The following is a 72,089-nucleotide window of genomic DNA, read 5'->3' on the forward strand; positions in this document are numbered from 1 at the left end:
CTATTTAGGAGAAATGTGAAACGTTTAAGTGAAACATCTTATGCCTCAAGTACCTCCCACTAAATGTTCTACCTAGGGGTTCATTAACCTAGACAATCCGGCTACTGATTTTAGTCTAAGTCATGTTTTTAATTTCCGTTCATAAACAACGTTTGTCTATGAAATATGAACAAGTTCAAGTAGTCACATTTAAACACGTTAATGGACTTTAACTTGCATGCATGCATCAAATCTATCTAATTCACCTTTCCATGTAAGTTCCCAGGTAGGGGTGTTACGTTTCCATCAACTTAAATACCCCAGCCTAGATAGAACTCACCTTAGACAAAAGGTCCCTTATAGATAGATTTGTTACACTTTAACCTTTTATTAGCCAATTTAATCCTATTAAACTGATTAAAAGATTAAAGCCTTAGGGTTGCTAATCATATTAGAACTGTGATCTTAGATCTATGTGATCCAAGTTTTAAACATTTTAAAACCATGAATTAAACCTAAGTAAGCATGCATGTCTTTCTTATTTCTTTTAGTTCTAATTTCTCTTTAACTTTTAAAAAGAAACAACTAAAGAGCCATTGCGCACAAGGTATTAATAACATTTATAAAGTAACCTATGTGTCATGCTTCATACAATGTCCGATCATTACTATACATAACTTTTATATAACGCGTAATAACCAAGCAAACATGCTATAATTTACCCTTATACCATAACACTTATAATATAAAGATGATGCATGTCAATGCTTTTTATGCATGCATAAATAAAACTTTTATGTTATATGATGCATGAGCATGCTCTTACATAATTAAATCATGCTTCTCTAAATTATAACAATTACAATAAAGAGATGATACATGACTAATGCATAATCTAAGGTGGGATTTGCTATATGTGCATACCATATGACATATAATAAACATAAACCGCATGTAATAAATTGAGGATTAATGGACCGGGATGAGCCTTTACAAAAAATCGGAATGAAATAATCCAATCTATTACATTTTTCATCGAGCGAACCGGGTCTTAAACCACCAGGAGAAACCATCGTGTAGTAAATGCCAAAGGTAGACGATCACCTAGCGTGCACTAAACGATATGCGCAACGACAACGAGGTTGTGAAGCCTGATCGTCTAGGCAATCGCTTAACGCAGCGACAGGTTAACGATTTACCTTACGTTACTAATCGATCGTTTAATCAGTTACTAAGCGATGAAGCTTGTTGAGCTAAACGGTCGTCTAGTGCACGCACGCGTTAAACGATACGTAAGCTTCCCATTGTCTACACGACCCGATACTCAGCGATTGCTCACCCCAACGTCTACACGACGCGATCAACCCTTGATCGTCTCCTTCCTCGAAGAACTGCAACCCTTGCTCCGATCTTCTTCACGAACGACTCAAGACTTAAACAGACTTTAAATTACAGACTTGATAGCAATTATTAAAGCCCAAAAACACAGGGGCCTTTACTAACAACCAAAAATGTAAAAGAATTAAATCAAGCCGAGGCTAACATCCACGAAAACATCCATTAATCTGCACATTCAAAGCAATTTAATGATTAAACATAGTAGATATGCACCCACCAAGAATGTATATGTAATTCGTTGCAACAATGAAATTGGAATATCAGAACCTGGCTCTAATACCAATTAAAAGGAATTCTTAACGAAGAGCATCCATGAGCACTTTCGGATCTTTCCGATTTCATCGAGACCGAAATACAGACCATTTACATTCTAAAAAATAGTTATGCAAATTAACACTAATTAAAGGCATGTTTCGAACAATAAAATACAAAGGAAAAAGTTCTCATACCAGTTGAAGATCCTCTTCAAACTTTGAACTCAGAAGCAGCGGAAGAACTTCCACTCGCACTCTCTCGCCCAGCAAACCAGTCGGCTGCAGCAGCACGATCGTCTACACGAATGGCAACAACATGAACAGTCACGAACAAGTGAACAGCAGCGAGGACAAGACCACCAAATGGAGCCCTTGGTATTCTCGGAGTGAAAATCAAAAGTGTGGTCTTTGGTGAATTTGGTAGAGATTGGAGAAAAACAAATTGTATAGACGATAAGCAAGTGGGAGAGGAAGAGCTATCGTATAAACATGTGCTTATCGTTTAGAAGAAGCTACACGATTGTGTAGGTTTTACTAAGGGATCGTTTAATAAATGGTAGATGATCGTTTAGAAAACTGGGCACGCGATGTGGTCGTTTAGGAAAGTTAAGCGATCATTTAGGCGCGGGGTGTGCGATCGTTTAGACGATAAAACTCTATCGTATAGGCTCTCGACTATGCAATCGTTTATGTTTCCACACCAATTGCAATTTTCTTGAACCATTGCAAAAATGAAACAAATTTTCATTTTATTCTTCGGTTACAATAACTGACTTCGGATTCTCCCACTAACGCACGACCGAGAGAAGTTTTAGGTCAATTATCATATAATTAACCAATTTAATAATTAATGAATATAATCATATTATATTCTTACCCTATAGTTTGATATCACATATCTACTGTAGTAATTTCTCCTCTACTTGATATAAATCATATTTATATTTAATTTCCTCCAAAATAATGTATCTCATACATTTAGTCAATTATATCATATATAATTAACCAGTCCGATTATATCATATATAATCGAACCCCCTCTTGTCAATTTGAACATTTTAAACTGACCTAAATACTGATTCTCGACTTTATCCAAGCTACCCAAGGGACCTAATGGACCTATGGCTCGAAGCTCCAACGATACGTGAATAGCTGACTAAACTCTTTAGCCATGAGATCCACTATCCGTTAACTGTCAGGCATTCTACTAAAGACCAACAGTTGAACTCTTCTTACCACAGATATATTTCTGTGTCCATCGAATATAACCAGTCATGAGTACGATGACTCTTCACAGATGCTCGTAAGTACAACTGAGTTAATCTACCGTTTTGCCCCTGTATTTATATCTCACTCTTTAAGTACCACTGATTCCTCTGATGAATAATACAACATAGTCCAACTATGTGTGAACACCTCTTGGGCCAAGAGAAGGTTTGTGGCACTACATCGTTTAAGCCCTGGAATCAGTCCTTAAGGGAGCTATCTATCTACTTACCCCTTTTTCAGGAAAGGAGTGAATTCCATCTTGTGTAACTGAGTTCCCAACTCTAAAATCAGACGAATCCCCAAAATGGTAGGTTTGAATCGGCAACCTGGCCACTCGCACCCACACAAATCAAATGATCGCCCTCAATGGCATGAGTTCCCAACTCACCCAGGATTGAGGTTATGTTACCTATGGTCATCCTAGTGAAGTGAAGTCTCTGTCATGAACGGTGTTATATAACAAGAAGTTAACACTTCGTGGTCAGGTCTTATACAAACTCTTTGTATAGGACGCCCTTGCTCGCATGTCCCTTCCACGAATGATTAGGATCAGACCATCTGTGATAAGTCACAACACTTGTGACTATTCCACAAAGTGGGTCGCATCCATAGTGTTACCAGGATAAGGTTTCCCTCCTATATCCATATACTACAAACTATTTTGGTTATCACTCAAGACATAATCTACTTGTATGTCACTACATACATGCTTAAGTTACATACAGATAACTAGGGATTTTATGTTTATTGGTTTGTGGTAAAACAAATAAAACATGCAACTGAGCAAAATCAAAATGTGAAGTAAATATCATATATTATACAAAATAAGGGTTCGTACAAATAGTTTACAAACTACAGGACAGAAGATTTTAGGGCATCAACCCTAACAGTATTAATATAAATGAGATTTATATTAAATATTATGAAATAGAAAAAGAGCTACGGTTTATATGTTTCATGAGATGAAATATTAAAACTATAGGTTATAAATATACTATGGTAAGTCGGTTATCTATATATTTATAATAATATTAATTATTGGATAATTATCTATTTTCTCTAATAACCAATTGAATGAGTGGTTATTGGTGGTTTCGTGGTTACCGTGAGATAAAAGGAAAAATGTTTTCCTAAATTTAAGAGTTGTTGAATTGAGATTTTCCATTCTCATAATTACTCACGGGTGGTTGTCAAGTGGATGAGATTCACTAGACGATAGCTGAAGAGAGACTAAACGATCGTGAGTGACACTACACGATATTCACTCAGCTGGCCTTTAGCTAAATGATCGCAGAGCTTTTGCTAAACGATCGCATAACATTTGTTAAACGATTGGGCATCGTCTATACAATAGACCTTGTCATCTCCCACTTGCTCAATCATTTACATAATTGTTCTTCCTCCGATCTCGTCCTCTAACTAAGTCCATACAGAGCCCCCATTTATGGATTATCACACCAAGAATACCAAGGTAACCATTGTGGTGGTGTCGTACTTAACTCGACATAGCTCGAGGTTGTTGGAGGCCGTTCGTTGTGTTCATGGTCATTGTGATCGTGTTGTATTGCAGTCGTAGTGCGCGAGCGTTCGTGATTGTTTTCTAGCCGATTATATGAGCGTTTGGGACCGAGGGTGTTTAAAGATGAGTTTTCAAAGGTATGTATAATTCTATCCATTGATCTTATGTAAAGCATGTTGTAATTTCGTTTTGTGCATAACTGATTAGTTTCATTTCTTGACTGTAATTGTGTATTTTAAAATACGAATGGAATTTGGAATGATCATTTTGCTGCTCATGGAAATCCTCATGTCAGATTTCCTTCACCCTCACCTATGCAAATCTAAGGATAGTCTCGAATAAACAAGAGTTCATAGTTAGCTCAAGATTAAGATCGAGTTACCCAGGTCATCTAAGCGAAATTGTCAATCTTAAACAGTAAACAACGTTGTAAAGTAAGAGTGGCTTATTTCTTAGTCTAATCTTACGCAAACTTATTGCATAGGACGCACTCACTTCTCAAGCTATGACAACTACAGAGTGGGTCGCATCCGATAGTGTTAGCAGAATAAAACACCCAACCTTATTCGTATACTATAGACCGTTTTGGCTATTTACTCGAACTTGATCCATCTTTATGTCTCTACATAAAATTCAAGTACTCATGTAATAGTCATGGATCTTATTTTTTTGGATTAGTGTTTATAGGTGCAATTTATAGATTCAATAACAACTTTTTAGAAGAAATGTTAAATAGCATCTTTATTGATAATAGAGTATGTTTAACTTTACAAAGTGCAAGGAATTCTAATGGAATCACTTTAAAACTATACCTATCAACAACTACTCCAGAACCTGTAAACAACTCTTATATTATTATACCTCTTTACAACATAATAATAGCTACTTAGGGACATGTTCTCTACAATCTTTCCTACAAACAGTGCAACATATCAGATAACACCATAGGCAACTAGTTCATAAATGTACTGGTACATAAAGTTACTTTACCATTAACAACATTAGGTGACTCCTCTGCCTCCCGATAGGACACTTCGTAAAACCTACCTTAACGTTGAGGTCGTCCTGCTTCCTTTCTCATTTTCCTTCTTTTGAATTCCTTCCTCGGCTCCTAAGCCACTAGGCTTATCTATCATCTATAGAGTCATGTCGTGTTTTACCTGAACTCCTCAACCCAGTTGGGCATTCCTTCTTGAAATGTCCTGCCTGTCCATACTGGAAAAAAACATTTTTCCCTTAATAACATATTCCCCTATGATGCTTACCACAATTTATGCATAATCCCTCGACGTCGTATTACCTATGTGCACGTGGTTATAACTGAGTACCGTCATACCTTAGGTACTTGAATAGGATACCTTCTCATTGTCCTTCAGTATCCGTCATATAACTAGTCATAAACATTTAGTTGGCAGGATACCTTCTCATTGTCCTTCAGTATCCGTCATATAACTAGTCATAAATATTTAGTTGACCGGATGCCTTCTCATTATCCTTCAGTATCCGTCATATAACTAGTCATAAACATTTATTTGACAGGATACCTTCTCATTGTCCTTCATTAGCAAGATCCTCTTTCTCCATATGAGGTTTTTACTTGTTCTTCCCAAGAAGTTGTTCTTCATTAGCAAGATCCTCTTTCTCCATATGAGGTTTTTACTTGTTCTTCCCAAGCAGTTGTTTGCTTATGCATAGCTTCTCTGTTACAACTTAAAAAATTCATAACTCAAAATCCAGCCCTCTTTTGAAGAAACTTCCTTCTACAAACATGTTTAGAATTGAGTAGTAATATTACCATTTTAGCTCAAAATTCCTCCTCATTTAATCTGGAGATTCAAAACTTCATCATTGGCCTTAATTCAAGCAGCTGCATGCTTGTTCAACAATTTCTAGTTCAAACTTCAAAATTATATAACTCGATTTTCAGGCCTCATCTTAAAAAGTTTCATTCTACAAGGTTGTTTATAACTGAGTTAACAATATTTACTCAAATTTTTAGCTCAAAACGCTTCGTACTTCGTCCTGGAGCTTCAATTCTTCTCTGATGACCTAGATTCACCCGAGAAACAAACCCTTCATCTTTATTTTGCCCCTCCAGCCTTATTCCGACGAGTTTTCCTTTCAGTAGCCCAGCCACAGAACATAGACACATAGAGCTTTCAAATGCCACTGAAATTACATAAATAGCCTGAGTAATTTGTCCAAACCGACCCAATGAACTCGACTTTCTTGTTTATATTACTGCCCAAAATCTAGCATGAACCCTCCTTGTGCCACCTGGCCCACTATTGGTGATGAAGGCTAGGATTTAGAAAATTTCCTTTTTCTAACTTCACTCACAATATTATTTTAGCACCATACCTCATTAGATGGCATGGTCTCTTCATATGCTTATTATGCATTCCATCGTCAAGCATGACCTTCTTCAGCCTAGCCGAGTTTTGTCCTACTTTTACACTTAGCTACCAAGAGCCTATTTCTTCTTGCTTCCATCTTCTACCCTTCCTAAGACATGGCTTCATTTAGCTCATTAGAAAACATCATATTACTTACTCTTACTTGAAGTAATTAGGGTTCGGGTTTTACAAATTTTTCCCCCATAAAAGAAATTTCGTCCTCGAAATTTGCTCAGACTTACTTATAACCAGAGTTTCATAACATCCTTTGATTGTAAATACACAACCTTCTTATTTTCTTTCTTCTTTTATTCTTTTTACTACGCTTCCGTTGCGCTACTTTGATATTAACTCTGTTCATATTAAGTAATACTAATATGTATGAACAACTTGGTCCTCATAGTTCACTTATCACACCCTCTGGTGACTCTTCCATTCTCCACTGAGTCATAATATTCATTTATTACTAGGGTGGTCCTTTTCCATTTCCCAACAATACCACTAGATTCTAGTTATCATACCTTTGAATTACTTCTAGCTGTGAAATCAATATTTGTGTCAACTAGACTTCTTGACCTAACCGAGAGCACTCTTCTTAGGATGTCTTTTCTACCCATACTTGGGAAAAGACATTCTTTGTACTAACATTTCCCAAACTATGGCTTACCATACAGTATGCGTAAGATTTTCTTAACTGTACCAGTCGTCTCTAACTCAGTTACAACTCAAACTTCGAGCTATTACCTGGGAATAAGCAAATCGGACCTTTTCCTTTTTGTCTTCTGCTGACCATTTTGTTCCTTACTTTTATACTCAATATACCCTTGGTGCATTTTGAGCTCACTGTTGCTCATCTTTTCCCTCCTCTTAGGATTAATTTGACTAGGACTTTCTCTAGATTACACCCTTTTCCTCTGAATTCACTAGAATAGACTTCACGTTTGCCACTAACCTCTGAGCAAACCTACTATACTTCTATTTTTAGTGAAAAGTCTATGTTTACCTGCGTGACTCCCGACTTCCACTCAGGTACTAGTAGTGGATTGAGTAATCCTATTGTCCTCTGCCCTTCAGGTTTCACTTGTTGACAAAACAAACATCACATAACAGTTTTTTTTTTTTTTTTTTTTTACTAAACTGTGCCTTAGTCTATTAGTCTAGAGTGGCCGTTTTGCTCACTCCTTATCATTCTTTACTGCGTTACTACTTCCGATTTTGAGCTATTCAATTTCTAAGACTGAGCTTCTCCATGTACTTCAGTATCGAGCTATTCAATTTCTAAGACTGAGCTTCAGTACCTTCTCCGTGTACTTCAGTACTGAGCCACTCATAATTAACTTGCATATTCTTATTTCTCAATGACTTAGTTGCCCATAACATTTTTACTAACGCATCCTCATGATCATTGTAAAACATAGCATAAATACAACATTAATGTGAGGTGCGTTGCTTGGTAACTATTTGAGAACAGTTGTTATAAATAGCTTTCAGTAAATATACATTGCTAAACATTCATAAGCTTTAGCAATTTACTTAAAACATTTAAAACATCTATAGTCATTCACTCCTACTGCTGGAACTATATGACCAAGAAATACAACCTGGTCTACCAGAAATCACATTTGCTGAACGTGGCATACAACTGCTTCTTTCGCAGTGTTTGCAAAACTATCCTCAAATGATTCCTGTGATCTTTCTACTGCTTGAATAACCAATATGTCATCAAGATGACACACTGGATCTGTTGTAACCCTTATTTATTAATTCTTGTAACTGAACTTTCAACTCCTTGAGTTCTTCTGGCACAATCCTTTATGGTACCTGAAAAATAGATGTTGTATCTGAAATTAAATCGATAGTAAACTCAACTTCCTTGTCAGGTTGTAAATCTGATAACTTTTCAAGGGAAACGTCCAGGAACTCTTGTACAACTGGTACATCCTCAGGTTTCATCTTTTCATCCTATGAAACTGTCACATGGGCTAAATAAGCTTCCCATCTTTTACTTAACAGCTTCCTAGGCTTCATTGCTGATATTAGGCTTCCTGAAAGTATTCCTTTGCTTCCTACAAATACTGTCTCTTGCCTACCAAATCTCTCGAACATTATCCATCCTTAAAACAATTCATACAGTTGTAACATTTATTCAGAAAATCCATGCTCTAGAGTGACATCATTTCCAGGAATTCTAATGGAATCACTTTATAACTATACTTATCAACAACTACTCCAGAACCTGTAAAACTCTTATACTATTACACCTCTTTACAGTATAATAATAGCTACTTAGGGACATGCTCTCTACAATCTTTCCTACAAACAATGCAATATATCAGATAACACCATAGGCAACTAGTTCATAAATGTACTGGTACATAAAGTTACTTTACCATTCACAATATTAGATGACTACTCTGAAACTAAAGTATACCAAGCAAACGTGTACATAAAACCTTTAAACCACCATTAAACCTCGTTATTCCTTAGTTGAGAAGGAGCATACATCGTCTAGCTCCCAACGTCTGTTACCAGCCAAGAGACCCATACTTCGGCCTCCTTTTGCTAGTATATAGCCTAGGAGAAGATATGATTACCCTTATCCTTAGTTGAGAGTGAACTATTAGATCTAACCCTCAATGTCAACCTTGGTCGGGGAGAACCCTTTTGCTCAATCCCTCGACTTCGTATTACCTACGTGCACGTGGTTATAACTGAGTATTGTCATACCTTAGGTACTTGACTAGGATACCTTCTCATTGTTCTTCAGTATCTGTCATATAACTAGTCATAACTGAGTTAACAATATTTCCTCAAATTTTTAGCTCAGAACACTTCGTAATTTGTCCTGGAGCTTCAATTCTTCTCTTATGACCTAGATTCACCCGAGAAACGAACCATTCGTCTTTATTTTGCCCCTCTGGCCTTATTCTGGTGAGTTTTCCTTTCAGCAGCCAAGCCACAGAAAATAGACACACAAAGCTTTCGAATGCCACTAGAATTACACAAATAGCCCGAGTAATTTATCCAAACCGACCCAATGAACTCGACCTTCTTGCTTATATTACCGCCCAAAATCCAGCATGAACCCTCCTTGTGCCACTTAGCCCACTATTGGTGATGAAGGCTAGGATTTAGCAAATTTCCTTTTGCTAACTTCACTCACAATATTACTTCCGCACCATACCTCATTAGATGGCATGGTCTCATTCATATGCTTATTATGCATTCCATCATTAAGCATGAACTTTTTTAGCTTAGCCGAGTTTGTCCTACTTTTACACTTAGCTACCTAAGAGCCTATTTCTTCTTGCTTCCATCTTCTACCCTTCCTAAGACATGGCTTCATTTAGCTTATTAGAAAACATCACATTACTTACTCTTACTTTAAGTAATTAGGGTTCAGGTTTACCAATATTGACCCCAAAGTTGATTTTCTTGAATCTATATCGGTCTGAAAGTCAGAATCAGTGTATATAGTAAGGATTAGATTCTTAGCACCATACACGAGCATATGATTCCTCGTTCTCCTAAGATACTCGAGAATGTTCTTAACAGCAAGCCAATGATCATATCCAGGATTGGACTGAAATCTATTGACTATTCCAACTGCATAGCATATGTCGAACGAGTACACAACATGGCATGCATTAAACTCCCTAATGCTGATGCATGTGGAATTCGTTTCATGTCCTCAACCTCTTGAAGACAATGTTACTTTCTTGGAATTTTACATTTTATATCTAGACAACATCTTGACTATATAAGATGCTTGAGATAATGCAAAGTTCTGTTCTTGCGGTTCCGAACTATTTGGATCCCAAGAACATAGTACTGCTCCCAAATCTTTCATTTGGAATTGTATAGCAAGTCATCTCTTAATGTCAGCTAGAAATTATACTTCATAGCCTATGAGTAGAATGTCATCAACATACAATATAGAAAAACGACAGTTTTGTTAACGATTTTCTTGTAAACACAAGGTTCGTCAACATTTTGTTCAAAGTCATAAGATTTTATCGCAGTGTCAAATCTCATATTCCAGGATCTAGATGCTTGTTTCAACCCATAAATGGATCGATTAAGCTTGCAAACTTTTTGCTCGTCCCTGTTCTATAAACCCTTCTTGTTGAGACATATAGATACTTACTTCAAGATAGTCATTTAGAAAAACTGTCTTGACACCACTTGCCATATTTCATAGTCATAAAATGCAGCTATGGATAAGAGTATTCTAATTGATTTTATCATGGCAACCAGAGAGAAGGTTTATTTATAGTTTACCCCCTCTTTGGGTAAACCCTTTTGCCACAAGTTTGTTTGTATTTTTCTAGCTTGGTCTCATTTTATTTTGTAGATCCATTTGTAGCCGATGGGTTTTACCCCTTCAGGTCGACCTACAAGATCCCAAACTGAATTGAAGTACATAGATTCCATTTCAAGGTCTATGGCTTTAATCCATTGGTCTTTATTCACATCATCAATTGCTTATTTGAAAGTTAATGGATCATCTAAGCCATCATCTGGTATGATGACTTGAGTTTCAGTTAAATCCATGTACCAGCCAGGCTGTTGTACAACTCTACCACTATGTCGAGGCATTCTCAACTCTTGATAATGATGTGAAGTACTAGTTTCATCAACTACTCTTGTTGATAGACCTACTCTATCAACAACTTTTGTTGATGGATTTGTCGTTTCTCTAGATAATTCTTCTACTACTAGCCTACTACGAGGTTGATGATTCTTTATATGGTCTTCCTCTACGAAAGTTTTATTTGTCGATACAAATACCTTGTCTTCCTGAGGATTATAAAAATAACCACATTTCGTTTCTTTAAGGTAACCTACTAATAGGCATACTTGTGAACGGTGTTCCCGTTTCTTAGGATTTTGCACCAATACGTGTGTTGAGCATCCCCAGATCATGAAGTGATGTAAACTACCTTTACGTCCTCTCTAGAGCTCGTAACCCGTTTCAAAAATACTTTTCGGGAGAACCATGTTCAATATATACACTACAGTCTCAACCGCATGTCCCCAAAAATAACTTGGTAACTGGGTATAACTTATCATGGAACGAACCATGTCCAACAAGGTTTTGTTTCTCTTTTCTGCAACACCATTTTGTTGAGGTGTGCCAAGGGCTATGAGTTGAGACTGGATTCCATGTTCTATCAAATAGTACTGAATTATAAGTCTATATACTCACCACCTCGATCTGATCGAAGTGTTTTATGCTTTTTACTTAATTGGTTTTCAACCTCAGCCTTATATTCTTTGAACTTTTCAAATGTTTCGGACTTATGATGCATTAGGTAAATATGCCCATACCTTGAATGATCATCAACGAAGCTGATGAAATATTCATATCCTCCTCTAGCTTTAACATTCATAAGACCACAATGATGGAACTCGAGACATACGCAGCGGAAAAAGGACCTAATTACACTCTGATTGCTTTTAATTTAAAGGAAAAAAACATGCAATTTGAAGGGGAAAAAAACAGTAATTAACTTATCTTTGAAGCTCTCGAAAACCGATTTTCCTTGCTGAATCTCGACCCGAACTCTTTCAGATCATCATTAGAGTTGACCTACTATCCTCTGGACTCAGAACCGGATTGTAGGATCTGGTGGATGAAGAAAATGAGAGAGAAAAAAGAGATGGAAAATAATATGGATCTTTGGTTTTGGGTTTTCCCATTTTTTCTTTAGCCTAATTTTGAAAAACTAAATTTGAATTGCAAGAGTTTTAAATCCAAATTCAAAAGCCTAATTTATAGAGAAAAAAAAAACCATGCAACAATTGTATGAACCAAATCCATAAAAACCCAACACCTATAATCCACTATCTTAGTGGGCTTAATGCCAACACATTGCCCACTATTTTGTTAGTGGAATTATCCAACAAAAGTTTGGATTTTCTCACTAACTTTAGTCAAAGGAAAAAATAGTCATTTGGTCAAAGTCAAACTTTGACCAAAAAGTCAATATTTTGACTTTTTATGATTTTTTCCGTGTTGACTAATTTTAACCTCCCGAGCATGAATCTGCATTCATTTTCTCGAAATTCAAATCACATTTGAATATAAGGCCGGTCAAAGTTTGACTTTTCAAAGTCAAAAGTCAACTCTTTGACTTTTTACATCTTTGACCATTTTCATTATTTCCGAGCTTCCGAATATGAACATATTCATATTCTTGATATTTAAATCACATTTAAATATTAAAGTTTTACATCTAAACTGAAAAATCTGACCACTATATCACATATACTTGTCGGTTTCTCTTTCTTCACTTAATTCGAACAATTCAAATCATTCTATCATATTGTTTTAAGTTTATTCCATATGAGCTAGTAGGGGAACCTAATGGACCTATAGATCATGGATTCCAATGATCCGAGATTAGCTGGCTAAACTCTTTAGATGGAGCTAATCAACATTTGTTAACTAACGGATCATTCCACTATAGTCTCGTAGTTGAACTCCCCTCACTATAGATATATTTGTGTCCATTTGATATAACCATGATTAGTAAGCTAATCCTTCACAGGTTGTTTGTAATCTCGGCTGGGTCATAAAAACCGTTTTACCCCCAAGAGTACATCTTGTTCCTTAAGTTTCATTGATCCTCTAATGAACAATTGGTTTAAGGTCCAACCTATAAACCGAATCCCTCTCGGGCCAAGGAGAGGGTGGGGCCCCTTGTTCAAGACTTGGATTCAATACTAAGGGAACAACCTATCTACTATCCCTATAACGGGTAGGAGTGAATTACGTCTTGCACCCTATGTTCCCAGCTATCCACCCGATCTTACCCCTGAATTGAGAGGCTTATTGGGCCAGCGATGATGAGCTGCCCTCACCTATGCAGATCTAAGGATAATTACGAGATTAAGATTAAGTTACATAGGTCATCAAGTAACGAAATAGTCAGTTTTTTACATAAAACAACATTTAGAACGTAAAAAGTGACTATTTTATGGTTCAGTCTTATGTAAACTCTTTACAAAAGATGCCCCCACTCACATATCTCTATATGAACGGTTCAAGATCACCTCATTTGTACTAACTACAAAGTGGGCCGCATCCATAGTGTCCCCAGAATAAGGCGCCCAATCTTATTCATATACTATAGACCATTTTGGCTATATATTTGAACTTGATCCACTTTATGTCACTACATAAAATTCAAACTACATTAAATAGCCCCAAGACCTTAGTTTATTGGATTCAAGATTACAATTTCAATAACAACTTTATCGAAAAACAAAATAGAATATGTTTATTAATTTGCAAAACTACGAGTTTTAGGACATAAAATCCAACACACAAAGGTCTAAATGTATCAACTTTAAGGGTTCTTTAGCTCTAAAACCTTTTTCAGAAAAAGATCTTTTAGTCATTTTACCCTTAATACAAAATTCACAAGGCGGTAATGAACTGTCTTCTAACTGATTTAGATGACGTTCTTAATCAATCTCTCAATCCTATTGAGGTTTATGTGACCAAGTCTCGAGTGCCAAAGATAGGCATTTGGAGAAACTTTCCTTTTCTTATTTTGAGTCTCAGTTGTTTTAAACATCTCTATGTTCAAAATGACCTTTACTTCAGTTGGATTTAACAAGTAAAGTTATTTTCTAATTTTGCAGAACAAGAGTTGATATTTTTTGAAATAATGAACACTTCATCATTTTTGAAAGAAACTTTATAATTTTGTTCCTACAAGCAAGAGACAGATATTAGATTCCTTTTCATAGAAGGAATGTAATAAACATTTTAAAGTAAAATGTATTTATCTCTTATAAATAACTTCATATCTCCCACTGTTGTAGCTGAAACAACCTCCTCGATCCCTACCTTAAAGATTGTTTCGCCTTCTATAAACCATCTCCATGAACTTGTTTCATGAGAGAAAATACAAATATGATTAGCGACACTTGAATTTATTATCCAGGTTTTATCGTTTTCCACTAAGCATATTTCGAAGACAAGTAAATCATATTTATTTTGTCGTTCGATTTTAGCATTATTATATATATATATAGTTCAAAACTTTAGATGAGTTGGGAGATAGAAGATAATCTTCTGTTATAACTTGTTTTGAATCATCATTCGCCAGTAATTTGCATGTTGAATAGATTTTACTGTTAACTAATTCAAAAGCCAATATTCTAGAAGAATTTGACATGTTGAAATTTTTAAACAAATTCTAATTAGTAAATTGAAACTAAACTCAAAATCAAGTTTTAGGAAAAAGTAATAATGTACTCATAACCATTATTTATTTGCAACGATACTATAGTGAGTTAGAATAAGTACTATCGATGGGGCAATCAAACACTCCTTCACTAAAGCAAAACATTCTTAATTAACTCTTATTCCTATAGTTGTTTAGTTAACGTTTTCGGTCAGAAATTACTAACACTTTAGTAATTCTGTAAGTGTAACCCTCCATTTTCAGACCTCATAGATCGGCCTCAATGATGCTATCAAAATTTGGAGAGTCAAGGTTGGGAATGGACCTAAGAAATCCTATCCATTTCTGGAGTTTGAGTTGTTCTGAATCTTATGTTACAACCCTTCGAGGGGATAGCCGTCGTTAAATGACTAGCAAGGGCCGCCTAAAGCTAACCAGCAGGCGCAACATAGGAATCACATAGTCCAAACTAACGGAAGAGACCGCAAGATACGCTGGCACATATCCTTCACCCACTTACTATGAACTACTTCCCCTATTCACCTTGATCTTAACTCATACAAACACTTTCCAAATGGAAGTCACTCCTAGGGTGACACGAAGCGTCATATGAATCTCACGGTGTGAACATTTTAGGGATGTGAAAGTTGAAATCAATATTTCATATATTTGATTTTTATTTGAACAACTTCCCCTTATTCACCTGAATCTTGATTTATGCAAATACTTCCCGAATGGAGGTCACTCCTAGGGTGACACGAAGTATCACATGAATCTCGATTATGAACTCCGAGGGACGTGAGAACTAAAAATAATATATCGTATATGTTATTAATCTCCCACTGGAGTGTTCTAATAACTTTATCATATATGTTATTAAACTCCCACTGAAGTGTTCTACTAATTTGTTTGGGTATATCAATACTCAGGTTTATTTCGGCTAATTAAACAACCCTAAGTCTATGTGGTTTATCCAAGTATAACACTTATAAATGGATTTTAACCTACGATGTCTAGGTGATAAACCATTTTATTACCTAACACCACTCATGTATGCTTATAAATCCGGTTAACAATGCTCGATTATTTGGCCATAATCCCCAAGTAGGAGGTGTTCCGTAGACCGTCAACTTAAAAACCTCTAGCCTTAGACAGAATTATATATCGGTTGAGTTTGTAACCGTGATCTATAAAATAGCCACCTATTTTAACTATTAAAACAAGTGTTTAACCTACGTGAGCATGCAACTTATCTTTGTGGATTTTAATGTCTAATTCAATTTCATAACAACTTATAAAGTAGACATGCTTTGCATCCATAACACATATCAAAGGCATTCAATATTTAATATAACACTTATATTAAATAAAAAAAAATCCTAAACATGCATACTATACAATATAACAATTTGTCATATATATAATGCATGTAACATGCTTTCTATGGTGGGATTTTAAATCTAAATAGCACACTATATGCACAAACATGTTTAAATTTAAATACAACATACACCACATGCATAATTATTTAAACAATACTGATATGGTTCAACTTTGGCATCCTAAGCAAGCAAAATAACTAATTTATTACAAAATAGGTACAAAAAAAACTTTAATTTGATGTAAAACCGCTCGACTCGACCTCGAACCGCTCGAATCGGACCTTCAAAACTTCTAAAAGTGTTGAATTGGTCCAAGGACGGCTGAACCAAACTGGATTGGAAGAAAACCAGTCAAACCGAACCTCACTCGTGCAAACCGGCTTGAACCGCGCGTTGCGGGCTGCAACAAGAACAACGTTGCAATACGCAAAGAGCAGCATTGCAACGTTGCATGGGCAGAAAGCTGCTCTCCAATTTTTGCTTCTCAACCTTGCTTGCTTCAATCTCCAAATTACAACTTAATTTCGACTATAATGACTCCAAATAAACTACAGACTCTAGAGCACACATATAAATTCATCAAACAATAGTCAATTACAAATTTAATTTAGGAATCAAAGAGAAATATAATGTCAAATCTGAAAAAACACCATATCAGTCCACAAAACATGCAACCTTAGAAATTCAACCACCAAACTTAAATTAACGCTAATTGAGTGCTTAAATCACACTCTGATATCAATTGACAGGATATATTAACATGCAACGAAAGTAAATAGAATCAATAAGCATTCTAATTACATTTAATTTGAGTTCTAAAAGCATGCATTGACAGAAATTTCAAAAGAAGGTTTCTTTGTAACATACCTTTGATGAACTCTCCCAATTCCCAACTGTTGTTCCCGAATCCTCAACTCCAATTTTTCAGTGAACCACCAAGAGATCTTCTCAATTTGAATTTAAAAGTTGGAAATTAAGAGTTTAGTGGAAATTTCCCACAAACTCATTTAGTAGGAGGTGTTTTCCTCTTAATCACACCACCTAGCCACTTAAATCATGCAATTGGAGTTGGCATAAACTCAGTTCTATTGTGCTTGCATGAAGAGAGTTAATAAAACTCTTCAATTTGAGTTTTTTAGTAGTGATGACAGAAAAAAAAAAAAAAAAAAGTTTTTTCTGCATCTTCTTCCTTCAAACCCATTTTTCCCTTCACAAATTCATTCTAATTTGGAGTTCCACCAATCAAATTCAAGGCTAAAAATAGTAAAGAAGATCTCTTAATGGTTCACTGAAGAATTGGGGCTGAGAATTCGTGGAGAGCAAGTTGAAATTAAGAGAATCCATCAAAGGTATGTTGCAAAGAAACCTTCTTCTGAAGTTTCTGTTAATGCATGCTTTTATAACTAAAATTAAATGTAATTATAGTACTTATTGATTTTGTTTGCTTCCGTTGTATGTTAATATATCCTATTAAAATGTCTAGCCAAAAGTCTTCTATGTTTATCCATCATCAATCCACATGCATCACTCATTGTAAAAACAGGATGCATCAAATATAGGATATTGTGACATCCTTAAACAGTCTACTAATGGTCAAGAACAACTAGTTAGATATCATTCAGATATCTGACTAGGATTTTAAAAAAAAAATTATTCAACCATAAAAAGAGAGAGAAAGAGAGAAAGAGAGGGATTTTATCAATTGTTTTATGCATAAACATATTCCAAATTGATTTAATCAACAAAAGTTTTCAGTACTTGTTGATTGCAAGCAACGACATATGTTTTACAAAATAATATTAAAAATCTAGCTTCTCAACAAATTTTTGCCAAATGGCAAGCAATACTTTGTTGTTCTGATTTCAAAGTTGAAGCTATATAAGGAAGTACAAACTCCCTTCCTGATTACCTCACTAGAGAATTTCTTCAAGACAAGAGAGAAAAGGAAAGTGAAGGAGGGAAGGAAAACAAAAGATGAATCCTACAATCAAGAAAGGAGAAAAAAGGGAAAATGATCAAGAGCAATGTCCTACACCTCCTCACACTAAGTCTCATACTCTCGAGCAAGGAGAGTCGTCAAAATCAATGGATGATCTGAAAGGAAACAATCCTCAACCCATACAATTATCAAATAAATTTCAAATTTTGGGATCTTCGATCCCTTCGAGACCTTATTCCTTGACAATCAACTATACTCAAATAAAAATTGAGGAGTCATCTACTCCTTCTACTACATATGTCCAGACTATTACAAAATTTTAGATGGGAGAAGAGGTTTTTGTGTTAATAGTTTGATATGAAGAGGATGTAATGTTTTCATACTATGTCCTATATTTCATCCAATGGAAGAAATATATATTTATTATAAGTTTTTCCATTGTTTTGTAGAGTTCGTCACGAATCTCACTTTATTCAACTTTGTTAAAGGATTCAAAAAATATATTTCTTAAGAGTTTCCTTTTGCCGGACCAATTCTTTATCTAGTTTTATTTTGTTAATTGTAAAGAGTTTGGAAATAACATTTAGTTGATTAATATTTTACATATCAAAATGAGTTGGAGATAAAATTAGATCCTTATCTTTTATATAAAAAGGTTATGGTATTGTATTATCAAACCACACTCCTTGGAGGTTTATAAAAGTACTTGGTTGAGCAGGTTCATAAGTAGTAAAATCCGGGAAGTTCTGGTCTTGAAGACTTGAATTGTATTTCTATAGTTCCATCTTCATTTTCAATACTTTGGGTTAATTTTGGATTTTCAATCAATGGTTTAAAGGCGTTTTCTAAATTCAATATGGGATTATGAGTAATTTGATTCTAAGATAACATTATTGGAGTAAAAGTATTTGAGTATTCAGTATTAGCTTCCATTAGAAGGGTTTGATCTTTAGGAGAAGTCCTAAAAGCTTTAGAGGATAAATTTGTATGCATTAATTTATAATGTATTAGAAATATTCCCACCATGGACCCAGTTTGTGGTTCCCAATCCATATTTAAAATTTTAATATCAAGTATTAAAGATTGAAGTATATTTTGAATCGCTTAATGAAACTGAAAAGTTTGGATAATAATTAAAGTAAACTAGTCATTTTTCAATATTTGATTCAACTATAAAGAGTACTGAATTTGAAAAGTTTCCATATCTTTTATCACGTAATAGTAATAGTATTGGGGTATCAATTCTATACTATAAAGAGTTTTATGGCAATTTGAACTAATTCTATATGAAGAAATTTATATTTCCCTTGATGTTGAATAATTGATTGTCTAGAAAATAAGGGAAGAGTTTGTGAAATATTATTTATTGGAACTAATTGTTTTGTTGTTTTAGTCCCATAATTTTGAATAAAATAATATTTTCCTATTTGATAGATAGTTTTAACCGTTGGATTTAGTGTCCTAAATCTCGTTCATTTTGTAGTCTGTAATTTTGTAAATACAAATTATTTATTTAATAAAATAAGCACCATTTTATTTGACATTTAGATAGCATTAACTCAATCCAATAAACTAAGATTCATGGTCATTTAATAAAAGTTGAACAGTATGTGGTAGACATACAAGTGGATCGTGTTCAAGTAATGACCTAAAAGGTTTGCAGTATATGGTAAAGGTAGGGTGCCTTGTCCTGGTGACATTGCAGATACGACCCACTTTATAATTGTTACATGAGTTGTAAGTGTTACAAACAATATGATCCATATTGTTCATGTGGAGACATGTGAGTGAGGTATTCTATATAAAGAGTTTATATAAGACTAGACCACGAAATGATTAGTTTTTTAGTATAACACTGTTGATTAAAGAAATTAACTTTTCACTATGATGACCATAGGTAACTTGACTTTAATCTTGAGTGAGTTGTGAACTTTTGTCAATGAGGGCAAACCTTTGATTTGTATGGGTGAATTGACCTTTTCGCTAGCTCAATATGTCTACCATTTTAGGATTTGTTCAAATAAGGAGTTGGGAATATAATTATACAAGATGGAATTCACTCCTTCATGTAGAAAAGGAAAGTAGATAAATTGCTCATTTAATAGTTGATTCTAGGTCTTGAATCATGAGACCCCACCCTCTCATGGGCCCGATAGGGGTTAGTTTATAATTGGACTATGAATTTTTTGTTCAGGAGTTAAATGTAACTACATGAGTAAAACGGTAATTTTGTCCTAGCTTTAGCTATGAGAAATTTATGAAGAGTCAACTTACTATTAATTGGTTATATCCAATGAACACATAAATATATCTACAGTGTGAATAGTACAACTATTAGTGAAGTGATTGACAGTTAATAGATGTTGATTAACCTGATTCAAAGGGTTAGTTGGTTAATCTCGTATCATTGGAGCTTCTAATCTGTAGGTCCAATAAGTCCCATTGTTAGCTCACTAAGAATAGAAAGAAGGAATAATTGATTTTAGAATAATTTGAATTGTTCGAATTATCTATGGAAATTTAAGTAAGTAATTATATTAATCTGATTAATATAATGTATAATGTATGTTGATACATCATCATATTTATAATTAAAACTATATATTATGTGAGAGAAAAATATTTGAACAAGATTAAAATATTTTAGATAGATTTTATTCTATTGATTAAAATTTACTATGAATTTGATTCAAATTAAAACTATAGATTAAAATAGGAGGTTGCATTATAATGTGATTATAAATGCATATAATATGGTCACTAATAGTTATATTAACTATATTGTTAACATTATAATAATATTAATTATATTAAATATAATATTAATGTTTAATAAAATAACTCCTCGCTAAGGGAGTTTTTTTGCACAATGTGGGGAGGGAGTTAATGTAACTCTCCCCTTCCCCTCTTTCTTTATCTCCCCGTGAAACATAGAGATATTGGACTCTCTCTGATCGCTCTAGAGATTTTGCTCTCACTCTTTCTCACAAATTTTCCTCTGTCAAAACTCACAGAAGCCCACACTTTAATCCTTGTGTCCTAAGAATAACAAGGACTCCATATTGGTAGTATTCTTATTGGGTAGAACAATTTATGGGTTTTCACATAACTTTGTTCGTGACATTAGAAGGGGAATTTCGTGAAGATTTGGTTTTTCTAGAACACATTATAATTTACAACGACACATGTCATATTGGTGGTGTTCTCTATGATTATTCGCTTCCGCATTAGGATTCAATCCCTTCATTAACATCTATTTTTGGTATGGTTCAAGTAGAGGCTTCTTTCTATTCTTGCTATTTGAAACTCTCGACTATTAACTATAGAAAGTTGAGAATTATTTGAATAATCTTCTATTGTGTTTGAAATTTTTTGTTGTATAGGTTTTAGTGAGTATTTTTCCAATTAACTTAGACATTAAAAAACTTAAAGCTTATTATCTCATTAAGATTCTAATTATCTGTTGTGATGAGTAAACAAGATGCTAAAATTCTATAACAATGGAATACCAAGCTTACTAATGCTCTTATTATTCTACTGTGGGAACACAAGGTTTACCAAAGTGTCATTCAATAGAATTAATTAGCAAAACTTGATTATTATCACAAATGATATTTAGAATAATATTAAGACAAAGGTTAATAAATCCTCAATGCTACGCTAATGGGAATAGTACACCCTACTAATGATGTTGTCTCTAATACCAATATGATGTCGTGTCACGTGGGACAAGAGGTGGATATATGGAAGCATGAGGTGGCATCGAAGAACATGTGAATACTTGCATACTTGATACGTGGCATTGTGGGAAATGATGAATATGTGCAATAGAAAATTAACTATGTAAATGATGAATATGTGGGAAATGATGAAATGGTGGATTTTGAAAAATCTAAATATAATAAAGAAACAAGATTTATTTAAAGTAGATGTTGGAAATTCAAAACATGCTAAGCAATTACTGGAATGTTGTAACGTGGAGAAAAGAAGAACTTTTATTGAAAATTTTTACAGAGTACAAGTTTTTTTTTCCTCTCAAAGCAAAATCCTGAAAAGATTGAAAAAAAACTTCTGCATCTTGATACCAACTAAGCTTTCTTTATATACAAATGAGAAGCTTTTATAATTTACGACGACACGTTACATTTTACACAACAGGTCAAAAGACACATATAAAATTGATGGATAGTATTGCAAGTATTAAAGATATAGGAATATTTCAAAATCAAATTTTAAAATTTAATGTTGTTATTATTATTATTATGAGAGGATAAGTTTATCGATTTATTATTATTAGAAAAATTATTTTAAATAATAAAATTGTCGAAAATATTTATAATATTTTGATATTGATAGTGAAATTTTAATTCACCGTATTTTTTCCATTCATTCATTTTTCACGCGGCTTATATATAAAGTTGACCCGTTCCAATTGCAAGACAATTACCGGCAATATTCTCAACTTGACGCCTGAGTGGATTGGCCGCGTGAAGCTCAGACGCCAAGAAAACAGTCGCAACTTTCCTGTCGCGGCCATAAACTCCGATCATGTATCATCCTACTAGAGGCGGCGTTCGTGGCGGTCGAGATCGTAAGCTACTCCATATCTTCTATTATTTCCACTTTGTCTATCGCCTTCCTCTCTTTTCGTCGTCAATGGAATAGGTTTTAGAGGGACTCAATTGTCAAATTCGAGAACCTTTTTGGATTTGAGTCCCCTGTCTAGGGTTATTCCTTTTGCTACTCTGATATTCCGATTCGTGTTTCTTTATTGGGTGATTGTTTTCGTTTCGGAAAAGCTTACTAGGGTTTCTGGGTTGGTGGTTCTAAACAGCCGTCGATTCGCATTCATTTATAGATTTGAAGGCGCCTTGTGAATTGGACAGGAAGTTTAGATGCAGTATTAAGATTTCGATGAATTGTTAGTTTGGCGGTAGTTTATGTAGTTATGTACGTCTATTGTGGTGAATGTAGTCAAGTGTTGGGTCGTAAGGATTTTAGGGCTTGCTAGTTTTTGAGTGGTTGCGTTGGGTTTCTGGTATTTTTTTTTTTGTTCAATATTTGATGTTCGTGTCGGCAATAGCTTTAAACAGCTATATCTTCGCGTTCCTTGAGTGATAATCGTTCTGTTTTTCTTCCTTTTCTCCTCCTAAAACATCGTTAGGTTTCTGTCTTGACTCTGTATCTTCCCGTCTCTTATAGGACTTCTGTAACGAGTGAATTCAAAAGGGTTATCGGAGTTAGACGTTATAACAAATGTCTGTAGTTTGTGAGCAGACAACCATATGACTGGATTGAGGCTAGAGTGTGTAATGATGCATTCCTATGCTTCAACGTGCACAATCATATACGAGAATGGTGTTTTTCTTTTATGTTTTTTCCCCTTCTCCTTTCTCCGTTTCTTTTTTATTCTCAGATGATTTATATTTACTCGTTGATGAGTATAGTCCCAACCTCTCTATGTTAACTCTATATATCTGGAAAATACTGCTTGATATGACATTTGGTAGTTAAGAAAGGCATGATTACTCATAAGGGTGGAAGGATTTCCTTGACACTAAATGTTGTAGGGTCAGACGAGTTGTCCCGTGAGATTAGTCGAGATACATGTAACCTGACCTAAACCCTCATGGATATAGAAAAAGGGTGCAAGGATTTATTTCAAGCCCTATGACCTCTTGTTTATCCATTACATATCTCTTTCTTTAACCAATGTATCCATTGTCCAACCTTTCAGATTGTTGAATTGGCAAACAATTAGTGCACCTGTTGAAGTATCTTTCCTGAATTTAGCAAGCGACTCTCTACCATATGGGATTTTGCTCATTCAGTGCCTTTTTTTTTTTTTTTGTACTATCTTGATGTGCAGAATTTAGTTGGGAAGATGTGAAAGTTGATAAACACAGGGAAAACTTCCTTGGCCACAGCATCAAAGCTCCTGTTGGAAGATGGCAAAAAGGTAAGGTATCATTGCGAAAGCCCACTGTGGTTATGTGATGTATGTAAGTTGAGCATTTAATCAAATGATTTTCTTTGTATAAGGCATTAGATTGCTCAATTGAAAAACTATTTGCTTTGTTTGATTGTACAGGGTGTCCTTAAATGCAGTTGTAATCTGTTTTCATTACTTGGGTTCTTTTTTCTTTATACATAGATATATACATATATATGTATACACATACATATATACTACATATATATACATACATATATTCACATATGTACATATATACATACATATATATACATATGCACACACGCGTGTGCACATACATACATATATTTGGTAATTTGGGAGGCACATTATTTCTCTTGTTTTCTTCAATTTGCAAACTATTTTGGCCAATTTTGCATTTCTACTTGTATATACATCAAATGGCTTGAATTAGAAGGCACTTATTCATGCTGATTTTTATTGTTAGTTGTGGGTCATCCCTCTCATATTCTTGTACCTGGAATTGTTTGCTTGAAAAAAAATGTTATAATAAGACATTTTATTTTTCAATAACTTAACAGGGAAAGATCTACACTGGTATGCACGGGATAAAAAGTCAAGTTTGGATGTGGATCATGCAAAGGAGGAGATAAAGTTGATCAAGGAGCAGGAGGAACAGGCGATGAGGGAGGCTCTTGGTTTAGCTCCTAAAACTTCTGGCAGATCTCATGGTAATCGCCTTGATAAGCACGAATTCTCAGAACTTGTGAAGCGAGGCAGCACGGCAGAAGACTTGGGCGCGGGCCATGCTGAAGCTGCACGGGTTCAGGGTCTTGGTTTTTTGAGGTTAGAAATTATATAAGGAATTGATACTTATTTGTTGTTTTTATCCTCTTGATACAGTTTCAATCATATGGAATTTTCCCTTTTACCTGGATGTGCGGTATCAAAGTTAGGGATGAATGGAAACTTTGCCCATCAATCAACTATCAGAATTGAATCGCCTCTTTGTAGATACGACCATGGGGATTTTAACCAAGTTTAACTAAACAGTCTGGCTAGGCAGTGTTCAAAGATTAAAAGGAAATTATTTTTGTTAGTGGTTTAAAATTTGTAAATGGTCCCAAACCTAAATTCACTATTTCGTTAGCATCAACATGTCTTGCATTTTGTACTGCCTACTCTGGTCTAACTATTCCTGTTATATTTTTATCTTTGGCCTTGTTGCAGAGCACCTCGTGCATGGGAAGAATCTAGTTCTCTTCCGCATACTCAAATGGGCACCTCTGCTGGTCTGGAGAAAACGGATGTCCCTGACCTGCCTGCTAGGAATACAAAAGAAGAGGAAGTGGAGGATGAAAAGAACAGCAAGAAAAGGAGGCGTGAAGAGAGACGGGAGAGGCATGAAGAGAGACGTGAGAGGCGTGAAGAGAGACGTGAAAGGCGTGAGAAACATGAGAAGTATGAGAAGAGACACTCTCGTGATTCCAATGATAGGAAGAAACGGAGTAGAGACAAAGAAAGGGGAAGACACGACTCTGATTGAACACAAGGATCATGGTTCACACTATGCCATATACTCTGTAACTTGACATGGGATGAACATCATCCATTACTAGAAATTCATTGAGTGTGTGCCGACTGATTATTTACTCTGCATTTACATTCCATGTATTAATGGTAGTTCTATAAGGGTCAAAATCCCCAATGTTCAGTTACATAATTGTCATTTCTCTGACTTCAAGTTGTAGGTACTGTTCTTCAATCTCCAGGTTCATTGGGCTCTTCCATCTCCAAATGGTCTTTGCTTTAGTGGCTCTCATATGGCTGGTGATGAAGAAGCTGACTCCTTTTAGTAAGAGTGTAAATCTTCTTTTCTGTAATCTCTGATTTCTTTAGATTATAATCTTTAATCAAATTCAAACCGTTCAGTTCCACTGAGCTTAGTTTTGAATTTTTTGTTAGATGACTGTGATCCGGAAAATGGTTATACTTTGATCTTATGACTTCAAAAAGCCCTTATTTAGAGTTGATATTTGAGGATTTGATGAGATAGAGATGCAAAAATGGACGTTTCTTGAGATTCATTGGAAGTCTCCCATGGACCAACTATATGAATGGTGAAAAGCTATTGTATACAAATTACAAGGAATGACCTTACTTGAACAGGATCTGTTCTATATATTGTATATTTAACCTGTTCTATAGGTTGTATAATTGTGTCCGAGTTCTTAGGTATACAGATTACTGGAGAAATTTCTTCCTACCCTTCCATCAACTTTAGATTTAATTTCACCTTTTATTGTGTTGGAAATTTTTTCAATGTAGCATGTTTGATGACTATCTATCTGTAACTCTTGTTATTCTTATGTAATAGTTATCCACCTTTAAAAACTGATGATTCAATTGGCAGAGAGGATTTTTGGGGAAGATAGACAGGAATTTTCTTTGTTCGTGTTTACAATTTGACAATTTTATAAACAAGTAAAGAAATTGTTTCTAAACTAATTCAATATTTTTCAAATAGAAAATGGAAAAACAAAGTAGTATTGCTCGTCTTTTTAAGTACAATTGGCGTAAGAGGATTTGAACCATAGATTTTGTGGTTATTAGCACGCTCAAATGTCATAGCTCAGTTTGACATATTGCAAGTTCATTTTCATAGGTTTGTATTTGTTAATGTGGAATATATGTCATGTTAGAGATTATGGAATTAATAATTTGACTAATGGTTTCTTCCTTTTTAATTAGGTCCATAACTTTTTTTAATTACAAGTTTAATCTTTCCATTTTTGAACATACGATCCACGTATAAATTTATACTCATATACTCTTCGATGACAAGCTTTCATTTTTTTATCTCTTCGAATGATGAGCTTTCATTTTTTTTTTGTTCCGATTTATGAATATGTCCCATAAGCTCTCTCCAGGTTTAGTCTTCATTTCATGTGTTTTTGAGAACTATTTGGCATTTTTCAAAAACGATAGAACTTCGGAAGGTTCACCGATTTGCGAGTAATGTAATTTATATCAAGCTTTAAATTCATTTAGCCAACGTGATTGAACATAACCCACCTAAAATGTCCACAAAAGTATCATAAAATATATTTACAATCGAAATGGGAATTACTCATTGTTCATTGCAAATCTAGCATAGTTCACATGAAATTTTCATACGAAAATATCATTTAAAAAGTAATGTGCCTTGGACGAGTTCTATCTGGTTTGGAGACAATATCTCCAGACACTCCTCCATTTTTTGGCTAGTCATTCGAAATTGCTTGCAGTCTTGTGATCGTGCTTGTTGGTGGTGTTCTGATATCTCTAGTGATCTTGGTGTATTTGTGTATTCGTGGAGTTGGGTCTAAAGATTATTTTGTGGGATGATTTGCTTTTGTCGAGTTGATATTTTCATAAGATTTCGCATTGGGATACGAAGTTCACTTAGATTTGTCAGTTTGGCTTTGGGAAGCGATTGAGGCATAAAGTTTGGAGAGTTGCTTGGTGTGCAGTTACCTACTATATTTGGCATGAGCGTAATTTAAGAGTTCATGGTGCTACCATTTGGCTGCCCCATATGATTAATTTGACTGTTCGGTCTGAGATTTTTATTTGTTATTCTAAGTGGGTTGGACTTCTCTTGTGAGGACCAATGGGAACTCTTCGTGTTGAGACATTTTCTCTTTTATTTTTTTTCCTTGTATTATTGGTTTTTGCCTTATTTTGTCTATTCTTCTATTATGTTTTGCTTGTGCCTTGACTTCAAGGTGTGAGCTCATTCTCTCTTTTTAGCAATATGTTATATTTGTAAAATAATAATAGTAATAATAATAAAAAGCATACATGAGTTTGAGGTAAAATAGTTGAGGTATGAGATCTAGAGAGTCGTTTGGCATGCAATTATCTATCATATTTGGCGTAAACATAATGTTTGTGTCTAGGGAAACAGAGTTACCTTGTGTCCTTGTAAGTGGCTTGGGCTTCTATTGAGAGGCTCAAGTAGGCTTTTCTCCTTGAGACATTTTTCTAGTGAAATAAAATTAAAGACGTTAATGTTGGGTTTTACATCCTAAAACTCGTAGATAGTAAATGCAACATTTGACCAATCATTAATAAAATGTTATTGATGTTTATTTCAATAAATTGTTATTGTTTTATCTTGCCTAAATAACCATGATCCAATAAACTAACATCGTAAGTTGTTGTATGAGTCTTGAACTGTATGTGGAGACATATGGGGATCAATGTTCAAGATACAACTTAAAGGGGCTATAGTATAGGGATAAGATTTGGTACCTTATCCTGGTAACACTTTGGTTACGACCCATTTTGTATTTGATACAAACACAATGATCCAACGCTTTCGTGTAAGGCACATGCGAGTGGGGTATCCTATACAATGAGTTCACATAAGACTGGACCTCGAAATAGTAATTGATAGATGTAACGCCTTTAACTAGTTAGGTTTCTATTTCATTAGGATGACCTAGGCAACTTGGTTTCTACTTGATTTGTATGGGTGAGAGTGGCAAGTTCATCGACTCAATAAGCCTACCATTTTGGGGATAAGACCGAGTGGAGAGCTGGGAACATAATTACACAATATGGAATTAACTCATTCCTGATTTGTAAGTAGAAAAATGTTCCCAAGTAGTGTCTCTCAACCTTGAGCAAAGGGTCCTACCCTCTCACTGGCTCGAGAGGGGTTTTGTTTGATGGTTGGAACACAAATAGGGTGTTCATTAGAGGAGCATTGATACTTAAGAACGTAGAGGTAACTCAGGGGTAAAAACGGTAATTTGGTCCAGCTGGTGTTACAAACACTCATGAAGGACTAACTTGCTGTTAATCGTCAATATCAGTGAACACAAAAATATATCTGCAGTGATAATAGTGCAACTGTGGGTCATAGTGGAGTGTACCTACGGTTAACGAATATTGATTAACTTGGTTAATGAGTTTAGTCCATTAATCTCATATCGTTGGAGGTTCTGATTTGTAGGTTCGTTAGGTCCCACTGGTAGCTCACAAACGTATCGAGGTAATTAAAGTAATTTGAAATGTTCAAATTTACTAAGGGAAATAATATAATGTATGGTGATACATAATAATAATATAAAGTTTATATTTTAATTAAATTTTATAATATACATTTATTTTGCATTTGATTCAAAATTAAATATTTGAAGAAGTTCAAATATTAAATTTCAAATATTAAATTTAATATGAATAGAATTCATATTAAAACTATAGGTTCGAATTAATGCATACTAAATGCATATTAAAACTATAGGTAATATGGGAGAAAATAATTGAATGTATTCAATTTTAAGGTTAAATTAAATACGTGATATTTAATTTAATGATTAATTAATTATTAAATTAAATTTAATTAAGTTAATTGAATTAAAACTATAAGTTATGAGAGAGATGTATTAAAATATGATTCAAATGCACATTTAATTAAATATGAGATATTTAATTATTTGATATATATATATATATATATATAACTCCCCAACTTGGGATTTAAACTCCCCAAATGCACATTTAAGGTTATATATATATTATAACAAACCCCCTAACTTGGGGAGTTATATGGGAGTGAGAGAGAACTTTAAAAAAATTTCCTCTTCTCTCTCCAGGTAGTTATCTCAACATCACAAAGAAAAAAAAACACAAAAAACACAGAGAGAATTTTTTCCCTATCTTCTTTTGGTATTTTTGAGATTTTTCTCTATAGAAAAAATTTATGGGATCCCACTTCCTTCTACCTCACAATAGAAATTAATATCATATATCCAAAAATTTGGTGAAACCCTCGAGAGTTGTCAATGAAAATAGTTATTAAAACCTGAAAATGGTTTGAAAATTTTAAATCATTGGTCTTGCCTTTCAACATTGAGTTTATGTCTAATCCTTTAACATTTTAAATTACAGGTATTGATATGGAAACCCTAACAATTTGAATCAATAACCCTTTGAAAATGAGAAATCCTAATTTTCAATCACTAAAACCCCCAAATCAACACAATCTCAACCCTCAAGGATTGAGTTAGACACGAATTGCCTTAAGATCAAAGCTCTTGAGACAAAGAACAAGTTCATTGACTCAAGATTCAAACATTCTACAAGATAAGATGATCAATCCCATTTGAATGTTCTTAGCATGCGGTTCACATACATAATTGCAAATTCAATAAGCTTTCATGACTAATCTTGAAAAAATAAACTTAAAAGGTCAAGATTCAATTCATTGTAAAAGCTTCTCAAAACAACATAAAGTCAAGATTTTAATGGCATTAGAAAGAAAAACAAAACACCACATCATAGTTTATAATAAAATTACAAAAATATCCCAACTCAAAATATCATAAAAAAGATAAATTCGAGAAATACTTAAATTACATTAAAATTATTAAGTAAAATATAAGCAATAATTTGATACCTCTCCATATCAAATATAGTCTTTAAACCTTAATATATATTCATTAAAAACTTCAAATTATAAATAATAGATCAATTAATGTTTAAAAATTAATTAGAGATCAATTAAATATTTTTTAAGGTTTAAATTTAATCTTAATTCATTAAAAACGAATTAAAAAAATATTATGGACCATAGTTAGAATTTTAAAATTTATATATTTAAAGCAAAACAATAATTTTTTTTTGGGAATAATGAGAAGAATCCCAACAAAAGAAGCAAGCAGAATAAAAGTACTGGGAAATGGGTCCTACATGAAATGAATGAATTTATATTCATAAAAATTTGTTATTGGCATCAGAATAAAGGCGCAAAAGTGAGCTCTAGAGAGAGAGGGAAAAGAAAAGAGGAGAGAGAAAAAACGCTCCTCTTCTTCCTTCTCTTCTTCTTCTTCTTCTCCTTCTTCTTCATTCTTCTTCCTTTTCTTCCGGTCCCTCAATTATTACACCCACCAAATTCTTCTCTCTTTCTTTCCTCCATTTCATTATAATTTCCTTACCACCTTCTTCACTTCACTGCTTACTGATTACAGCAACTATGGTGTCCGCCAACAGAGAGATGGTGGTGTACTGTTTCGATACCCTTCTCGCTCACTACAACGGCGAAGAAGCCCCTCCCCCCGCTTTCGACGGCGGTCAACAGTAATTTCTTTCACCCCCCTTTTGTTTTTTTTTTCTTCATGTACGATCATGTTGTGGGATTTGTTTGCTTGCATGTTTAGGTTTTAGCGTGTGATCATGTTTGTGGTTTTACTGATTTTAACGTCGGTGGGTCGGTTTCGATTATGATCGTTATTGGGTTTTGATTTCTGGGTTTAATTTTAATTGTTACCGAGTACTTCAAATTTTAGCGAATTGTCCACTTTGTCGTTCTTTTCCTGCTTTAAATAGCTTAGTTCAAATGTTTCATTATAGGAACACAGAGAAAGGGAGCATTTTAAGTATATTATAAATAATATTTGTTCAATTGAATTCGATTTTTGTTTTTGTTATTGGTGAATGCTTTCTGTTTTGGCTCCTTTTCATTTTCTTTATAAAGTATGGTTTTTTTTTTTTTTTTTTTTTTTTTTTTTTTTGATCTAAAACTAAAAGAATATATGTGCTAGATAATGGTTAAAAGATAGGGTTGTGGTGAGTGGTGATAAATGGTAAGGGGAGTAACCGTTTTCTGTGTGGCTGCCAGGAAACCCGATTCAGCTACTTGTAGCTAGGCACTTCCTGCTACATACCCTGGAAAGAGCAACTTTTAGTGTGCATCATAGGGGAAAGCTTAATAAATTGAATGAGCATCTAATTTGATGTTTTTTAAAAACTAGATCTGCCCAAGAAGCCTGTTCCTGTGGTTTATATTCTTTTTATTATTTTTCTATATATTTGCGAAGTCTGAATGGAAGAAACAAGAATATAAGTATAGGCTTCTTCCTCATGGTAATAACTAATAAGTTATTGTATGTTAATTTTAGTACCATTTGTATATTGCCAAGGATCTTCCTCAGTGCTGTTGACATTTTTGTTTCCAATTTTCTCCTAGAAAGATTAGATATCATCTACAGTGATGTTAGTGGATTATATTTACTGTAGGCATATGTTCTCGTTCAAGAGTTGAGGCAATGACATCAAGTCCTATATATACAAACAGGCTGTTTTGATTCAGCATATGAGCTATAATGGTTGGTTAATCTGTATGATGAAATGTATTTCTGCTAAACTAAACATTGCTTGTCTTGAGGCCGTCTTCTTTTTGTTTTTAGCTTATGATTATGTGTTTTCCTGTATTCATAACTTTATATAAAACTGTTTTTAATACTTGTTGGTTTGACCCTTACTGAGATTATATTTATTTTACATTTATTGTTATGTGGTCATATCTCAGATTATTATACAAAAAGGAAAACAAAGTTGTCACTGGTCTTCATAGAAAGCCACGACCAATTTTGTGTGTTTTCTGAGACATATTCAGCTATCAGTCTGTTGTTCTACACATTTTCTGTGTTCTATCATGTGGTTAGCATACAAGTTTCTTTTTTCCTTTTTTTGAGTTCAACAATCGGGGGGTGGGGATCAACTATCGACTTTTGAGATGGCAATTAGCGTCTCTATCTACTAAGCCATGCTCAGATTGGGTTAGATATACTTTTGTACTTCATACCTAGTATGTTCTTACTATTGATTGCACCTGTTTTTATTTCACGTGAATATATTTTTTTTTTCTGCCAGCCCCTTGTTTGTTACATGGAAAAAAGTGATCAATGGTGGTGAACCTCGTTTGCGAGGGTGCATAGGAACTCTAGAAGCTCGCTGCTTGATAAATGGCTTCAAGGATTATGCTTTAAATAGGTATTGTTGCTTAATGCCTACTTCTACCTTTCATCCACTGCTTTACCTAAAAACTTCCCAAATCAGTTGGTTGACCCGAATATTTGGGACAAAGTATTTAACAGAATTTGTGAATCTTTGATGATGGTGTTTATTTATTGAATTTGCTGTCCATTTCTGCTAGTCATCTCTAAATGCATAGATAGAAATTTTCATTTGAAAGTAATGTAATGATCCAAACGTATGCTAATGGTGTCCTACTTCGTTTGTATAAGGATGGTGGTGCATGGTTCGCAGCCATAGTCTGGCCCAACTCCAGGAATTTGTACCTCACTGCTTATTATTAATCATGGTTGTCTTTGCACATAGGATAAAAATCTGGTTCTGCTTGCCTTTGCTCTGGTAGTGTAACATGAATTAAAAATGAATGAGATTTTTCAATTCTTTTGAGTTGGATTGGGAGTTAAAACTGTAAGATTTTTCATGCAGGCCAAAAGAAGAGTAATTGTGGATTCTATTGTCCTTTTTTACTCTAGTGACCAAAGCCTTCCACAATTTTTTTCCATATTCTATTTTACTATCGGAAAACTTTTCCACAATCCCTTGGCTTGCGTTGCTTCGCTACTAGAGTTTGGCTAGTGGTTAGATGGACAAGTAGTAAACTCTGATACTTTTTAAAACCCATGGGTTTAATTTTTTGGCAGTCATCTATTGAAGGTATTAATTTTCTTTATAAAGAAAGATTTCAATTACAACATCATAGATGAATAGTTTGATTTGTTTTTTCCCCCTCCACTTTGGAGGTCTTACATGTATAAGAAGAATCCTATGGCATTTTAAATTTAGTATGTGTGTCGTGTGTGTCTTTAACACAATTGCTATTACGAGTCCTTTATCACGATGCTGTACTTTCAAGCATATCATGGAGTTCCTGAATTATTACAAATGCTGTTGGATGTTTTTGTCAGTGATCAAAACAAAGGTGTCACTTAAAGTATGATGTGTGATGGAGCAACCTTTTTCCGTTGCCCTTTCCTTGGCTTTCTTAAATCAAATTATATGGGAGAAAAATCAATGGGTGAATGGGAAGTGCATACACTTGACATAAGTGATCCATATTGTTGGAAGTTTGGTTGATTTAAAACTGATTTGATAAATAAAGTTCAGGGAATGGAGCGGCGGGGAGGAGGCTGATTTCTTGAATGAAATTCGAGAGAGAATGAAAAATCCATTCTTAAGCGGTCTACCTGATTTCTATGTAAATTATTCACATTCATGCATGGAGTCCTTTTTTTTTTGTGTGTGTGGTGGGGGGGTTAGAAGGTGGCACTAGCATATATACATATAAGGAAATAACCATGTTTCTCTTGCTCTATCTCAACTCTTGGTTTCACATGCTCTCTCTTTTTCATTGTCATGACTAAATGCAAATTTCATTTTTCTATCTGTTCAACCTGGCCGACTTCATTGGGCATCTAAAGAGTTAGTTTGTGATTACTTTTTTCTTGAATATGTTGCAGTGCATTGAGGGACCGGAGGTTCCCCCCAATACAGCCTAAAGAATTACCATATTTGGAATGCACAGTTTCCATTCTAGTTGATTATGAAATAGCTACGAATTATCTGGATTGGGAGGTATGTCTCTGTCCCCGTCCCCCCCTCCCCCCCCCCCGATAATAATCCAAGGTTTGTGTTTGTGTTCAGCAAGTATAGTAGTTGGTTTTGGTTTTCTGCTCTTTCACAGAATCTAAGTACCTTTTTTCTTTCATTAAACCATCTAAAACATTTCTCAAATAATAATAAAAAAATTATCTGAAACAATTTTGTGCATTATTAATGATTAAAATATGTCTGCCAGGCATGAGCTATATTGTTAGAGTAATATTCATGAACTATCTTCTTTAAAGGAAGTCAGATGTTAGGCCACCTATTACGATCACCTACACAAGAAGGGGCAAAAAGGGGATTAACTCTTATGGAAGTTAGTTAGAAAGCGCTGGGGGCCGGTAAGACCACTGTAAGGTAATCTTGGGTTAGAAGGTAGCATATATACATATTAGGAAGGTGTTAAGCCTCCGATTATACATCAATATAGAGGAAGGGTAAGAAGGTCATAGTGGAGGACTGGTTAGTTACGTGCTTAGCTATGTTTGAAAGGTTGGGGAGCGTCTTGTGGGGACCAGTGGGGAGAATGTTGGTGTCGGGTGTTTGTTATGCTGTTTGTTAGGCAGAGAGAGGTACTTTGTGGGAGAGCAGTAGTTTTTCATTTTCAGGTTCTGTGTATTAGCAAGTTCTTGAGAGAGAGGAGAGATTACCAACCCTCTCGAATTGGCTGAGAGAGTTTGTATTGCCTTAGGGCTTGCTCTTTCTCAATATATCAATACAAAGTAAGGGCAGTACCTTACGGAAGGCTGGGGATTTTTCATTGCTTTGTCTTTCGTAGATAGTTGTGGAAGAGCAAAGGAAGGAGAGATTATCAGCGTTCTCCAATAGGCTGAGTAGTTTTGTATTGCCTTAGCTGTTTCTTCCTCTGAATATCAATATATTCTAAGGAATACCTTTCATCAGAAAACTGGTTACCTAAAGCCTAAAGGCATGTAAGTCAATTTGTTCTTGGACAGTAACTAGTTTAATTTAACCATTTCTCTCATTGTATTTGTAGAACCCTCGGATTTTGTCGTTCTTTCTTGGCCTCTATTCACACTTACACATCATATGCATTGAATTCGCTTCATTAATAGGTTCACGATTCGACTTTGATCGTTATGGACTGGTACCAAGATCTAGTCCTAGACAGGCAGACTTAATTTTAACAGCGGGCACGGTAACAATGAAAATGGCTCCTTCTTTAGTAAGATTATATGAGCAAATGCCTGAACCAAAATATGTTATTCTTCAATTTACTAAGATATCCAGTCTCAAATTCCAAGGTGTGGACCAGGAAATGCTCCCTGAACATGTACTTATCAGGAAAATGAAAAATTTTGAGCAGATTGGCTACTACAAATATCATTTCATTTAGTGCTTGTTAGCTACTAAATACATCCAAGATTTTTGTATAATAGGAACTTTCTTGCTATATACTATCACAGGCTTATAGGCATAACTTGCAAGTGGTTTACTCAACTAGCCTTGCCAAGAAGTTAATGATAGTAGGATTCAAGATGCACGTTTAGTTCATACTTAAGTACCGTCTGAATAAATATACCCTTGCATATATATAAGGACTCACTAGGCTTGATTGTTAGAAATTCGAAAAGTGCACTGCTGTTGTGGCTTGCAAGGATTGGTTGAGTACGTTTCATGATTCTGGCTAGTTTTTCCAAAAGTGTCGAGCTGGTCCTGTCCTGGTTGCCCGTCATGCTTTTGGCCAGTCCCAAACTCTCACAGAATAGTCAGTCTGGTAGGTAGCTTTATCGTAATCAGGGGTCTTCATGTCTTATTGCAGGTAGGTAAGCATGGTATTATTATTGAATTTAATGATCCCGACTATAATGCTAGACGAAGTGCTACGTATCTGCCCGAGGTCGCTGCCCATGAAGGTATGTTTACCGTGCTTTTTTGTGGATAAATATTAGTCCTCCTTTCCTTTTATTTTGAAATCCAGTGATTTGCTTTGAATACAAAGTAGTTGTCACTATAACTATGGGGTGGACTACCCCTCACTCCACACACACACACACACACACACCATTTTAATTAATTTTGCAATTTTTTTCACTGTTAGTAGTAAAATTTAGATTCCGTACCAAATATATATCATATATTTTGTTTTACTTCATTCCTACACTAACTCTTCTTTTAACTTTTATTCCTCGATTTTTTCTATTCATTTTATAATAACTAATTAAGTTGAGAAAACTTACTTTTAGTCCATAAATTTTTAAGATCAATCTAATTTGATTCTTGAACATAAAAAAATCTATTTTTTTAGTGTCTAAAATTTTAAGCTTTAATCTATTTTGGTGGATGAATTTTTAAATTTCTATTCTAGTCTGTAAACTTTACAATAAGTAACTATGTTGGTTCTCACAGTTATTTGACCATTAATTAGTTATTAGATAGATAAATAGGCTTCTTATGTGCATTAACATGCCACATATAGGTTGACTGAAATAGGTATTAAGTAGGCAAATTTTATGTTGCAAAATAATACTTCTTATAAACACAACTTCAGCAAAACTTGTAAACACAACTTCAACTTATAAACATCACTTCTACTTGATTACGGTAAAGCTGCCTGCTGGGTCAATCGGATACACTTATGGAGTGATTTGGTGATTGCATCATTATATCCATCCTGCCTTTTGCAAAATAATTAAATGCAAGTTATATAGATATCAAAGCCAAGTTTTGAAAATTGAAACAAAGTATTTAAAAATTTGATTCTGTTTTTGAAATTTGGCTCTGAATTCTAATCTTTCTAAAAGATGAAATCCGTGGTAAAAAATTTGCGAGTGTATAAACTAAAAATTTTCAAAAACAAAAAATCAATTGGTTATGCAACGAAGACTGTCTTTGAGAGTCATGGATCAAAATGACTCTAAAAATGATCAACTTTCTGAAGTTAATGACTAGACTATACATTTTGGATGTTTAAAAACCAAATGGAACAAGGATCCAAATGTGATTTAAACCAAAAATTTATTTGGCCCCTCCAAGACTTCTAAGTCTATCATTCATATAATTTGTCTGCATATGAAGTCAGCATAATTTTTTTTAACAGTCAATTTAGCTACACATGCAATTCCTACAATCACTTTCTTGACTCGAGGATGTGAATTGTGAAATAATAGTTTTTACTGTACATGTTTGCATTTTCTCTTATTCTAAGTATCCTATACTCGGTACATCTTCCCATGTTTACTCGAATTTTTTGTTGTTGCCCTGTATCTTCCTTCTGCGAGGTTGACAAGTCCTCGAGCAGAGTGAGATATCTCGTGGTCTTGTATTAGACTTTGACAGGGTGGCCTGATTTATGCAACTCAAAAGAACAAAATACCTTTTGAAATCCAGTTTTTTTTTGCCTAAAACGTTGCCAAATGTCTGTTTAGCTTTATAGTTCCTCCAGCTGACTGGGGTTTCGGGTTCGGCTGGATCTTGATTTTTTCAGGTTGGACAAAAATCGAGGCGATTGACTCATTGATGCGGAAGGCAGGATATAATGGTGCAATCACCGAGTCACTGCGTAAACGTATTCGATTGACCCGGTACCAGAGCACCCTATTCACCATGCACTATGGTGAGTATGTCTCCTATGTTAAAACTACCCGGGGCACAGCTCCTTGCGTGGTCGGGGCTAAAGCCTAACAACCATTGATTCTTCCAAACGGCCTTTGCTAAAATCTGCAAAGCTTAAGTTTGGGTACTGAACTAAAACAAAATATAGGATGCCTGAATGATATGTCTTGTGTTCCATTCATCCAAGATGCTTCTTTTGAATCACTGTCTTTTCAATGCCATTCAACAAGAAAGGAAAAAAGGGGGGGAGGGGGGGGGGGGGGGGGGGGGGGGGGGGGAACTGAAGAACCCAATAGTTATTTGGAAACTTATCATTCAAGCCTTGCAGCTTCTCTGTAGTTTGCTGCTCTGTAATACTTCCCAGTTCTAATTATCATATTGCTATATGCTATTTATCTATCTACCATTTTAGCTGCATCTTTTTCTATCAATGTGTTTGAACATTAAAATTTGAAGGTTTTTCCCCCTTTTAATTTCATTTGTATATTACATTGCGTCCTACCTTTTTATCTTCATGATTTTCGTTTCAATTGTGATTAGTCAAGGTATGTGGAAGCTGACTCGAACACTCTTAGATATCAAAAAGAGAAAAATCTATATATTTCCTTTGTGGATTCATAGAGGTATGGTTTGTGAATGTTGTGTTGGAACATGATTCACAATTTATTCTGATTTTTAAAAATGGATTAGCATTTTTGTCCTAATATTTCATGTCTTCACTATTTTTGTAAAGTTGGAAATATTACGCTTCCCATTTTTCTATTTTTATTTTTTCGAAATAAACTAAAAAAAAATTATCCACAAGTGGATTGTTGTAAAAGATTGGTTTGGTATGTAAAAATGACCAACTATTAAATGGAGTTTCTTTTTGGATCAAAATTTAATGATGTTTTTTGGAACAGATTTTCAAAGTTTAGGGTAAAAATGGAAACTTTCAAAGTTTAGGGGTATAATTGAAATTTAGAATATCTGATTTTGAGGTCGATAGTAAATGTTTTTAGTATGTATGTTAATAGGCTCGTTTTCAAAGTTCAGTTATGTTAATAAAATAAACTAAAATTTTAGGAACAAAATCATATTTAAATTGATATAAAAATACATCTAAATTGACATTTTTTTAAAAGAAAACATTTAAATTGATAGTTACTTAAAAATTTTAACTAATAGAAATACATTTTTAGAATATCAAGTTGCAAATGAAGTAATGATTTGCAACTATTAGCTTTATGTTTGTGTTCACATAATAAAATGAACTTGATTCAAACGAGCTATAAATTAATAATTACTTAGACTAAAATTTCATTTCACACATCGATGTTGATTAGGATTTGAATCTTCATTGATATGTTAGAGGAAATAAAAGATGTCTTAATGACTAAGTTGTGTTATTATTGACCATATATATATACACACACGTGTGTATATATATGTATATATATCCAAGATCGTAATAGATTGAATCTCATCCAAATGAGTTTAAATTAATAATAAACTAACATCAAATAATTATCTAGGTCCAATAGTTATTTAAATTGAAGATTTATACCTAGACTAGTTAGGTTATGTTTAAAGGTACTATCACAAAAGATTATTAAGATTATTACTTATAAGATGATTAATCAAGTTATCACCACAAAAGTCGTTTCTTCTCCCACTTCTACAATTATTAAACTAAAAAGAATTATCTATAATTAGTAGGATAATTGAATTTTATGTTTAATGGAATCCTAAAACTTAGTAGGACTATAAATTTTTAAAAATGTTGAATAAGTAAAAAACTATTAGATATACAATTGAAAATTTAGTGACCTATTGAAAATAAAATTGAAAGTTTAAGGACCACTTAAAATTTTTTAAAATTTGAGAATTTATTAAGCACAAAAGTAAAATTTTAAAAACATATTAAATACTTTTAGGACCTGTTTGGACTGACTTAAGAAAAAAATATTTTTCAAAAAATTCATTTTTATTCAAACTTCATTTTTTTTTTCCCTAAAATGACTTATTTTTTAAATTAAACACTTGAGAATGTATTTAAAACACACTCTTAGATGTTTGGTGTGCAGGTTTGAAATCTTAAACCTGAGAATGTTACGCCTGCAGTTAAGTGGAAGTTTAGATAGCATGAGTTTAAGAAAAACATGTTTGGAGTGCAGATTTTAGAAGTATGGGTTTAAAAAGCCTGGGTTCAAAGTGTAATGAAGTGCACATTTTTAAATCTTGAGTTTTATGGAATATATATATATATATATATATATATATATTATTTAATCAATGGTTAGATTTTAGATTAGTTTAAATTTTTCATTTTAATTATTTTAACCTAGTTAAATTTAAAGTAAACTAAAAAATTTAGAAGAATATCTATTTTTCTTAAAAAAATAAAATTTTGATTTGACTAACATTATACATTTATTTAATTTATTGTTTTAAAATTTGATATTTTGATTTTACTATGTTTTGAAATAAAATTTCATAGACTTTTGTCACTTTAACTAATTTGAAAAAGATCGGACTTTTTACCATAATATGCTAACTTCAAGTTGAAATAAACTAGTATTTTAATCCTAGATTCAATTATTGAAAAATTATGTATATATTTTTTAATCAAATTACATTTGAAGAATAACAAAATCATAAAGTTTGAACTCTAATTTTGTTTTGACCGCTAAATTGTTTCCAACATTGTGGTCCTTTTAGTTTAAAAAATGATTCTAAGTCTTCAAGCTAGTTAAATTGGCTAATGGAAAAAATGAAAATGTATTAAATTAAATTTGAACATTCTACACATATAGCCTAAATAAATATACCTAATTACACAATTGCATTATTATTTTACACAAAAATCTAGCTCAATTTATTTTTTCAACTCTCCTTACTATTTAATTTTTATAATAATAATACCAAAAGAAAAGTTTATTTGATATATATAGTATTCTATATTTGAATTTTCTAAAATTAAATCAGTGTATATTATTGATAAGTGCACGAACAATACGATTTATACAATATGCGTCTTAGAAGAATTTATTCGATGTATATTTACATTTTCTTATATATTTGTAAATAAATACCAAAAAACAAATCATGATATATGCGATATATATTTACATTTTTCATTATATTACTAATATATTTGACTTATATCTAAGATCACAATAAATAGGTGATCGATTTTCAATTAGGAAAAGAGAAGCAAATAAACAAAATCTCATAAAATGAAAGAAATATTAATTTTAAACAAAGAAGGGAAGAGATAATTAAAAAATATAATCTAATAATAATAATTAAAAAAAATCTAAAAAGAAAAAAGAATAAGAAAAAAGAGAAAGTGTATTGTAAAAAAATATTATTATAATTAAACGAGCGATGTGTTGGAATGACTTAGGAAAAAAAGGTTTCCAAAAATTCATTTTTTTAAAAACACTCTTGATTAAAAAAACTCCTTAAAATAAGAACACAAATGTGTTTGGCCACTTTTTCTGAAAAGTATTGTTATATGTAAGTTTATTTGGTTTGTTATGTACTAAAAGTGATTTTATTAATGTTTTTCAAGGTTAGTTGGTGGAGCTTGGAAGTTGGTTTGCGAAGATTGCTAGAATTGATGGCCATAAGTTTGCTTCATCAGAAGTGACGGCTAGAGGTTGGATGGCGGCAATCATCGGAGATGACGGTCGGACTTGGATGAAGGCGATCATTGGAGGTAGTGTCCGGAAGTTGGCCGACAGACTTTCTACATTAAATTAAAAAAAAATTAACCAATTATTCAAACCCATAGAAAAGAGTATAAGAAGTTGAGATTAGGATGCTTAACCCATTTCAAACCTAATTCTTAGATTTTTTTTTAGATCAAACCAAAAAGAAACTTGTAATTTGATTTTTTTTTCTTTTATAATAAAATGAATATACACAAGAAAAATAAATTAAAGCAGAAGGAATTTAATTGAAACAAGTTTCTTTTTCTCAAGTATATAATAGGGGAATAAACAAAAGTGTGTTGTGAACTCGAGGAGCACAAAGGGAACACAGATATCAATAAATATAAATATTAAAATAAATAAAATATAATATAATAAAAAATAAAAAAATATTAAAATAAATTAGACATAATATATAAATAAATAAAATAAAATAGCAAAATATAAAATAAGAAATTTCTCTTAGTTCTCCACTTTCTCAAACTTTCATGGAATTTGCCCAATGTGTGTTCTTCAATCTACCAAATGTCACTCTTTTATAGGCAATTTGGCAAGTAGGAGGTGGATTACATGAACACTAATAATGTGTAATGTTGAGACACATGGACAACATTTTGGGAAATGAAGGCATGACACATGGACAACACTTTGGGAAATGAAAGCATGACACATGGTCAAAGGACATTAAGCATGAGCATCTAATGAGCATATATTATCATAACATATGTAATACTTCCCTTTAGATGCCCATTATATATATTAAATATGCCTAGAAAAAACCTAATGGGAAAAAAATCCTAACGAAGTGAAAAAAGTACATATTTCATACTCTTATAAAGTATATTTACTCCCTCTCATGGAAACATCACTTGAAATCTCTAAGTCGCCGCATTACAATGTTGTGCACTAGTTCTTCAAAGATTGCGGTAGGTAATGCCTTTGTAAATAAGTTTGCTAGGTTATCTTTTGAACAAATTTGTTGTACGGTGATATCACCAAAGCTTCTTGTAGAAAAGCCTTTGGTGAAATATGTTTTTTTTTTCTATCTTTGATGAAATATGCTTTTGTCTATCTCCTTTAATATATCCTCCTTTGATTTATGCATGTTGTGGTGTTTTCGAATAATATTGTTGGAAGATTTTTATTAGAAGACAAACCACATGTTTCACAAATGTGCTAAGTTATTGACCTTAGCCATACACATTCTCGACTAGCCTCGTGAATTGCAAGAATTTTAGCATGATTTGAGGAAGTAGTCGTTTTGGTATGTTTTACTCACCGTCACTATACATCAATTCTTCCACATGTGAATAGATAATCTGTTTGAGATCTAGCTTTGTGTGGATTAAATAAATATTCAGAATCTACATAACCAACTAGATCAAAATTTGATTTATTTGAATAAAACAAACCCATATCAATCGTTCCTCGGAGATAACAGAGTATATGCTTAATTCCAATTCCAATATTTTTTTGTTGGAGAAGAACTATATTTTGCTAATAAAATTACCGAGAATTCAATATCTGGACTTGTATTATTAGCAAGGTACATAAGTGCACAAATTGTACTAAGATATGGTACTTCAGGACCAAGAAGTTCTTCATTATCGTCTCGAGGTCAAAATATATCCTTCTTCACATCTAGTTAACGAACTTCCATTGGGATGTTTAATGGATGTGCTTTGTCCATATAAAAAATTTTCAAATTTTTTCCTGTATAAGTTGGTTGATGAACAAATATCCCATCTACTAAATGTTCAATTTACAAACTCAGGAACAACTTTATTTTTCCAAGATTTTTCATCTCAAATTCTTTCTTAAGATATTCTATTGCCTTTGAAAGCTCTTTAAGAGTCCCAATTATATTTAAGTTATCAACATATACGGTTATAATAACAAACCCTGACAGTGATTTATTTATAAAAATACTTGGACATATTGGATTATTTTGATATTCTTCTTTCAACAAATATCCACTCAGACGATTGTACCACATTCGTCATGATTGCTTCAATCCATATAGCGATCTCTGTAACTTTATTGAATAAAATTCCTGGGAATTTGATTTATATGTTTTTGGTACCTTAAATCCTTCTGGGATCCTCATATAAATATCATTATCAAGAGATCCATATAAATATGTCATGACTGCATCCATAAGATGCCTGCCCAAATTTTCATACACAGTCAGTCCAATTAAATATCTTAATATAATTGCATCCACCACCATAGAATACGTCTACTCATAATCAATACCAAATCTTTGTGAAAAACCTTGTGCAACTAGTCTTGCTTTACTTGTGACCATATTATTTTCATTTATTTTCCTCACAAATACCCATTTGTATCCCACAGGTTTGACACCTTCTGGTGTTCGAACTACTGGTCCAGAAACTTGACTTTTTGAAAGTGAGCTTAATTCTGTCTCAATTGCTTCTTTCCACTGAAACCAATCTTTTATATGTCGATATTCTTCAACAAATTATGGTTAAGAATCCTCATTTTCAGATATAATATCAAGAGCAACATTATATGCAAAAATGTCGTCAATAACTACTTGAGTTCGATTCCATCTTTTTCCTGTCATGATACAGTTGATTGAAATCTCATGATCAAATTTATGTATTCCACCTTCTTCATTAGTCATATCATGAATTTTTTCATGAGTATTTACATCCGCAACCAAATCTTCTTGACTATTAATTATTTTTTTCAAAGATTTTTATTTTTGGAACCCACTGGTTTACCACGCTTTTGGTGTGTTCCAAACTCATTAGTGATAACTTGCTGTGTTGAGATATCAATTTTCGATGGAACATTTGTAGTTGGTGTATGTGATTTAGTTACTTTATTTGCATCTATAAATATATAGATTTGCTATATTTTTCAAATGAATTATCTTCTGAACTTCAAATTCACATTGAACTATATAAGGATCTAAATGAGACAATAACGACGTATTCCATGTAATTTCTTTTTTCAACGTCTTAATTCCTCCCCCTAATGTTGGAAAATCTGTCTCATTAAAATGACAATAAGAAAATCGTGCGGTAAATACATCACCTATCAGGGGTTCAAGATATTTGATAATTGATGGGGAATCATATCCAATATATATTCCTAACCTCATTTGAGGACTCATCTTAGTACGTTATGGTGGAGCAATTGGAACATATACTGTAAACCCCTGGACTTGTTTTACTAGTTAATTAAGTTTAAGTGCTCTTAATTATGAGTTAAAGATGTGTATTAACATCCATGAAAAAAGTAAGTTAAGTGTGTATAATGAATAATGCGTCTGAAATGTAACAAAAGGAAAATTTTCTAAGTGGTCTGACTATATGCGTTCAGGTTGTAAACATGGTTGACACATAGAGAGTTGGAGAAGTCTATTAATGGTAAATTGGAAAAACGGGCAAGAAGATATGTTAAGTGTGGAATGCTGAGTTTTCGGGTGAAGAAGAAGCAAGTTAACACTTCAAAAATTTAGAGAGGATTCCATGCATTGAAATTGTTGGGGTTGATATCCTAAATCTCGTGGTTCTGTAGTTTGTAATTTTAATGTACAAATAATTTTACTTATTTAATAAAATATGAGATGTTTTATTCGACATTTAGTAGCATTAACCCACAATACCAATAAACTAACATCCAAGGTTATCTTTTATAGTTTAAACATGTATGTAGAGACATAGAGGTGGATCATGTTTAAAGTGATAACCTAAATGGTCTGTAGTAGATGGATAAGGCTGGATACCTTATCTTGGTGACATTATGAATATGACCTGCTTTTTAGATATTCAATTGTTGTAAAGTGCTACAAATGATATGATTATGATCATCTTGGGAATTCATCTGATTGGAGAGCTGGGAACACAACCACACAAGACGTAATTAAGTAGATAAATTATTCCTTTAAGGGCTGATTTCGAGGCTTGAATGATGTGAAGCTGCATCCTCTCTTGGTCCGAGAGGGGTTTAGTCATAGTTGGACTATGAATTATTGTTCATTAGAGGGATCAGTGGTACTTAAGGAGTTAGATGTAACTATAGGGATTATGACTTATTGTTCATCATACTGTTAACAGGTTATATCTAATGGACACATAAATATATTTGTAGTGCGAAGAGTGCAGTTGTCGGTCTTTAGTGGAGTGACAGACTATTAAAGGAGTTTAATTAATTATTCAAATACCATTGAAGCTTCAATCTATAGGTCCATAAGGTTCCCTCTGTCGCTCAACAGGGATTATTGAGAATCAATTTTGGATTAATTTGAATTGTTCAAATTAATTTAGGGAATTAATTATATGTGATATAATTATATTAAATTAATTATATATGACATAATTAATATAATGTATTTGATACATTATAATATAAAATTTATTTGAGATCAATTAAATATTTGAATATGATTCAAACACTAATTATATGGATGAGATTCATATAATTAAATTTAATATGAATTTGATTTATATTAAATACCATGTATTATTGAGAGAATTAATAACTATAGGTTATATTGTATTTAATACAATATAAAAATTATAGGTTATGTGTTATATATGATATAACACATATATGCATATAATATGTAACACCCCCGGAGTTTTTTTTCAAGAATGAACTTTCGAGGACGAAAGTTCTTTGAGGAGGGAAGAATATAACACCTCGTACATTTTTTAGTAATAATGTAATTTTAGTAACTTTATTATTTGGAATTTCAGTAATTGTTATTAGTTGGAGGACATTTTTGGAATTTTGGCGTGAAATTATACAAATTGGAAACTAATGGAAGGAATTAATTTTCTTTTGAAACGGAAAGGAATTTAATAGTATAAAACGGAAATGAATTAAATGTAATTATATTTATTTCTTTTTTTGTTTTATTATTATTATTATTATTATTATTTTTATAAAAAGTCAAACCCCACCCCCTTTTTCTTCCTCACGCTCGTGAGCCTGTCCGACGCCGCCTAAAGCCGCCGCGTCAGTTTATTATTCATGACCTCCGTCCACCACTACTTAAGCGTCGTTCGCTTTTGCCGTCACTGGATCTATTGATTTGTGTAAGATTTCTGCCATTTGGGTTTGTTTTCGGTTGATTCTTGAATACTCATTTACTTTTGGCATCAATTGGTTGATACCCATTGTGTTTCAACTTTGGATTCAAGTTTGTGAAGGTATTGAGGTGTTGTTTAGTGAAGTTGGAGTTTGTTTTAGCGAGTTTTGGTAAGTTTTATGCTTTGATGACCCTCTTGTGGATTAATTTTGGTTGTTGAGAAATTTTGGTAAAGTCATTTGGAAGTAATTTTTTTGACGAAGCTACATATGGATAATTTATTTGAGACATTGGTAGTGAAGTATGTATTTGATTCAAGCTTTGATCATGTAAGCCTAATTTCAAATTATGATTAGGGGGTTGATTCAAGAATTTCATTCAAAATGAAGAAGAGTTTGGTTTGCTAATTATTTGGGCTTAAAATTGGAGGTTTGGAAGGTGAATTCGAATTGGACCACACCTTAGGTAAGGTTATCTGGAAATATTTTGTAATATTTGGGTGTTTGGAATTTGGCCTTAACTATTAATTTTAAAGTTTGGTTTATGTTTAAGCTTGATTAAGGATTCAAGAATTACACAAAGATTCAATTGCTTTTTGGTTCGACCTAATATCAAGGCAAGTAATCTTACTACTGGAACTACCCACGGGCCAGACACTGGATGTATGTTAGCATGATAAATGTATGTTATGGCAGAATGTTAGCATGATAGACTGATAGTATGATATGATCAAAGTATGTTCTGGTATGAGATCTGAATTATTTAATTATGCACATAGACACTTGAATGCTAGTATGAGATGGTGTGTACTTCTATATAGTTGTATTTGATTTGATGATGTTGAGGTATATATGTATGTTGTAGAACCATGATGTTGAGGTATACATGTATGTTGTAGAACCATGATGTTGAGGTATATGTGTATGTTGTAGAGCCATGATGTTGAGGTTTATATGTATGTCATAGATTCGTACAATGATGATTATGATGTTGAGACTGTGCAAATGTCCTTACTGATTAGTTAGATGCCTATTAGATTTTGTGTTTCTTTCGGGATTCACCAGTTTATGTTTCCTTCGGGATTCACCAATTTGTGTTTCCTTCGAGATTCACCAGTTTGTGTTTCCTTCGAGATTCACCAGTTTGTGTCTCCTTCGGGATTCACCAGAGATTGTGGACATACTTAACTACAGTAGGATAAGACTCAGTCTCCTTGTTTCATGTGCATATGTGTCTCATGAGGACTAGAGCAGTTTATATGTATCATCAGAGGTGGGTATCTAGAGAACATAGATGCCCAGCCTGACCCCAGTAGTAGGGTTACTTACTGAGTATTTTATACTCATTCTTTCTCATGTTGTTGTTTCAGGTAAGAGTAGAGACGCGCTGGCGAATGACAAGTGAAATCCGTGATCGAGCCACTGGGACCAGTTTTTATGCTTCCGCTCATAAGACTTAGATTTCCTTCATGTTTTTGCTAAATTTTCAATTTTGATGTTTGAAACTTATTATTAAGAATTGTTTTTCATACTTATTTATTAACCTTTATGATTTATGGATACCCTATTATTGTTTTTAATATTTGCATTTAATAAAGGAGTTTTGAACTCCCCTTATCTATTTAGCATTTATTTCATCATAAAAGAGTGTCGTTTTAAGTTCTATGCATGCATGTATTTTAGTAACGACCTAACTTAAGTCCTAGGGGGTCGGGTCTTTACATAATAAGTTAGTTATTATATATATATATAATTATTATTTAAATAATTTTTTTTTTTTGAAAATTAAAGGGTGGGAAAACTTCCCTCCCTTTAATTCTCTCCCAATCAATTATGTGGTGAGTGGGTAATTTGAAGAAGATTCCTCTTTATCATCTTCTTCTTCATAGAGAGGTTCGGTGTGCATGTTTTTTCAAGATCTCCCTGTCCAAAAACTGCATTTTCTCTCTAATCTTTCTTTCCTCTTCCCAAAAGATCTCAGAGTCTAACACTCTTGAGGATTCTCTTTCCTTACAGAGAATACAGAGGAAATATTTATGGTGGTGTCCTCATTGATGGCCATTAGTTCGTGAAGAAAAAGAATTACGTGGAGAATGGTTCTTTAAGAGTAAGCATGATCCAAACCCCTCTCTATTTTATTAAAGAAGCATGTTATTATTTTTCTGTTGATATGCATATTTTATGTGTTGTAAATTTCTGATTTTGAGAAAAATCTAAAATTGGGACGATCCCGCTTCAGCTATAGACCTCGAGGTTCCTTTAGAAATTATGAGGTGCCACGCGTCTAGTCTGGTTGAACTATGCAAGCAGAGGTCCAAGAAAGGGGGCGTTATGACTAAGTACAACAAAGTGGTATGAAAAATTTATGCAACAAACTTTGTATATTAATGTTGAGCTAAGTTGACAGGTGATGCAACAGAAGAGCATGCATTGAAGGGAGAAGGCTTGAGTGGCCACAAGGCCATACGATAAAGTTTAAGCTAAGAATTCAACTTAATTAACGAGTAAGTAAGCCAGATAGTAGCCTTGTAAACGTTAATGAAAGGATAAGCATGCCAGGTGGCATTTAATTAAGCGAACTCTTCATGCACTCTTAAGCATAAATAGGCTTAGTAACGAAGGAAACTGTTTTATTAAATGTTTTCTAACGTCTAAATTAGGAGTGTTGCTGCCATATGAAGATTTTGAAGGTTGAAGAATTTTTGGCCAGCTAAAAAGAAAAGGTTGAGGAATTTCTAATCGATTCCAGAAGAAATAATGCTCATATTCTAAGGTAAGTAAAAGATAAGATGTTTTTTTTAGCAATTTCCTAAAAAGGAGTTATTTTTTATGAATATTGGAATTAAATTAAGAAATTTGTAAGATTGAATATGAAAATGATGTTGTGGATGAATAAGCAAGTAGCTGCATATTAAGAACAAGCAAGCAGCTGATCCAGTGATGTTATGCATTGACGCATACAACATAGTCAATCCACAACGAAGGCGCTTTGAGTACATCGCATAGACCGAGAAGGCGTTTCAATGCTTGCCAAAGCACCTTGAGGAAGGATTTTTAATTATCAGCCAAGTTATAAGGTAAGATGGCTAAGGATAGCCGATGCGGTGAAGATAGTTCGATGCATCAAACTTAGTCATGATGCGATGACTATTAGTATGTGGTGAAGTTAAGTTATGCATTAAGCTCAAAAGGGAGCTAAGTATACTGACTAAGAGACCTTTCTTTTTCAGGGTAAACATAAATAGGAGAGGTGTACAACCTTTTGGATAAGTAGCTTAAGATAGTGAGTGACAAGTATTAATAAATGTTTTTCCAATGTTAGTTTTATGAATGATTTTAACACATAAGCATTTTATATGAGGTTTTTATACCATGATTTTCTTAAATGCATGCCTTAATGTATGTATATTCCAAAACTCACCAAATGCCTAGACAATTTGGCAAGTGGAAGGTGGATTACATGGACAATAATAATATGTAACAACATTTTGCGAAATGAGAGTATAACACATAATCAATAAACACTAAACATGGACATCTAATGAATATCTATTATCAATTATAAGTAGAACCATAATCATTATTACAGTATCAACTTAATGAGTGATGAAAATGTCTAATTTCCCCCTTTTTTAATGGGTAAAAAAATAGGAAACAGTTTTACTTAGTTAAAATGTTAATTTTAAGTTGTTAATTAATTATATTTTTATTATCTAAAAAATTAGTTATATTTTATTATATAAAAATTAATTTAAGTTGTTAACTAATTGTCTTTTTATTATTTAAAAAATTAATTATATTTTATTATATAAAAATTATTATTTTCTTAAATAGTTAAATTACAAATTTAATTCATGAACTTAAAGATTCGTGTCTATTTTTTATTTTTAAATTCATAAATGTAGTTCTTATAACTTTGAATTTTTTTATAATTAAAAATCTACCCGACACAAAATTAAAAATTAGGTATTCTATTTGATATAAAATTTAAATTTAATAAATCAATTATGAATTTATCACAATCTCTAACCTCTTAAATCTAAATACACGTCAACATCACTGAACTAAACTCACCTTGACATAAAGTTAAAAATTTAAGAATCTTATGAAACATTTTTTTTAAAAAAAAAAAATTAACGACAAATTAAATTTTATTAATTTGAGTAGAATATAAAAATATAAGCTGGTATTTTATAAATTATAACATTTTCAGAGACTTGTTCCTAAACGGAGACGGACGGTTAAACTGATCGAGGTTCGGCTTCCTTTATATATATGACCCCTCCCTTTTTCTTTCCCCAGTTTCATGAATTCTTCAAACTGATCGATCTTTTAGCTTCCATCTTACGTGAAGTTGACTAGAGATTTCCAGTTTAAGGTTCGCAATTTCCTCTTTGTTCTTCGATTTTTACTTTCTGATTGGATCGTCGGATTTAATTTTGTTTTTTGTGAGTAATTCTGGAAGAATCTGTTTAGGGTTTGATTTGTTTCCCGTACTCTTTCGTAATCAGCATTTGTTTCATCTCCTCTTCGTTCGTCGTAATGTACAATTATTGTTTTCTTTGTGATTTGGAGTTATTGATTATCTGACGGAATAATTGGGGTTTTTCGTATGCGGTTTGGTGTATTTGATGCAATTGTGTATTGGGTAGTACTTCATTTGATTGATTAGTTATTGTTTTTTATTTCAACTTTACTGCCATAGAAAACAAAATATACAAGTTCCTGGTTCTTTGATTGGCCTTTGTTAATTTGGGCTCAGTTTGTATATACTGCTAGTATGCAAACTTTACAAACAATAGGAATTAACTTAGCTGAATAACCTTCACCCAAGATCTAGGAATTTAAATGATAAGTGTTCATACGAGATTTCAAAAAGAGAAGCCCCAATAGGCAACAGTTATAGGTAACTGAGCTTAGTTGCAAATTGAATGAGAATAGATTAACGGAAAGGGTAGCCACGTATCATGTTATTAACTAAAATTTTGGGAATTTTCTCATGTTTCCTACCTCTAGGTTGAGAATGAAATTCAATTAACTATGTTCGTTTAATTTTTTTGTAGGTTACTGCTGCAGTTTGTGAGTGCTACTACTTTGATTCTTCTCAGATAACAGTGAGAGATGAGTCAGAAAGGCCTAATATATAGCTTTGTTGCTAAAGGAACTGTTGTTTTAGCAGAACACACATCATTCTCAGGGAATTTTAGTACCATTGCTGTTCAATGCTTACAGAGATTGCCTTCTAATAGCAGCAAGTGCACATACTCATGTGATGGGCATACATTCAACTTTCTTCTTGACAGTGGATTTGGTATTGTGTTTTCTTAAGTTCGGCAATGTACTTGTTTTGACTTCACTGGAACATGTTGCTGAAAATGTTTGATTGATTTGCAGTTTTTCTGGCTGTTGCGGATGAATCAGTTGGAAGGAATATGCCATTTGTATTTCTTGAGCGTGTGAAAGATGACTTTAAACAGCGTTATGGTTCAAGTATCAAGGATGAGAACCCTCACCCACTTGCAGATGATGAGGATGATGATGATTTATTTCTAGACCGATTCAGTGTTGCATACACTCTTGACAGAGAATTTGGGTATGCCTATGTTTATTATCAATGTTTGAGCCTGTGTCGTACATTTTACCTAACGACCTCTAATTTTCATGATAGGCCAAGGCTTAAGGAGCACATGCAGTACTGCATGAACCACCCAGAAGAAATGAGTAAACTTTCCAAGCTGAAGGCTCAAATAACAGAGGTGAAAGGAATTATGATGGATAACATTGAAAAGGTTAGGCTTCTTGTTTTATGAAATCATGCAATTTCTGCTCAAGATTTTCTATTGAGGTTTTGAGAGAGTTTCTTTTGCATAATCACTATTGTGCATAATGTATAAACTTGAAAGTACTTTGCACTCTCTTGGCAAATGTATCGAATCTCATTAAACATGTATCTAGGCATACCCCTGTTGCATTTTGGTATCCTGGTAGGTACATCAGCCAAGTAGCATATTAGCCAAGAGCATGGAACATAGTTTTGCTCCCTTGAAGTAATACAGGCAATATTTTAGATTTCAGTGATTATGTTGCAAGGAAATGAAAAAATAAAAATAAAAAAAATATGACACTAGTGTGTTGCTTGCTTGTTTTCAAAGGATCGGATTTTCATCTGGACCAGTTGAAGAATAATTATGTGAAGAATTTGGTATAGGTCAGTTATGGATAAAGTGGACTGGAATTGATCAAATATCTCACATTGCCCCCTTTTCTGCCCTTCCTTGCTTCTCAATACAGCCGTTGGAAATGATTGTGGTGATTTTGGGCAATGTAGCATCACTTTGGCATTTAGAATATGATTAAAATATGAATATTTGATAGCTGACATGAGAACTTGATCTTTTCAATTTTTTAACCGATGAACAAAAGATTTTTCATTACTCGATGTTTTATTTTTGATCAAGTAAAGGAAATTGTTGGACCACCTATGCCGATTAAAGTCACTGAATTGAGATCTTGCTTGGGAGATTGGCAAAAGGAGAAAAAACCATGCCATATTTTTTTGTGCAGTTTAAGTATATATGACTACTTTTGTTTCCTGTAATAAAGAGGGAGAGAGAGATGCTTAGAAGTTTCTTCTGCAAATAAACTGAAAATGAGGAGTTTTCTTCCATTTAGCCGCACTCGCCGCCACTAAGTTGTTCGTACCTAAGACGAGGGAGATTTGGGGATTGGAAATCTGGAACTTATCTTTCTCAGCTGTTCTAAATAGATATGATATCAATTTCCTGCTTCTCTTGCAGGTTTTGGATCGTGGTGAACGGATCGAGCTTCTGGTGGACAAAACAGAAAACCTACAATTTCAGGTATGCATCATTTAAACTATCAGTTGAGAACTTTGAATGGGAACTAGGAAGTTGAAGATAATATAAATCATATACCTTTCTTGTTTAACATTCGGATTTCTGTTTAAATTTAGGCTGATAACTTTCATCGACAAGGAAGGCAACTTCGCCGAAAAATGTGGCTTCAGAGTTTACAAATGAAGCTGATGGTTGGGGGAGGAATCTTGATCTTGATCATCATACTTTGGTTTATTGTATGCGGTGGTTTCAAATGTTGATTTGGTAAAGTTAGTAACAGACGAGTGTTTTCAGTTGGCTATGTATGCAAGGAAACTGTTACCAAATCTATATATATATGATATGCCTTGTCTCTTATTCTAATTTGTAATTAGCATTCTATAATTAAATCACCTGTTATTTTTTTTTTTGTTGGGTTTCTTCTATCTGTTTTGTGTTGAAGAATCTGTGTTGAAAATGAAATTACCTTACACTCTGTTTAATTATACGGTCAATTTGGTTGGCGTTACTATTATGGGGACAGGGTTTGATCTTGCAAAGGGCTCTTCCATGATATGTTATTCTTCTTACCTGCAAAATGTACTTGTAATTTACTTTGCTTCCTTTCTTAATTTGTATTAACTTCGAAGACTATGTTTACATTGGTTTATGCTTTCTTTGGTAATACTTTGCTATTATTATGAATTCTTCAGGCCTAATTCTTGGTTGAAAGGTCATTCAATGACTTTCATTTTTTAAAACAAGAATAAAAAGTAGGCAACAAAACAAAGAAAGTCAAAAGAGAAAATTTTTTGTCACATGATTGAACTATTAGGTGTAGTGCACCCAAACATTTTTCTTCTTGTTTATAATTTTAATACGAAAAATGCTTAGATGCAACCCTTGTGCAATTCAATCTATCCAAATTGTCCAATCACAAATTATCACATGGTAAATTTTTTTCTTTAAGGATGTTTTTTCCATTTTTGTGATTAAATGAGATGTATAGAGATGTGTGTAGTATGAGCTAGAGGTTTTCAAAAAATCATGATAAAAAAATATCAATCACTCAATTCAACTTGTGTCGTTTGGGTTGGGTTATTAAATAAGTGAAAATTTTATGAGTTGAGTTGATTTATGATTTCACCTAATATAATCCAAATAAACCTGTACAACTTATTATTAACTTTAATATATATATATATATATATATATATATATATATATATTCATGTTGATTTTCGTTTTATTTAATTTTATTATTTTTCTAATAATTGATTCTCCAACCACTCTTAAAAAATAGTTTCTAGCACTTTGAAAAAAATTTATTATATAAACTGAAATTGAGTTGTCAATATTAACTCAATATATGAAAATAATTAAATTAGATTTTTACGTGTTTGCATTTTACTTCTTTTTAGGACAAAATTTTAAATAAATGATTAGAGTAATCTGAATATTTCATGGTTGAGTTCATTTCTTAATAAGATTATTTGGGTTAAGAAATTTATAATCCAAACAATTGGATTTGGTCTAAAAAATTCTTCAAACCCAACCCAGCCCACCATCATCCTAATGTAAGCTGCAACACAATTTACTCCTTTAATATTCCTAAAAGTCAAATAGCAATTATCAAAGAAGATTTAAGTTATATATACATTTGACAGACAGTATCTGAACCCCTTTCTTTTTTTAAAAAAATATCGAAATGGTAAATTATGAGGCTCATTGACCCATGAATTTAAAATTTTATTAATTTCTAAATTTAACATAATTTTTTCCCTGTTGTTGATGGGATGATGTTTATAACATGAAAAGTGGCATCCTTTGATTGATGAAGCTGTTTCATACCATATCCAATTGCAAATTAACACATTAACGGCTAGTGCATGTTTCTTTTTCTTTTTCTTTTTCTTTTTTAAATAATAAAAAAGAATAATTATCCAATTATTTCCAATATCGATTCTTTTGAATTTTGAATCTCATTAAGCTACTGTTTCACTATTTTTAATCATTTTGAAAAAGACATTTCAAATTACTCACATTAGAAAAATTGTTTCGATTTAAAGATTGTAAACTATTTATTCATTTTTTGAGTACAGCCAAAATATTTCTTATTAAATAAATAATTATGTTAAAAACAAAAACATTTTTGGTTGTTGAGACTGGGAAATATATATATAGATACTTTTTAATTTTTGCTCCCAAATACCGAAAAGTGATATTTTAATCATTGATGTTTGAAATTTTGTTCAAAATTAGTTGTCATTAATTTAAAATGATGAGATTAATTTATTATATGTATATATTTCTTTGATTATGTGACCTCATTTCATACAATGAAAAAAGTAATAAAATTTGCCACGTCACATAAAAATTAATAACATAAGAAAAGCTTTACCATTAGTTTACTTGTGATTTAAATTTTGAGGTTTTGCCCATCAAAAAAGTGATATTCTAACAACTAATTTGAACAAATTTTCGAACATCAATCACCAATGGTTAAGTTAATATAAAAAAATATTTTCCATAATCTATTTAAAAAAAACTACCTATTTTTTTTTCTTCTTACGCTTAAATTTAAACTTCCAATCTTAAAAATGAAGGGTATAAATTTTAACAACGGTCACTATCAAACTCTACTTATGTTGGCATCATCTATTATATCTATATACTATAATTAAAGAAAAATATGCAACATAATAGTCTCTTGTTGGAGATGCATACTATTTTAATTTGAGTTATAACAATTTGTGGTTTGGATGTTATTTTAGTTTGGATAGAAAATAGGTAACACGGTAACAATGAGAGAAAGAGAGGATAAATAGGAAATGATAAACAAATGATAAACATTGTAACATAGGGACATTTGAAATAGTAATACTGTAATTAATTCTAGGTTATAATAATTATAAATGTTAACTAATTATATAGTTAATGATAGATTATAATACTTTAATTAATGGTATATTATAATGAGTGAGCTACTATATTAAATATTCAAATAAAGCACCTTAAGAGTCTACTATAATGATAATTTAACCATTATAAATTGAAGTTTGAGCATTGCATTTACTTAATCCTTAAACTTAAAAAAGTTTTAATTGCATTCTCGATCTTTGCATCCTAACATTTATTTAGCCATTACCATTACAACAATAACAAAATATTATCTAGTTACATTTCATTAATGAGCCTATTATATTAACATCTCAAAATTCCATGTCTCCATAATTCAAATCTCAAACTCCACAATTTTTTACTATTTTTTTTAATAAAAAGTAATAAATATTTTATTTATTTGTTAGGATATTGATTCTTGTAGGATTTTATTATCGTAATGTATTGGTACAATCTTTTGGAATAGCAACTAAACGATGAATATCTTTATTAAACGATGTGAGACAAACAGATACTAGATGATCACTTATCAAATTTCCAACTATCGTTTACAAAACTCTATACGATCGCTTACAGTCTCTACACGATCGTTGTGTAACACTAGACGATCGTCCACAAACAACCCGCGATCGTTTATAATGTACTATACGATTGCTTACCAACCACTGCACGATCACTTACCAGATTCTACACGATCGCCTACCAAATGCTACACGATCGCTTAGTTGTAGTAGATGATGAGCGACACACTACGATGACTTCTCCATGATAGAGACTTTCGAACTCCCATTCTCGAGAGCTCTCATTTCTCACTCCTGATATTCAGACTTTCTTGCCTCCCTTTCGATTTCTTTCCTCTTTTTAAACCTCAACTTCTCCCAACGGTATTGAAACTAATCCTTAACCGATTCAACCGCTGATTTCCCCTTATCTCTTTTATTCTTTCTTTTTTGATACAACATGATTGGAGACCTATCATTACCTCCCCCCCCCCCCCACTTTTACCTAGTCCTTAAGGTAAAGTTCTGTCTGTCCAGCTCCCTTTTTGGCAGTCTTCTTCATTTTCTCTTGAGCCACTCTTAAACGCTCATGAAGTACTCACATGGCAGCATCCCATATCTTCATAGTACATTTTAGACTAACCCTTACCTTTGTCAGACTTGGATTCTCTTGCAGGGTAATCTTCCGACCCTCATGACAAATGACATTGTTAGGTTCTGCCAATCTACCTCTGGTTTCCCCAAAGAGTGTAGCCATTGCATCCCCAAAATCACGTCAACACTTTCCAACTCCAATAGTATGAAACTATCACACACTCTCCAATCTCCCAGCCTCATTTCCACATTTTTGCGTACTCCTTTTCCTCGCAAAGCAGTTCCAGGTCCTAAAACTATTTCGTAATTAGTCGTGTCTGTGATGTTCAACTGCAGCAGATTCGCTAGACCCTCTGATATGAAGTTATGTGTGGCTCCACAGTCTATCAACACCACCACCAATTCTCCTTTGATATCTCCTTTAATCTTCATTGTTCGTGGGTTCGTCAATCCCACAACTAAGTTCACAGACAGTTCAGTAATAGATGAAATTTCCTCACTCAACGTCAACATACGCAATTCTAACGTCTCTTCTCTTGCTTCGTCGTCTTCACACAATTCCCATTCCTCATCGGACGTCTGCACCACAAGTAATCTCAATTCTCTCAACTCTCACCCTTTGCACCGACGCCCAACAGTATACTTTTCGTCGCACCGAAAACAGAGTCCCTTTTTCCTTTTTGACTAAAATTCAGCATAAGTTAATCTTCTTGTCGAAATTTCTCCTTGGTTATTATTGTTCGACGTCTTTCGCAACATGACTGTCCTCATTGGAAATGAGTCACTGGTCTTCCCTCCCTCTTTCAGTTCACTTCCACCTACTGATTTACTCACATTTTCAGTATCAAAATTTGAAGAGTTCGAATTTTGGAATTTACCTCCGTATGTTCGTGTTCGTCCCGTTTTGACCTGCTCATTTTCTCTATCTTCAACACACTGTGCCAGCGACATCATTTACGCTAACCCGGTGGGATCCCAGCATTCAACTTCCGCCTTTATTCATGGCACTAAACCGTTCATGAATGTCTCCTCAAGAACCTTGTTCGGCAGATGAGGCAGCGACGCTACTAACTTATCGAACAGATTTCGATATTCCTCCACCGTCGTTTCTTGTTTAATAGCCAAGAATCTTCCATAGATCGATTCCTCTCTTAAAGATCGGAATCACACTAGCATCATTTTCTTCAAATCTTCCCAGTCTTTGAATGACTATCTGCCTTCCTTCGACCAGTGCCAATCTAATACGGCGCCATCGAAACTCACAACCACCACTGTCATCTTCTCAAATTCAGTCAACTTATGAATTTAAAAATAGCGGTCTGCTCTGAATAACCACGCGTCTGGATCGCATTTGCTAAACACAAACATTTCTACTTTTTTGAATTTGCTTCAGTCGCAAATCGCATCTTCTCCGGTGGCTTTCACCGAATTATTTGCTTTATACACATTATGGGTATTCGATCTTTCTGCCTCTTCCGTCACTTTTGCCTTTCTCTTGGCCATTTCCATAACATAAGAAATGAATATTTGTTGATGTTTCTCTGCTTGCAATCCCAAACTCTCAATGCTCTTTGCTAACGATGCCAAATTCTCCTCTATGGTTGGCAATTTTTGTATTTCGACTCTGAATCCCAAGATCACTTGTTCTAGTAATTCCAGTTTCTATTCAAAACATTTCTGAACCATGCTTGCCCAGGTGGTTGCTTTGATACCAATTTGTTAGGATACTAATTCTTGTAGGATTTTATTATCGTAATGTGTTGGTACAATCTTTCAAAATAGCAACTAAATGATGAATGAATTCTTTATTAAACGATGTGAGACAAACAGATACTAGACGATCACTTATCAAATTCCCAACGACCGTTTACAAAACTCTATACGATCGCTTATAGTCTCTACACGATCGCTGAGTAACACTAGACGATCGTCCACAAATACCTAGCGAATGTTTACAATGTACAATACGATTGCTTACTAACTACTACACGGTCGCTTACCAGATTTTACATGATTGCCTACCAAATGCTACACGATCACTGAGCTCTACTACACGATCGCTTAGTTGTAATAGGTAATGAGCGACACATTACGATGACTTCTCCATGACAAAGACTTCCGAACTCCCACTCTCGAGAGCTCTCCTTCCTCACTCCTGATATTCAGACTTCCTTGCCTCTCTTCCGGTTTCTTTCCTCTTTTTAAACCTCAACTTCTCCCAACGACATCGAAAGTAATCCTTAACTGGTTCAACCGCCGACTTCCCCTTATCTCTTTTATTCTTTCTTTTTTGATATAATATAATTGGAGACCTATCATTATTCTATTGAATCATGTTTGCGAATCTCACAATCAATTGATTATGGGAGGAGTACCTTATGTTTCTTTTAAATATTGTGAGATCTCATTTTTCTATAAAGAAATCCTTGACATGTGTCTTACAAGACGGTGTCTTCTTGTCAAAACGAGCATAACTCAACTAGCATACAAGTGTGTTATTGACCACTAGGTGGTGATTCGAATCCCTTACCACACAAAAATATGGTGTCTCTTTGGATTCATGAGGTTTTATGTGAAAATTAATTGGTAATGGAAATAGTAGCTGAAGTTATAGAAATAATATTTTATTCTACTAATAGTTTAGTCACAGTAGTTTTAAAAGTTAGAAATTAGTTTATATGGTTTGATAAAACTCTCGTAAATAGTTGTAGAGACTATTCTGTTTATAAATCATAGGGACTTAAATTCAGGCTTTCTCCAATCCATATATACCAGATTTACAATTTAACCTATTGATAATGGGAGATGTAGCCAAATTAGTATTATTATTCTGAAGATTGTGAAATCTTTTTATCTTTCTAATGTAAAATTCTCGACATGTCCTCTCGATGGTGTCTTCTGGGTTTGCTATTCTTGCTTCGAATTTTATTATTATTTTTTAAAATCAAATATCTATTTGAATTTCATGAACTCTAATACCATATTAGATAAAAGTGAATTCCATCTCAAAACTAATTTGCATGGGTGGAATATGGCATTAGCATGTGATATAAAAATGGGAGAGAGGTCCCTAATTTCATTATCCATTAATTTTGGAGGAAAAAAAAGAAAGAATGGAAAATAGAGAATAAAAGAATCAAAAGAAGAAAAAGACAGAGAAGAAAGGAGCGTGGGGTGTTCAGTACAGTTCACCAAAGCAATAACCAAACTTCCTTTATTTATTTGATTCTCTCTTCCATTTTTCTCTCAACAGAATTCCCTTTCGTTACAAGCAACCTCCGCCGCCACCGCCGCCGCGAAAACCCTCCTCCGGCCACCTGGTTTCTCCTCTCTTACTACGTCCATTACTTTAGCTTCTCATTATTCATTATATTATTCCATTGCTTTTCCTCTTTGCTGTGTTTGTTGGGGATTTCTTCTTCTTCTTGGCTGCTTTATGTAGTTTAATCCATTTTCCTTATTCGCACGCATTTCCTTTTCTTCTTCATCAAACGTTTTTTTCCAATCCGCCTTGTTAACCACCGGAAATTGTTCCTTCAATGGGGAATAATTGCCTTGGGAGTTCGAAGAAATCGGCGGCGGAGATTGTGCCTCAGGAGTTCATCAGAGGCTGTGGCGATACCGCGGGGCCTTCTAATCCGATCGTGCGCCTTTACGGCCCTCCAAATAATGCTTTCACCTGCTACATCCGATTCGCTTTGCTATACAAGTCTGTGAAACTCAGTTTCATCCCTTCTGAGACTCCGCATTTTGGCTCTGATTCGCCGGCTATTCGGATCGGGACCGAGACCATTTCCGGTTCACGTGAAAGGATGCTTCGGTTCATAGATAATAGGTTTCCTCATCCGCCGCTACCACTGTCGAATCGCCGCGTTGACGACGACGAAACGACGTCGTTGGTTGCCGTGAGAGTGGTGGCGCTGCAGCACAAGAGCGTGTTGTGGCATTTGGAGAGGATGTTGAGATGGGCGAAGGACCTGGCGAGTCGTGGAGGGAGAACGACCGTTGATCCGGCGGTGGGAACGCCGAGGATGGAGCTAAGGAAGTTCGGGAAGAGCTACTCTCAGCTGCTGGAAGTGATGCTGGAACACGCTCAAATGGAGGAGAGAGTCCTCTTCCCGATCTTGGAGAAGGCTGATCGAGGTAAGTCCCATGGTTCTGATTCTGCTCTGCGTTACATTGAATAGAATTTGAGTTTATGCAATCCAAATCCTAGAAATTTCCGGATCATGAAAGAAAATACATGGAAGAAGAAGTGTTTGTGATTGTGAGTTTACAACAGATTTAATGCAATTTTCATAAACGTTATTGATTGTAGGAAAGGTCGTTTTAGATCTATCAAACTAGCCCTGGAGATTGAGATGATCAGTAAGAAACAGCGATGAACTTCAATAACTTTCTTGGTTATCCCATCTTTTCAATTTGGGGAAAATAAAGAGGTTCTTTGGCTGGTTTTTTAACACTAACAAGTGGGGTGTTGAGAATTTGAACTTTCGATCTAAGAGGAGGAGTACTGCTGAACTCAACCACTTTGACATTTGGCTTCTTTTACTTAGTTTTATGGAAATGTGCAAACTATTCACATGTTTAAAGGAAAAACTGTTTTCAGTTATTTAAAAAACAAATCACATGAGAGGAAACTAGGGGAAGCAACTAAAAGACAACCTGTACTCAGAAAAAAAAAAAAAAACGACAACTCATGTTAAATTGTTAATTATACAAGTTTCTAAATTTTTTATTAAATTTTATTTTGTTCCATTACTTTCTATATTTATTTGTTTTGGTCATCAAAATTTCAAATGTATTATTTCAGTCTTTAAACTTCTTTTGGTTTTTTCTATTAATGAAATGTAGTTTATTTTTAAAAGGTTTTGAAATGTAGCCTTGAAACTTTTTAGTTTAAATGTATTGTTTTAGACCATAAACTATACAAAAGATATATTTAAATAATTGTGTTAATATTCTTATTCTATCAATTATTTAACCAGCATTTTCATTTATATATATATATATATATATGTATGAATGTATGTATAAACCAGAATTTTGATCTATTTATTTGTGATTTATATATAAAAAAAAATTAATAGCAAAGTCTAAGTATTTTCTAGTACAAAATTTAGGATTAAAATAACTTTTTTAAAACAAAAATATAATAAATAGGGTAGCTTAAATATGATTTGAACTGAATTGAGCATTTCTTTCCGATGGTCTTATTATTGTTTTAGAAGAATTTCACCTGATTTTTATTTTTTTTTCCTAAAAAAATATTTAATGTGTCTAGAAAAGATGGACTCAGGGTGACTATTTAAATTGAAATGGGGGTGGAGAAATTTACAATCTCAATATAAATTTGTTCTTTTCACATAAAAAAGGTGGGAATTCAAGCCTATTACCCTTAAGAAAAAAAAATGTATTCCCTACTAAACTATGTTTACATAGACGACTTTGGTCTACTCTAAACAAATATACTTGTAATGGTTTATTACAATGGGAATTTGGATTTATTCAAACAGAGCCCATCATCTATGCACATATATATTATACATATTGGAGTACAGATGAAGGGACTAATTGCTAGATGCCATAAATATAATGCAGGATTGTGTAAAGCTTCAAACGAGGAGCATGCAAGGGATCTACCCATCATGAATGGAATCAAAGAAGACATTAAGTCTGCAGTCGTTTTGGACTTGGGAAGTTCAGTTTGTCAAGAAGCGCTCTCCAGCCTTTCCAAACGTCTCAAGCTCTTGCAGGTAACTCCCTTCAAGCCTTCTATAATCCTAACATGTTCAAAATACATTAGGACATAGGGATTTAAGACCTTACGCTTAAGATTCCAGAGAAAGTGTATTGACCACTGAGCAGAATCAGATGAAAGAAAGACAATGGATGAGTGATAAATTGTCAAACCATATCAACGTGATCTGTTTTCTTCATTGGTTATGGGAAGAGACCAAAGGTCTTTAACTACAAATCCAATAGAAGTAGAACAACTCTAAAGATAAAATGCATTACTGTCAATTTTTTATATAAGAAGACCCTGAACAAACCACTCAAGAGAAAAGGATTGAGTGGTTGTCAATCTAAGCATAGTTCAACTAGTTTAGATATATGTCATCGACCAAGAAGTCAAAAGTTCAAATCTTCGCACTCTACTTGTTGAAGACGTAAAAGATTAAGTGATTCGTACCTGTTTTCTACGACTCAATTGCCAATTTCTAGTTGTTTCAGGATTCTTGTTTGAGACTTAAATCTCTTCACTCACATTTATATCTCTGTCAGAATCATTTATTTACTCTGCCGTCATTTAGGTCGACCCTATTGAAACAAAGAACACTCATCGTGACTTTATCAAAGTAGATAGGGGCAAAGTAGGAAATAAAGATAACCATTTAAATCATGTGGACTGAAGGAGCGTCAATAACTCTTTCCTCCACGACACCTTGTGACCACACTATAAGACTAGCTGTTCGCATAACCCTTTTTTGCGATGGTTATTAAATTCAGGCTAATTGATCCACATTACTTTATGCCATTGTGGAGAATGTATTGAATTTACTACACTTTAATAAGTTGAGCTTTTGAACATGGTGATGATTTAGTAGACTTCAATAGCCAAACCACTTTTACTTCATATTCAACTACTTTTCTGCCTCATTATTACACAATATTGATAACAGGCAGAGTTTTAGAGCCATTCAGTTATCCTGTAATAAAACATCATGTGGAATCCACACGACTTTTAAGATCAAAATTTATGTTTCAAGGTATTTGATCAGCAAAAATCGTTTATACGTACTTCACACTTCACATTTTCTTTACTGCACTCTAAGATTGTTTGCTCATTATGAGCTGATTTCTTTTTCCTTGCCTTTTTTTCTTTCTTCCAATCTCTTCCTTTACTTCTTCTTTGGGACAGGAACACTGTAAACATCACTTTTTGGATGAAGAGAAAAATATACTACCTTGGCTTGAAGCTGTAGACCTGAACAAAGAGCAGCAGGACAAAATGTTGGAGCAGCTCTTGGATGTGATGAAACAAACTCATTCTCATTTACTAAATTTCTTTCTTGAAGGTCTTCTCCCTCTGGAAGCACTGCAGTATTTGGATCTGATTACGAGCAGCAGCGATAGAATCCGAACAAGCTTTGGCTCAATGCTGCTGATGGATGTTGTATAAGATCAAATATGTATATAAAATTTCTTTTTTTTTTTCCCTCCCATCTAAATTGGATTTGCAACATCCTTTGTGTCAATAGGTCAGAATGAATGGCTGTTCTTTCTTTGGCATCTTGTCGTTTTAGTTTGGAGATGAAATATAGTCATTTATTGCATATTTTCTTAGAACAGTGTGCCACAAAAATGATAAGAAGAAGAGAGAAAAAAACTTTTTTTCTTTTTAATAAGTGGGTGGGTAGATTTGAATCTCTAACTTTTTGTTCGAAGACATATAGCTTGATCAGTTGAGTCCATTGTTTGAGACTTGTAATTGAACTTTTGTTCACATAATTAGTTACAATAGTAGGACATCAGATTCATAATCATATTTTGTTCATATATGAGAACAAGAATGAGTGCTAAATATTTAGATTTAGTTTGATATGGATGTGCAATTAATGTATTTGTTATTTATATAAAAAGATTAGTCTGTGTGGATAATTTGGGTTTTATTATCATTATTTATTTATTCTTGTTTTCCATTTTTTTTTTTATAAAATCTTTTAATCTTGCAACAGTCATGGTAGCATTTGACGATTTCTTGCTATGATTTTATTTGTGCTATCTAAAAAATGTTGGATGATAAGTCCATAGAGCACCAGCGAAAAATGAAGCTGGGTAAAAATCGCAATACTTGAAGCTTTAAGACCCAATCTGAGGTCCAATTTAACATAGTTGATAAATTTAGGGATCATTTTGGATTTTTTTCCCAATCAATACAAATTGATTTTCAAAGTTTTTTTTAAAGGAAATTGTTTAAGAATTGTAAGGTAATTTTAAAGAGCTAAACTTACCTCCACGGCTGTATCCTCTATCTACTGACCTCTACGTGGTGCAATCATATTGGTCACGTTTTTTTACTTTTATTTTTTAAATGAAAAAATCAGTACTTTGCCGATCCATTTGCATAAATGGCAAAAAAAGAGAACTTTCTTTTTCAAGAAAAAAAAAATCACTATTTTTTAAGAATTTAGATCCCTATTTTGCACTTAGAAAATAAAATAAGAGATGGAGGGAGAAAAAAATTCGTGGATAGGAAGAACTAAAAGAAGAAGTTGAAGAAAGTGGATGAATAAAACTTATATTGGTATGCTCTAAGGAAATTTATGAAAAGAAAGGGATTTTATAAGTTTGCTTTAAAGAGAATCAATTTCATTCTCACTTTCATACTCCCATTTTGTAGAAAAGATTTTCTTGACAAAACAGAAGAAAGTCTCTTCCCTTAATCTGTAAATTTAAAAGAGATCATTAATTTCATGTGGTTTTGAATTGATTTAAATATTTGGAAGAATTTAATTTGTATCAAATTGATGGATCTTATGCCTTTTAATTTTGGTTTTTGAAGCCTAAATTAAGATAATTTGAAAAATTAATTAATTTCTCAATTTAATAGAATCTTTGGAGATTTTGGAGCTATTGTGATAAAATATTTTATTTATCTTTTCAAAATTTGAAACAAATAAAAGAATTGAGATTTTTTCGAAATTAGATGAGTGTGAAAAGAAGAAAAAAATTGGGGAAAAAGCCATTCGGTTTTTCAGCGATAGCTTCCACAAAATTGTGGAGTTTGAACAGTTGGATCGTGCTCAAATTTGGTCAGTCTGTTCGAGACATAGAGTTTCATTTTGAACGGTTGGATCGTTGTTTGAAGCTCTGGTTTGTTCGTAATCGCTGCTGAATAAAATCTGTAAAACTAGAAATTTCCCTTCTCTCTCACTCTCGCAAACCCTCCTCATGCAATACCCTCACTACCAACCGCTAGCCTAAACAATTTATGTCGTCCAACAGCAACACCCACTGCCTATCTATGGTAGCCACGAGCCGACGTGCCATCAGCCGCCACTTGTCCGATCTTTGTCGGAATTTTGAGAAAAACTTTGGGTAACACTTATTTTCCTTATAATTTGGGAGGTGAAATTCACCAATTTGATCTTGGGTTAAATTAGTAACCTTTCCTTGGTGTGAAACTTAGATTAAAGATTTGGAAGTTTTGAGACATTGACCATCAAGCTAGAGACCATTTTTCGTTTTGCAGAAATTTGGTAAAGATCGATAAGTTTTGGGTAAGTTGTTGGTTGGTTATTCTTTTGGATTGAGAGTAATAGTGAGAAAATTAAGTTATTGATTTTGGATTTAATTCTGGATCAAATTGGCTAATTGAATCAAGTTTTGGAATTTTTGTTGGACCAAGCCACAACTTTAGGTTGATTCAAGTGTGCTAAAGAAGTTCTAAGGAGATTTTGTTTTACGTGTTTTTTTACCAAGTTGAGGTAAGTGGTACTATTACCGGTGCCTTCGTGCCAGGCGGCCTAGATTAGATTTACAAAGTTAATTAATGGACTTTAAAAGCATGATTTTGTCTTTGTGATATATTTTTTGCATGACAATTATAAGTATTATGAGCATGTTCGAATTTCTAATCAGTACTGAAATTATGTATGTGATACATGAATAGACCAATAGGGCAGTTTACCGTCTCGCCTTGACGCATGTTTTATTTCAGAGGACCGACGAGTCTAGTCTCATATTTGACGGTGTGCCTACGAGCCGCTAGACATGCGTGGACCGACATGTTTACGTTCATATTTTTTTTTCATGTTTCATGTTTGACGGTGTGCGTACGGGCCGCTAGACATGCGTGAGCCAACAGGTTTACGTTCATGTTATTTTTCATGTTTGATGGTGTGCCTACGGGCCGCTAGACATGTGTGAGCCGACAGATATACGTTCATGTTATTTCCATGTTTGATGGTGTGCCTACGAGCAGCTAGACATGTGTGAGTCGACGGGTTCATGTTCATGTTATTTTCATGTTTGACGATGTGCCTACGGGCCGCTAGACATGCGTGTCAAGGCAAGACAATACGTCTTTTAGTTTCTTTTCATCATAAAAAATCGATGTAGCTGTATAAGCCACGGGCCATCATTCTCTACTCATGGATGCATAGCCTGATCCCGGTAATGAGATCACTTACTGAGTATTTTATACTCAACCTTTATTAATTTATGTTTTTCAGGTAATGATAGGAACGGATCGACGGGTGATTAGAGAGACTTGTGACCGTGCCATATGGGACATGTAAATCGCTTCTGCTCAGTTTACGTTTTCAAGCTATTTAAAAGTTTTAATTTGAAACTCGATGTTGGTCAAAATTTTATTTGTTTAAGTTATTTTTTTTCCTCATTATTTTAGGGGCCCCGGTTTTTCTTATTTGTTATTTATTTTGGAAAACTGTCTTTATTATTTTAATGAAAATTTATTTTCCTCAATGGTCAAAATGTTTTGAAGGTAAATGTGTAATTATGAATAACTACCCTTATCAGAGTACTCAAATGTATTCTCCTTTCTCCCTGTAACTTATAGTAGGACAAACATGTTTAATGTTTAGGTTTTACACTTCTTAGTTCTCTGTGATTTCAATCAAATGTTAAAGGTAAAGCAATAAACGCTTCTGTTGAGATTCGATCCCTTCGATCCTTAAACTTCATAGAGATAGAAGCAACATTTTATTAATTTATTTTGTACCAATATAGTCTCTCTACTCTCTAAACTCTAACAAATCTAGTTTTTGATTTTAATACGTAATAATTTAATTTTTATACTTTCAATTTTGTAAAAATTTAATACTTATCGTGAATAAGTCTTATCAAAATTAAGTGTAAATTTTTAATATGTATCGACTAAATCTTTGTAGTTTCAAAAAAAAAAAAACCCCTTTTATTGATGTACCTATATAAGAAATTTCTTTAAATCATAATAATACTTTTCATGAAAAAAGTTTGGGACCAAGAATATTTTCTAACCAAAATCTGATAAACTTAGAAAATATTTACGTTTATCAAACTCTACCTTTTCACATTGTTAATAATAATAGCACCATGATGAAAATAGTTATATTATGTAGGCTTTGTAATTTGTTTCAAACCCTCAAGTAATTTTAATAGTTGTAAAATTACCGCAACTTTTTGTAAACATTTTAAAACCACATTTTTATTAGAATGTTGGACTAAGTCGAGACTTCATACGATATGAAATAACCTTAATATAAATTTTCGTTTAAGGTCACTGTCATAGTCATCATCTCGAATGGTAACTTTCAAAGGAATAATTAGGTATATAGCAGTAATTACATTATCATTTGAAAAAATTGAAGAAGACGAGATCCTTTTAAATTATAGCAAAACACATATATGTCACGTGAGCACATTTTCTGAAATCCTAAAATATCCTCATTGTCCCTCTTTTAATTGCAGTTAATTTGACATCTTTATTAATGAGACTGTAATTAATTAATTGCTCAACTATATATAAACTTTCAACGTCAACTAAGATTATCATTTCAAATGGATAATTTTTTTAGAATAGGTGATATTATTATACAACAACAAAGAGGATTCCACTGTCCGGGATCAAGGTATCAACAAAACCAAAAGGATAAGACCAGAACAAACCAACACATAGACGCAAACTCGCAAACCACCCGGAAGAAAGGCAGAGAAAAGAACTCAAAACCTAGTTTGTGGGGTTTTATATTTGCCATAAATCTTGAGATTTAATAGTTGTTTTGAATTTTCAAATTAGATTTAATAGTTGTTCAATTTTCGAATCTTCTACATCAACTAATTTTCAAATCTTGTTTTGAAATTTAAAATATCATATTGTATTAATTATCCTAGCTGAGATATCTTATTTATATTATTCTTTCTATTAATCTTAACCAAGATTCACAGGTTTTAAATGATTTTTTTTATATTAGAATACAACACGTAGCCCTAGCTTTCTTCATCCTCTGTGCAAAACGCTTTCTTGTTACGTTGTTGAATGATTAAAAGTTTTGTTCAATGGTAAGTGGCATGAAAATAACTACTATATAGGTAGGAAACATGACCTATTGGTAACGTGTAACAATTTTCAAGTCTCTGTAATTTGAACGACAACCCCATTCGTCCTCCTCAAGTCAAATGCCTGACTAGAAGACCTAGGAAAAAGAGAATCCCATCTTGATTAGAAAATAGGAAAACAGTAGGTTGTACTCATTTTGGTAGTAAGGGTCATAATCGTAGGTCATGTAAAAATCTAATACCCAGTTGAGTTTGGGTTTTTATTTGTTTTTGTATTTTTACCTCATATTTTTCATTGTAAACATTTATGGATGGTTTTATTTGCTTCAAGTATTTTCCATATATTATTACTATACTTTATATATTGTTTCTCATACATTTACAATTTTAGTCATGTTATAATTTTATTTTTTTAATAAATGTTAATTTCTCCATCTATTATCAATATACTTTATATGTTTCACATCCCTTTGTTACAACATAATCATATATAATTGTATAATAAAATATTGCTTTTTAAAGTTTGTTCTGTTATGCTCTTTGTGTTTCTATCTTAGGATTAAATGATAATATTTTACTTGTTTTTTGTTTTCTGTTATGGAATTTATGAATATAGTTTTTTTTTCCTTAATGGTTCATGTTTTTGCTCATTCATTCAATCATGATGTACATGTTTAGATTATATTTATAGATAAAATTGTTGTGCAATGTTATAAAATATTGGCTTGTCATTCTAAATTCTAATTATATATAGTTATTTGTCAAATTAGATTGTTTAATTTAATTATCAATTTTGACTAACTGTTATTTATCAAATTCAAATTAACTTTTTATCAATATATGAGAATGACTAGATAGGTAAATAAAATTACACACTTTAGTTTGCTTACTTGATAGAATAATTAAACGGAAACAGAATGTGATGTTCCGAATTTGTAGGTAATTTTAAATTAATTATTTCATATTATTTAGGTTAAATTCTAGATATTTTGCCAAAAAATAATATTGGAAATTCGAATTATAAATTATAAAAGATCTGAGAATTTGGTTTAAATTAAATTCGGAGATTTGCAGAGTTGAAACTTGTTTTGTTAGAAGATTGGGAATTTAAGGGGAAAAGCAAAAGAAAAAACAATAATAAAATACAAAAGAATAAAAGCCTAAATCCCTCTATCAGTCGGCCCCCACACACGAAATCTCTCTTCCCCTCACTTAGTCTCAAGATTTTAATCCCTCTCTCTCTCTCGCTTAGCCGACTGCATCAGACCCACAGGAGAAGTTCGTCGTCTTTCTCCTCTCACTCGGCTGCAAGCCAAGTCATGTCGTGTGCAGCACCTCGTCGTCGTTGTCTGCACTAGCTTCCAGTGGGTGTTATGTTTTTTCTCTTCTCTGATCTCCCTCCTTCTTTTCTCCCATTTTGTCTTTTACCAGCACCAGTCGCTGACCATCAGTCGTTGCCTCGGGGTCACCTTCGCTCCACACGAACGGATTTTGTGAGTACGAAACGCCTAGACAAAATTTTCTGTGAGATTCTTTTAGGTTTTTGTTTAATTCTGGTTGCACACTATGGAGAACAACCTTGAAGATGGAAGGATGGGGAAGAGGAAAAGACTTCATCGATAGGAAGGGAAAGAGTTGTCTATTCCATCTTTATGGATTTTGTTTATAGATATTAATAGGTTCTTTTTATTTTCCATCTTTATTTTTTTCTATCATCCTAAGACACATTGAAGATGCAACGGGAAGTGCAAAGTTCTAATTTGTATGTACATCTATTTATTATTTTTGTTCTTTACTTCAATAATTTTACTAACTTTTTATTACTTAATGACTTTTTGTAGGTTGCTGAAGATATACCAATAAATACAATGCCTAGACAATAAATACAATTAACTTGGAGTTAATTAGATTTGTTATATCAACATGTAATTTATTAAGTCTATGTTTTGTTCATCTCTATATGTAAGATAATAATTAATATATTTCTTCATTTTTTTTTTTGACAATTTGAATCTTGTATAAATGCTTATTTAGATATATACATTTTGTCACTTTCAAGGTATTTAGCACAATAATATCAACATGAATATAATCGAAAAGATATAAAAAGTTCATAAA

At 33.3% G+C, this 72,089-nt stretch overlaps 4 protein-coding genes across 5 annotated transcripts; all 4 read left to right on the plus strand.

Annotated features, from left to right (window-relative positions):
• Positions 1-22,710: 22,710 nt before the first annotated feature.
• On the plus strand, positions 22,711-25,990 carry LOC120076551 (leukocyte immunoglobulin-like receptor family A protein). The gene is made up of 4 exons (XM_039030414.2): positions 22,711-22,928; positions 24,207-24,296; positions 24,854-25,118; positions 25,503-25,990. Exons 1-4 carry the CDS (start codon positions 22,886-22,888, stop codon positions 25,816-25,818), a joined length of 714 nt encoding a protein of 237 aa, XP_038886342.1. The 5' UTR covers positions 22,711-22,885; the 3' UTR covers positions 25,819-25,990.
• Positions 25,991-31,045: 5,055 nt separating this feature from the next.
• On the plus strand, positions 31,046-38,732 carry LOC120075526 (AMMECR1 family). The gene is given in 6 exon segments (XM_039029005.2): positions 31,046-31,400; positions 32,976-33,095; positions 34,595-34,709; positions 36,523-36,616; positions 38,188-38,366; positions 38,368-38,732. Coding segments are annotated over 6 exon segments (639 nt in total). The 5' UTR covers positions 31,046-31,296; the 3' UTR covers positions 38,395-38,732.
• Positions 38,733-51,262: 12,530 nt separating this feature from the next.
• VAMP727 (vesicle-associated membrane protein 727) lies at positions 51,263-54,297 on the plus strand. Of its 2 annotated transcripts, XM_039028109.2 has the most exons (6): positions 51,263-51,455; positions 52,141-52,388; positions 52,472-52,670; positions 52,746-52,866; positions 53,875-53,937; positions 54,051-54,297. In XM_039028109.2, the coding sequence occupies exons 2-6, from the start codon at positions 52,199-52,201 to the stop codon at positions 54,192-54,194; spliced, it is 717 nt and encodes a 238-aa protein (XP_038884037.1). In that variant the 5' UTR covers positions 51,263-51,455; positions 52,141-52,198; the 3' UTR covers positions 54,195-54,297. The 2 variants fall into 2 exon arrangements, with proteins under 2 accessions (XP_038884037.1, XP_090169109.1); XM_090312983.1 differs by having other exon boundaries at positions 51,278-51,455; positions 52,472-52,866.
• Positions 54,298-61,065: 6,768 nt separating this feature from the next.
• On the plus strand, positions 61,066-65,317 carry LOC120075009 (hemerythrin HHE cation-binding domain protein). Its single transcript, XM_039028145.2, has 3 exons — positions 61,066-62,051; positions 63,510-63,664; positions 64,831-65,317. Exons 1-3 carry the CDS (start codon positions 61,448-61,450, stop codon positions 65,089-65,091), a joined length of 1,020 nt encoding a protein of 339 aa, XP_038884073.1. The 5' UTR covers positions 61,066-61,447; the 3' UTR covers positions 65,092-65,317.
• The last annotated feature ends 6,772 nt before the right edge of the window (positions 65,318-72,089 follow it).

This window comes from Benincasa hispida, chromosome 4 (genome assembly GCF_027475165.1).
Source record: "Benincasa hispida cultivar pf3 chromosome 4, pf3_genome.v1.1, whole genome shotgun sequence".
Taxonomy (NCBI): Eukaryota; Viridiplantae; Streptophyta; class Magnoliopsida; order Cucurbitales; family Cucurbitaceae; genus Benincasa; species Benincasa hispida.

Excerpts from the sequence above, each read along its gene's own strand:
- LOC120075009 (XM_039028145.2), top strand. The coding sequence starts at position 61,448 with ATGGGGAATAATTGCCTTGGGAGTTCGAAGAAATCGGCGGCGGAGATT. Across the intron at positions 62,052-63,509 it reads CTTGGAGAAGGCTGATCGAG|GATTGTGTAAAGCTTCAAAC; the intron begins GTAAGTCCCATG and ends AATATAATGCAG. Across the intron at positions 63,665-64,830 it reads AACGTCTCAAGCTCTTGCAG|GAACACTGTAAACATCACTT; the intron begins GTAACTCCCTTC and ends TCTTTGGGACAG.
- LOC120076551 (XM_039030414.2), top strand. The coding sequence starts at position 22,886 with ATGTATCATCCTACTAGAGGCGGCGTTCGTGGCGGTCGAGATC. Across the intron at positions 24,297-24,853 it reads TGTTGGAAGATGGCAAAAAG|GGAAAGATCTACACTGGTAT; the intron begins GTAAGGTATCAT and ends ATAACTTAACAG. Across the intron at positions 25,119-25,502 it reads CAGGGTCTTGGTTTTTTGAG|AGCACCTCGTGCATGGGAAG; the intron begins GTTAGAAATTAT and ends GCCTTGTTGCAG.
- VAMP727 (XM_090312983.1), top strand. The coding sequence starts at position 52,199 with ATGAGTCAGAAAGGCCTAATATATAGCTTTGTTGCTAAAGGAACTGTT. Across the intron at positions 52,389-52,471 it reads TCTTCTTGACAGTGGATTTG|TTTTTCTGGCTGTTGCGGAT; the intron begins GTATTGTGTTTT and ends ATTGATTTGCAG. Across the intron at positions 52,867-53,874 it reads TGATGGATAACATTGAAAAG|GTTTTGGATCGTGGTGAACG; the intron begins GTTAGGCTTCTT and ends CTTCTCTTGCAG.